The 72,089-nt window shown below is 34.2% G+C and overlaps 4 protein-coding genes across 16 annotated transcripts; 1 reads left to right on the forward strand and 3 right to left on the reverse strand.

Moving 5' to 3' along the window:
• Nucleotides 1-18,570: 18,570 nt before the first annotated feature.
• LOC108331596 (pentatricopeptide repeat-containing protein At3g16610) lies at nt 18,571-28,631 on the forward strand. Of its 12 annotated transcripts, none has more exons than XR_008248267.1 (7): nt 18,571-19,059; nt 19,717-19,842; nt 19,955-20,039; nt 22,369-22,422; nt 23,293-23,379; nt 23,884-23,961; nt 27,244-28,201. XR_008248267.1 is itself a non-coding variant. In XM_052875959.1 (3 exons), the coding sequence occupies exon 2, from the start codon at nt 24,924-24,926 to the stop codon at nt 27,321-27,323; it is 2,400 nt and encodes a 799-aa protein (XP_052731919.1). In that variant the 5' UTR covers nt 23,883-23,961; nt 24,356-24,923; the 3' UTR covers nt 27,324-27,391; nt 27,487-28,201. The 12 variants fall into 12 exon arrangements, 8 of the variants coding, with proteins under 8 accessions (XP_052731919.1, XP_052731917.1, XP_052731922.1 ...); XR_008248268.1 differs by having other exon boundaries at nt 18,572-19,037; XR_008248270.1 differs by lacking the exon at nt 18,571-19,059 and adding an exon at nt 19,434-19,615.
• Nucleotides 28,632-34,214: 5,583 nt separating this feature from the next.
• LOC108331989 (superoxide dismutase [Mn], mitochondrial) lies at nt 34,215-38,784 on the reverse strand. The gene is made up of 6 exons (XM_017567054.2): nt 38,354-38,784; nt 37,649-37,695; nt 37,439-37,564; nt 37,271-37,327; nt 36,087-36,164; nt 34,215-34,597 (listed from the first exon to the last, which is right to left on the reverse strand). The coding sequence occupies exons 1-6, from the start codon at nt 38,670-38,672 to the stop codon at nt 34,505-34,507; spliced, it is 720 nt and encodes a 239-aa protein (XP_017422543.1). The 5' UTR covers nt 38,673-38,784; the 3' UTR covers nt 34,215-34,504.
• Nucleotides 38,785-39,867: 1,083 nt separating this feature from the next.
• LOC108331769 (UDP-xylose transporter 3) lies at nt 39,868-47,909 on the reverse strand. Of its 2 annotated transcripts, none has more exons than XM_017566686.2 (8): nt 47,585-47,909; nt 47,302-47,442; nt 46,133-46,317; nt 45,990-46,057; nt 45,561-45,693; nt 44,891-45,052; nt 40,447-40,719; nt 39,868-40,352 (listed from the first exon to the last, which is right to left on the reverse strand). In XM_017566686.2, exons 2-8 carry the CDS (start codon nt 47,420-47,422, stop codon nt 40,239-40,241), a joined length of 1,056 nt encoding a protein of 351 aa, XP_017422175.1. In that variant the 5' UTR covers nt 47,423-47,442; nt 47,585-47,909; the 3' UTR covers nt 39,868-40,238. The 2 variants fall into 2 exon arrangements, with proteins under 2 accessions (XP_017422175.1, XP_017422176.1); XM_017566687.2 differs by having other exon boundaries at nt 47,615-47,908.
• An 11,508-nt stretch (nt 47,910-59,417) lies between these two features.
• On the reverse strand, nt 59,418-65,728 carry LOC108330326 (uncharacterized). Its single transcript, XM_052876337.1, has 9 exons — nt 65,563-65,728; nt 64,186-64,411; nt 63,000-63,176; nt 62,723-62,815; nt 62,076-62,258; nt 61,877-61,979; nt 61,616-61,798; nt 60,723-61,189; nt 59,418-60,396 (listed from the first exon to the last, which is right to left on the reverse strand). The coding sequence occupies exons 2-9, from the start codon at nt 64,384-64,386 to the stop codon at nt 59,656-59,658; spliced, it is 2,148 nt and encodes a 715-aa protein (XP_052732297.1). The 5' UTR covers nt 64,387-64,411; nt 65,563-65,728; the 3' UTR covers nt 59,418-59,655.
• Nucleotides 65,729-72,089: the final 6,361 nt, after the last annotated feature.

Raw genomic sequence — 72,089 nt, forward strand, 5'->3', positions numbered from 1 at the left:
ACGGCGCCAAAAACTTGTTAACACTTCGGCAAGTGTACCGAATCTTGTCAAGTAATAATAAAATGGTAAGACCAAGTATCGTTTCCCAAAGGACTCACGGCCTAGACAGTTATGTGATTTCTTGATTAAATTAGACATGTGAACCAAATCATTGTGTTTGAATTGCGGAAAATAAACATGAATGCAAGTTTTGATCAATTGGATTGAAAGAAGCAAAACAGATGGATGTAAGATATGGAATGATGATGTTGTTGGGGTTTTCGACTTATCTTATCCACTCTCATGTATTCGTGAATTCATCTTTCTTCATTAATGTTAATGTCACTTTCTAATTTACCTTAAACCCGATGTCTCGGTGAAGAAAGCCTACTCCTAATCACTAGTTTATAATGTCTTGTCTCCCTAGAAATTATTCATGCATTACAATCACACAGAAGCTTAAAGGCAACCGATCCTCCTATTCCTATGTCTAGGTAATATTGCTTCCGGGAGAGTTTCCTCAGTTCTAGATTTACCTATATGTGTCCATATAGATAACATCAATGATCATGCAATTGAATGAGTTAAACAAAGCATGCATAGAGCGTAGAAGAAAAACCCTAACAGTTAATGAAGCAAAGCATATAAAATATAGAACTAATTCAATACATGAGAGTTTCAATGGATTACATCGATTCCCCATCAACAATGGAGGTTTAGTTCACCATAGACATGGTGAAACTAGATGAAAATAATGAAAAGAATGATAGATAGAACCCTAGAATTTGAAGAAAGGAGCTTATGCATCCAAAATCTGCCTCCATGGGGTGAAGAAAATGTGATTTCGCCTCTTTCTGTCCAACGATATGAACCCTAGGTTGACGAAAACCTTATATAGTTTATTAAAAATTACAGAAAATAAGCCCAAGCCATAATAAATGGCGCTCAGCGGTAAGTGCGATTCTTCAGAATGACGCTCAACGGCAGTTTTAACCCTTAGCGGTGACTACGGTGCTTCAGAATGACGCTCTTCTTTTGTGCACTTTTACTTCCTTTCCTGAGTCCAACTCCTTACTACTTCAACTTCTTTCATCTAATTCATCTTAATTCCTGCCAAAACAAGGAAAACCAAGCAAAAAACCCATCCAACTCTCTTATTTCCAAAATTTAAGCAAAAACATGATTCCAAGATAGTTTCTAAGTCATAAAGGTTGTTTTTAATGTCAAAATTAAGTATAAAAATAACGGTTTTTCAACCGTTACCATGTGGTCGAAAGAAAGAATAGGGCATTAAAAGAGTTGGCAAGAACAATGCTGAATGAAAGGAACATGCCAAAGTACTTCTGGGCAGATGCAGTAAGTACAACATGTTATATGTTGAACATAACTGTAATAAGATCAATGTTGAAAGTAACTCCATGAGTTATTCAAAGGAAGAAAGTCAAATATCTCACATCTAAGGATCTTCGGATGCAAATGTTTTGTACTAAACAATGGAAAGGAAAACCTTGGTAAGTTTGACTCCAAGGCTGATGAAGCAATTTTTATAGGATATTCACTTACAAGCAAAGCTTATCGAGTATACAACAAGAGAACAATGTGTGTTGAACAGTCGGTTCACGTTGCGTTTGATGAATATGTTGAAATCGCTATTAATCCTGAACAGAATAGAAAATCTATAGAAGCTGACAACTCTGCTGGAGAAGAGGAAGAAAATGAGGAAATTCCAGAAGAAGAGAACTCTGAATACGTAATCGATTCGCCTAGAACATAATCGGTTAAGGAATGGAAAGTTCCTAAAAATGTATCTACAGGCAACATAATTGGTGATATTACGAGAGGTGTGTCTACAAGAAGGCAACTGAATCAGTTCTGCATGAATGTTGCATACGTGTCTAAGATTGAGCCAAAAAGGGTTGAAGATGCTCTTGTAGATGAAAGTTGGATGATGGTCATGCAAGAGGAACTAAACCAGTTTAAGAGGAATAATGTATGGGAACTGGTACCAAGAACAGATAACCTGCAGGTCATAGGCACAAAATGGGTCTTCAGAAATAAGATGGATGATTCAGGTCAAATCATAAGAAATAAAGCAAGAATAGTTGCAAAAGGCTACTGCCAAGAGGAAGGAATCGATTATAATGAAACATATGCACTTGTGGCTAGACTAGAAGCAATAAGAATTCTTCTTGCTATTGCATCAGTGATGAAATTCAAGCTATATCAAATGGATGTCAAAAGTGCATTCCTAAATGGATATATTGAAGAGGAAGTTTATGTGGAACAACCACCCGGATTTGAGGATTTTGAACATCCAGACTATGTCTTCAAGCTCAAAAAAGCTTTGAATGGATTGAAGCAAGCGCCAAGGTCATGGTATGAGTGCCTAAGTGAGTTTCTGGTAAAGAAAGGATTCTCCAGGGGTAAAGTTGATTCAACCCTCTTCATTTAAAATTCAAATAAAGAAAAATTGTATGTTCAAATTTATGTTGATGACATTATCTTCGGATCAACTAATCCTAGTTTGTGCAAAGAATTTTCCAAGAGTATGCATGATGAGTTTAAGATGTCCATGATTGATATGATCATACATGGGGCAACAATGAAGAGCTTTCAAAGTGACAACAAGCATAAGAAAGAGTAGAATAGGTTTCCTTTGGGCGTGTATTTGCCTTTTGATTTCTTTCTCTTAGTTCTTGTGAATAATTGCTTATAAACTCTTCTTTCTCTTTAAGAGCAAGCAATGTGGGACTATCCATGGCTTGATCTTAAAAAGAAGAGAAGAGAAAGTGAGCATTCTAGGCGTGTAGGAGTTAGTAGCATAGCTAGTTTTCATATTTTGAACTATAGGAGAACTAGTTGCCTTATAAACCCTTTGGAGTGGAGAGAATTGAGCAATGTGGGACTCAAAAGTCCCTAGAAGACCTGCAGCAGCTGCTGGACGGACTACACCCTCAAAAGTCCCACATCTCCTAGATCTTGCATCTTAGCTCACTCCAAAGGTTATATAAGAAGGCTTAGGGGTCTCCTTTTTGGTACACCTTACCTTGATTCAATGAATTTGAGTTGATTTGCACTTTTGCAATTCTCTTTGAGATAGAATTCTGTCTCTAAAGTCCCAAATTTGGGCAGGCCTTATCTTGCTCAAGCAAGTGGCGGTCCTCTTCATGATGCTTATCTTGGAAGCTTGTTCAAGTGGCGCATCTTCATTTCCTAAGTTTCCTTTTCTCTAATCTCTTCCATTTTTAATTTCTCTTCCATTTCTTAAATGTCATTTAGTATATTCTCTCTAGGTATGCACTTCCCCATCATGTGGTATCATGAGCCTTAGGTTTTTGATCTCTTAGGAATTGCATGCTAGAGTAGAATAGCTTAGATATGTTCATTTTCGCTGAGCCATTTTCTGTCTCGCCCAGCCTCTGCGTGAAAATACAGTAAACTTGTATGATTTAGTTTAGCTTCATTTCTTGTCCGTTTTCCATGAAATTTTTTTTCCTAGTTTCGTCTGGATGTCTAGTTTCATGAACATATTTTACTTTTCTCAAATTCGTTCTGTGCTGTTCCCAGTAAATTGTTTTCTCCACTGTGTTCATCCAGTTTTCTGCTGTTGAATTAATACTCCACTGTTTTGCTTGTTGTTGGCTGTTTGGACATTTTGGTGGCTGGAATTGCTCCCTGGACGTTGCTACACCCTCTCAATACTCTTAAGCAAGGAATCAACACTTCAAATCAATGCTTTGAGGGACTAAACCGTGGCTGTCCAGAGCCTTGTGCAAGTAGACATTTCATCAAACAGCAACAATGCTATTGGAGGTCTTCAACAAGTAGGTGTCCTTTTTCCTTTTGTTTGTTTGTTCCAGCTATTAATTCTTTGTCTTGGCTGGATTGTATGTGTCTTTCTTAATTTCTTAGCTTTTAATTGAGTCATATGTGTTTCCTCTTTAGGAGTTTTCTAGAGTATTTTTCTGAAATTGCATACCTAAGAGTAAATTTTACATCTCCTTGATGGTATGCTGAATTGAGCTTGATCTTTATAGGATTTAAGTGTGTGAACCTTGCTTATATGTTCTGTATTCATAGAGGCATCCATCCATTCTATTTGGCATATTAATCAAACACACTTAATGTGTTAAACTTAGCTTGGCCGAGAACATTCTTGCAAACTGCACCAAAACAACAAAACAAATTTTTGGTAATTGGTGTGCATGCTTGCTGGCCGAGACATCTTCCTTGTGTTTAGTGTGTTTGAGCATTGTTTTCAAGCCTCTTTTCTCATTTAAATACAGAATATATTGGTTTGAGGTTTGCCAAAATTATTTCCAGCATTAATTTGGTCTTGCTCTTCATGTATACTTAGTATGTTGATGTATATTTGCTTCTTGGTTGTGTAAATTTCTTTGCTGTCTTGTTCATATTGTGCCACTGTTTTGACTCCATTTTCTTGCTGTTTTGTCTTCATAAAATCATTAGAGTGTTGCCTCCTTGTTTTTGTGCCAAGTTTCTTGATTTTTTAGGTTCCATTTTCATCATTTGTCTTGTAGTTTTCATTCATTCTTTGGCTTCTACCATGTGCTGTCTTGATTTGGCTTCTTTGCATTGAGGGTGGATTGTACATCTTTCCATTTGCTTTGGACTTGAGTTGGTGCTCTCAAAGTGGACTTGTGAGACATTACTATTTTGAAAGAAGAGTGCATGTGAGTGGAGTGATCTTGCTTTGTTTTGCCATCAACACCGTGAGTTTTGAGCCTAATTTTTTGGTGCTGCTGTGAGTGAACCTTGGTTGCTGTTTACTTCAGTTTTGCTGCTGTATTTGGACTGTTTTCTAACCTGTTTTTTGTGTAAGTATTGCTGCTGTTTGCCTTTAGAAAACCATGTCTGCAGGTTCAAGACACTCTTCTTCCATTGGAAGTAGTCATCACGGAAGTGCTTCTAGCAAATTTGATTTGATGAAGGCTTTTCAACAAATGCAACATCGACTTGACTCCATTAGTAAACGGTTGGACAAGGACGCGAAAGCAAAAGGGGAGCAACCTCATGGTCATGATCATGGTTTCTACAAGAAGAAGCAAGAAGCTAGAACTGTAAATGTATACCTTCCTTCACCGAAGAAGCATCAAGAAGATAAAGCTATGGACCAAGGCCTTACACTACCAAAGTTGAATTTGCCTACTTTCAAAGGAGAAGCCGAGCCGTTTATTTTTCTAGATTGGATAGCTAAAGTAGACCAAATTTTTGATTTGTATAGTGTAAATGGACCTTTGCGTGTAAAGTTAGCTTGTTTAGCTTTAGAGGGATACGCCAAACAATGGCTAAATAGGAGATACTTAACCATGGCCTCACCCGCGAGTACATGGGAACATTGTAGGGACATTTTGTACCAACATTTCGTACCTCCATACTACCATAGGGACCTCTTGATTAAGCTCCAACAGCTTACTCAAGGTAGACGAAGTGTGGAGGAGTATGCTCGTGAGCTCGAAGTGCTCCTACATCATACTAACCTTAAAGAAAATGATCATGCAAAAATAGTTAGATTTATTAGTGGACTTAATAGTAACATCCAAGATATAATTGAATTCCATGATGATGAGACTTTAGATGTAGTGGTTCATAGAACCATGAAAGTAGAGAAGAAACTCTTGAAAAAAGAAGCTTGTCACAACAAATTTTCCAAATCTTCAAGAGATATTTTCTACAAATCCTCATCATCAAAGGATAAAACCAAGGATGTTTCTAAGGAGCCCACTAACAAATCGTTTCCTCATTCTTCTTCTAACCATTCCTCTTCCCCACCTAAATCTCCTTCTAGACCAAGTCACATTAAATGTTTTAAATGTTTAGGACATGGTCATATAGCCTCTGCCTGCCCCACCAAAAAGGCAACATGCATTGAGGGTGAAGTAATTATGACTAATGAGTCTACCTCTTCCTTAACTTCACCAACCTATAGCTCTTCTTCCTCATCAAGTGATGCCAAAGAGAAGGTCATGCTTACTTGTTTAAATGAAGAAAGAAAAGAAAGAGAGGAGAGAGTAAAAGAAGAGACTGAGAGAAAAGAAAGAGAGGAGAGAGAAAAGAAAGAAAAAGAAGAACTTGTGAGAGAAATGGAGAAGGACAAAGTCTTAGTTAAAAAGGAAGTGTTACTGAAGGCACCATCCACTCCCATCATTCAAATAGATCTACACCATGACAGGGGAGTTTTTCAATCCTTCTACTTTTCTCCTTTTACTAAGTTTTCTTTCTTTGTTCCAAAAATATTTTGCACAACTTTTTCACCTCCCTCTTTCCTTCTTTCCAACTATTCCATAAACATTTGTGAAACATATCATGAGTTAGTGTTACCCCTTTGGTTCCATTCAACTCAAGACAAAAATAATTTTTTCTCTAAAAATGGTCTCCTAGTTTTCACCACTAAATGCAATAAAAATATCAGGAGACTTTCTTTTACTATTACTTGTTTATATACATTGATTAGTCAACATAAATTCATTCACAAAATGTTTAATGATTTTTGCAGGTTGACATTTGATCCAGGAGGAGTTGCTTTGGTTTATACACGAAATAAGTCACTAATCTCTCTTTGTTGCAGGTTTTTCAAGATTCGAGGTCGAATCCTCTCCAACCTGGGGGGGATGATATGATCATACATGGGGCAACAATGAAGAGCTTTCAAAGTGACAACAAGCATAAGAAAGAGTAGAATAGGTTTCCTTTGGGCGTGTATTTGCCTTTTGATTTCTTTCTCTTAGTTCTTGTGAATAATTGCTTATAAACTCTTCTTTCTCTTTAAGAGCAAGCAATGTGGGACTATCCATGGCTTGATCTTAAAAAGAAGAGAAGAGAAAGTGAGCATTCTAGGCGTGTAGGAGTTAGTAGCATAGCTAGTTTTCATATTTTGAACTATAGGAGAACTAGTTGCCTTATAAACCCTTTGGAGTGGAGAGAATTGAGCAATGTGGGACTCAAAAGTCCCTAGAAGACCTGCAGCAGCTGCTGGACGGACTACACCCTCAAAAGTCCCACATCTCCTAGATCTTGCATCTTAGCTCACTCCAAAGGTTATATAAGAAGGCTTAGGGGTCTCCTTTTTGGTACACCTTACCTTGATTCAATGAATTTGAGTTGATTTGCACTTTTGCAATTCTCTTTGAGATAGAATTCTGTCTCTAAAGTCCCAAATTTGGGCAGGCCTTATCTTGCTCAAGCAAGTGGCGGTCCTCTTCATGATGCTTATCTTGGAAGCTTGTTCAAGTGGCGCATCTTCATTTCCTAAGTTTCCTTTTCTCTAATCTCTTCCATTTTTAATTTCTCTTCCATTTCTTAAATGTCATTTAGTATATTCTCTCTAGGTATGCACTTCCCCATCAATGATGGGAGAGCTTACTTACTTTCTTGGTCTTTAAGTCAAGCAAGCTAAAAGTGGCATTTTTATTCACCAATCCAAGTACTGTACTGATCTGTTGAAGAAATTCAAAATGCTGGATTGCAAGGAAGTTGCAACTCCCATGGCTACAAGCTGCTACCTAGATCTTGATGAAGCTGGTAAGGATGTTGATCAAAAGATGTACAGAGGTATGATCAAATCTTTGTTATATCTAACTGCCAGTAGACCTGACATCATGCACAATGTATGTCTTTATGCTAGAGTTCAGTCTTCACCAAAAGAATCACACCTAACTACTGTAAAAAGCATTTTGAAATATCTTATAGGAACCAAAAGTCTTGGACTGTAGTATCCAAACAGTGAAAATATTTTTCTTGAAGGTTATAGTGATTATGACTTTGGAGGCTGTAAGCTAGATAGAAAGACCACTAGTGGCACTTGTCATCTACTTGGATCTTCTTTAGTCTCTTGGCATTCAAAGAAACAAGCTTGTGTGGCATTATCTACCAAAGAAGACAATACATAGATGTTGGTAGCTGTTGTACTCAGTCTCTTTGGATCAAGAGCCAACTAGAAGATTACGGTATATCACTAGATCACATTCCCTTAAAATGTGATAACACAAGTGCAATAAATTTGACTAAAAATCCTATTCTTCATTCAAAAATTAAGCATATTGAAATAAGGCATCACTTCATACGATACCACATCCTCAAGGGTGAAATTAAGGTCGAATATATAGATACCTTACATCAATGGGCTGATATTTTTACAAAACTGTTGAACAAAGAAAGATTTTATACTATTCGAAATGAACTAGGAATCTTAAATGACAGTAGTATAAAGTAGTGATTTATATCTGATTATAGTCGATTGTGTTATGTATGAAGTTGAATGCTTTACTGTTTACTATTGTATTCATACATTTACACACATAGAGTATACCTGTAATAATTCTTGCATTACAATGATTCTAAAATGCTTGATCTAGAAAGATCTTGAAAGGTATTGCAGGAACATTGCTTCTGGAGGAACTACTGGAGATATAATTCAAATGAAAAGCAATGAAGTCGATTGCAATAGTGGATCAATCAATTACTGTTTAACAGGGGTTATAAATTCCATGATTTGGAATTCAGTTATTCTGATTATTGATCATATACTATTGATTGTTTCATTTTCAATATATCTTTGTTCTTATAATTGATTGAAACTACTTGAGATATTATTAAGATTGTTGATTGATATTGTATCTATACTTCATTGATGTGTTTACACAATTTCTGATTTGATACAATGTTGTCACATGCTTATACATGCTCTGAAAAGTTCTGTGAAAACTGCATTGTGCATTTGGGTTTTGATTATAAAACATGCATAATGGTAGGGGGAGCATTGCATAGGATCTTAGATAATTTCACATGCCTACACTTTAGGGGGAGATTATATCTTTATCATGTGATTATCTGTGACAGGGGGAGCATCATTGTTTGATAAATATGATTTACCGATGCATCTGTGAATAACTATTTGTCAGCATATCATTATCATAAGGCATACATTTTTTGCTAATGCACAAAGGGGGAGAATGCTGGGGGAGAATGTTCTAGTATTCATTTTGAGCTCTGATATGCATTTTGAATTTTGGGAGAATGCTCTGATATACATTTTGTTTGATCTGATATACTCTGATATATATTTCAATAGTTTGCTCTGCTACATTTTGATCATTTGCTCTGATACACTTTGATATGATATGATTTGATTTGTACAACATGGTTGTTTATTAATCATGGTTGTGCATCATAAAAAAAGAGGGAGATTGTTGAGATTGTTGATAGGGAGACCCTTGGTTTAGCTAAACCTACAATCTTAGAGCTTCTAGTTTTTTATGATGACAACATTATTAATAACATGTGTTGTTATGTGTTGTTTATATGTTACATGTTCATAACTTTCATGTTTATGATTATTTGAGAACATGTTTGTGTTGATTATGTCATTGCTGCAATTCACTGTGTTTTACATGAGATCTTATCTGTGAATGCACGACATATATTTGAGAAAAGGAAAACCACATGCACTTTTGTTGAACTTATAATATGTGTCAAAACAACAATTTTAAGTCGACTTCTTTATGAAGTAAGTCGATTAAAACTCGTGACTTTGCACAAACTTTTTCAAAGTGTGCTGTGAGAATTTTTGAAGAGAAATTTTTTCAAAACTTTGTTTAACTGTGTTGTATACTCGATTACATGCAACCTGCATTTGACTAAGTCTGTTACAGTTTTGAAATTCTGTTAAAGCTTGAATTAAATGTTACAACGACTATATTTTTAAATATGTTGACCAAACATTTATTATGATTCGACTACATTAATTGTTCATTCAATTAACTGCATTAATTGCTGCTAACTGTTATAACTGTTTTGTTATATTCGACTGAATTAGTAGCAAAGTCGATTAAAATGCGTCAGAGCTGCGAATTGCTATAAATTGACACAAATTTGATTTCTGCAAGAACTCGTGTGATTCTAACGATTTGATTTATTTCTTTCAGATTATTGATTTCTTGCAGAAAGTGTGAAAGCTCCAAGAATTCATCAAGAAGACTGTGGTGTTCATCTTTGGTGATTGATTGACGAGCAAGAATCGGTGTGCTCTTATTGTCTGATCAATCTGCACTTGAGGTGTCTATTTCTTAATTAGTTTCTATCAATCTTGTGAAGATTGAAGTTGCCTTGTTGTGATTACAGGAAGATAACGTGCGGCGTTCTGGACTTTGAGGATTGTTCAAAGTGTTAAAGACTGCAGGAGAGGGGACATCTTGCTGCTGTTCTTTGTTTGTATATGCCTATATTTTGATTAGAGGATTAGAGAGGTGTTTCATATTTTTGACGTGGATGTCGCTATAAAATCCTTGTTGTAAAAAACTTGATCATTATAGTGCATTTGCTTCCAGTGGTGGAAGGACACTGGATGTAGGATTGGCCGAACTAGTATAAAAACTCAGCGTTTGATCTTTTTATCCCTACTCTGTTACATTCAATCGACTTTGTATTTTACTCATTCGATTATATTCCGCTGCACTACAAAGTCTTTTTCCTTGCGTTTTAAGAAAAGATTTTAAAGGCATCTACTTTGCGAAAAAGATTTAAAGATTTAAAGATCTAGGTCGAGCAAATCCTTAAATAGGGTTGAATTGGGCCATGGGCCATCGTCGCTGGCGCTCAGCACCCCAAGTGGGGCGCTTGGGCAAAACTATGAGAAAACTGGCGCTCATCGCCCCTCAGAGGGCGCCCAGGCGGTGTACGACAGCAAAGCTGGCGTTCAGCCCCGCTCAGGGGCGCTCAACCCTGGCGGTAGCATTCCAAAACTCACTTTTTTTGCTGTTTTGCTTACTTTTATGGTTGATTCAGCTCTATACAACTCTATATGTTGTTGGAGATTCTTCCAGGCACATTATTAGCTACAAAATAAAGGGAATTTAGTGATAAAATCATAAAGTGTAACCTCTACTTACTTATTCGCAAAACTAAAGCAAAATCAAGCAAGTTTCTAAGTAAAAAAGGGTGCGTTTAATATCAAAATTATATAAGAGATAATGGTATTTTCAACTGTTATCACTTGTATTGAACTAGTCATAACTACTGATGATTCTATTGATCTGATACTTACTGAGTATGGAAGGACCAACGGTAATGATTTAATGGATCAATATGATAAACAATTGATGGATGAAGAATAATTGAACGTTATGTGTGTAGAATCTGTTGGCAAAACAGTATATAAGGAGGATAATAATATTTTGATGATGATAAAAGCATGTCCAAGAACTCAAACATGCAAAAGATGTTGGAAGCTTTGTAGTTTAGTATGTTAAGCTTTTGTAATAAGTTTGTTTATGAACAAATTATAGGTAGAAATTAGTTTAAAGAGTTACAAAGCAGTCATGTACAAAATCACTCAAGAAAGTTTTAAAAAGTTTCAAAAACGCCATGTGATAATCGATTATTCGTAGTGGAAATCAATTATCCAAATGCTTTTAGAAATTTTAGAAAAATCTTTATGATAATTGATTATCACATAGAGAATTTTTTTCTTAAAAAAGTCTCTATGATAATCGATTATCACCTTCTAATAATCGATTATCACATTGAGAAAACATTTTTTTAAAATTTTAAGTGATAATTCATTATTATTAAGATAAGATTGTCTAGAGAATAGACTGTCTAAGTAATTCAGATTTTGAGGTTTAATAAAAAGCATTAAACGAAATATTGTTGTATATGAAAAACTTATTAAAATAGTAGCGTCTAATGGAGATAATGTCTGAAGCCTATTAACACATTGGCAAGTGTACCAAATCGTATCAAGTAATATAAAATGGTAAGATCAAGTATCGTATCCCAGAAGACTCACGGCACTAGACAGTCATGTAATACCTTAACTAATTAAGACTTAAGAACAATTTCACTGGTTTAGAATGCAAAATGCATAAAATGTAAATATGAATGCAATTTGATCAATTGGTGCAAAATACAAAAGTGAATGGATGATTTTGATAATATGAGATGAGTATGTTGTTGGGGTTTATATTTCACCATCCTTACTCTCATGCATATAAGAATTAATCTTCTTCATTCAATTGTTAACGTCACTATCTAAATTACTTAAAATCTGATCCCTCAGCAAAGAAAGTTTATCCTTAATTATTAGACCACAATCCCTTGCATCCTTAATAATTAATTCTGCATTACGAATAACAGCTTAAGACAACCAAACCTCTTATCCCCATCCATGGGCAATATTGTTTTTGGGAGAAATTCTCGAGATCGTGGTTTCTAGGTATTTCCCAATAACAAAGAAGACCATAAAATCATGCCATGAATGATCAAAACATAACAAGAATAGAGCAAAGAAGAAAATCCCTAACAATTAATGAAAGAAGCATATAATAATGAACAAATTCAAATACATGAGAGTTTAGAGGTTACATCTTCCCCAACAACAAATGAGTTTGGTTCCCCATAATCATGGAGAAACTAAGTGTACAATGGAATGAAAGTGATAGAAAAACCCTAGAAACTGAAGAGGAGAGCTTCTGCATCCATTTCTCCCTCTAGAGAGTGGAAAAGTGTGTTTTTGCGTCTCTACTATCCAAAGATACTCCCTCTAGGACATCCAAGTCCATACAGCTAAATTGTGAGAGAACTGGCGCTCAGCGCCCTAGGAAGGGTGCCTAGGCGAGCTTGCGAGACTCCTGCGTTGGGGGTAGAAAAGGGCGCCCAAGCGTCCTGCGAGCTTCTGCAACCTTCTCTTCTGGTTCTTTTTCTGTCCTTTCTGAGTTTCAACTCCTTGACATTTTAATCCTCTTCAAATTTATTCCACTTTCCTACAAAATCAAGGGAATTTAGTGATAAAATCCTCAAGTGTAACCTAAACTATCTTATTCACACAAATAAGCTGAAATCATGAGTTCAAGCAAGCTTCTAAGTCAAAAAGGGTTGATTTAGTATCAAAATTGCATCACACATAACAATATATTCAACCGTTATCACAACCCCAAACTTGAAACTTTGCTTGTCATCAAGCAAAACAATACCTGGCTTAACAAAATAGCAAAACTACAATGGTCTAGCACACCAAAAAACATTTTTCTTCAAAACAAGTAAGTCATTCATGTCTGCTCCTCATAGAAAGATCAATCAAGATATAACAATGCTTTAGCCAATCAAGCTCAACTATGGTGCTCACATAATCAAAACATACATAACAGATGCCAACCTCATTAACAATCAACAACTAAGCAAGAATGTTATCATAAAGTGCATGGAACAATTCCTCACCCAAAATAGTGTTTCACTTAACTCAAAGGTGTATAGTGAGGTGACACTCTTGCACTCTACCATCACAATGTCACATGAATCAACTTTGCCTTTCATTTAAACACATCAAACACACTCCCAAGCAAGTTATCATCATAAGGACTTTTTCTAGGCTTGTAACATGGCCGAGCGAAGAAGAAAATTGGTTTTTCTAGACAAAAAAATGCCTTGAGTTAAGAGAGTGAGCAATTTACTTCATGATACATCATTAATCTCTCTTTTTGCTTTTATGTAAGAAACCAATCTTGAACTAATTCTCAACTTTACTTACATTGAGCTTAACCCTTTCTTTTCTTTCTTTTTCTTCTCTTTTCTTTTTCTTTTGCTTTTACTCAAGCTCTTTAATGAATTTCACAAAGTTCTTTCCGGTTTCTCACAACCCCAAACTTGAACCATTCACCATTACCACTTAAACATGCTCTACTCAACTCAAGGTAAGGCTTTCAACAAAGGGTTTTAAAACTCAAATTTAGGCTCAAGGTTCAAAGGTTAGAGAAAACATTATTGTTTATTGGGTTCACATATTGGCATTGGCTTATATGGGAAAAGAAACACGGCCTTGATCATGTGTAACAAGCAAGCAAGTGATTCAATCATAAAAACTCAAGCAAAATCAATCATGCTTCCAAAGTAATAGCATTTAATCAATCAAAGACTCTGGAGCCCAACCTCTCACAGGTTAATTCAAGTTCCATATTTTGATAAACATCCTGCCCAACATATTAATCACAATTGAAATCATGCATCTCAACTATGAGCAACCACCATCTATGCTTGAAAGCTAAACTAATCACATCTCAATCATGCATCTCAAAACAATAGAGCAAACATAAGGCAATATTACTCATCACAAAACACTTCATCACCAAACACCAAACCATTGCAGCAGACTATCAATCCAGTTAGCTAAGTACATCACAAGTTAAAACAACATATACTTCAACCATGCATAAAAAAAACAAAGAAAACGAAAATCTTGTTCTAATAGCATCCATCAGTAGATGTTATCCTTTGAGTCATCAGCCTTTGCTGTCATCGGACTCCTCCTCCTCCTCCTCATCATCTTCGTCTTCCTTTTCATCTTCATCCTCATCCTCCTCTTCATCATCACCATCCTCCTCCATAGCAGCCTTCTGTTTTGCATTATCTGGAAGTGCCTCTCATGCATGTGCGAGAGGAACTTGTTAGAATACACTTGTTCTTTCCTCTTCTTTCCTCTTTCTACAATGGTCTTAATACGCTTACCAGAGGAGGATGCCATATCTGCACCACAAAAATACACAATACATACCACTAATGAGTCATCTACGATAATAATTCACTCAACACATACTCACTAGTGATCACAGACATGCTTTTCTATTGCTCATAACACAATTCACACTTTCAACATAACACATCAAACACAGGTATCTTGAATTTAAAGCACCAATCAAGCATCAAAACCTTTTCTCCAGCGTTGAGGGCCAATCAGGGGGCCCTTAGTGTCACCTGCACACAACCAAAACCACCAGAACACAAAACACAACAACATCCACCAGCCGCGCCCGCGCTGAGCGCCTCCTAGAGGGCCCTCAACACCATACCAGTAAACACTTCAAAGCCTTAGATGGCCAAATACCTCACAAAAATGCTCTCCACATTACTCTATTCATCAATAATCCATCCCAAATCAATCTAATCAAGAGCATCAACAATATAACATGCATATTCATTAATCTTCATCAAAAATCAAAACTTTTAAGGGCAAAAATTGAAAATGCAAGATGCTTACTTGAGTGGATAGCAAAGCTTGTGAAAGATGCACAAAAAGATTGTGAAAACTTAAGGCTTGTGCGGACACTAGCAATAGCACACCAAAAACCCCAAACTTGACAGATGAAATGAAGCAAGGTGAGTAGTGATAACGGTTGATTTCACCGTTATTTGGGATTAAATTTTGATGATAAACGAACCCTTTTTGACTTAGAAACTTGCTTGTTCTCTTGTTTTTAGCTTATTTTGGTGAATAAGAAAGTTAAGGTTATGCTTGAATTTTATCACTAAAATCCCTTGATTTTGTAGGAAACTAGGATGAATTGGAAGAGGAGTTAAATGTCAAGAAGTTGGAACTCATAAAGGATAGAAATAGCACCATAAGGTTACATCATCCCCCAACAACAAATTGAATTTAGTTCCCCCTTGTCATGGAGAAACTAGATGAACAATGAAATGAGAATGAAAGATAAACCCTAAAAATCGAAGATGAGAGCTTTCGCATCCACTTCTACCTCTAGAGAGTTGGAAAAATATGAATTTGTGTCAATTTTGTCAAAAGATACTCCCTCTAGGACGTCCAAGTCCTTATATACAGTTGAATTAGATCATGGGCCAACGTTGACACCGCTTAGCGCCCCAACTTAGGGCGCTCAGGCGAGCGTGCGAGAGGAGTGGCGCTCAGCGCCCTAGGAAGGGCGCCCAGGCGTGAAACGTTACTTGAAGACTGGCGCTCAACGTCCCTGAAAGGGCGCTCAGGCGTGAATGCGAGATTTCTGTCCTTTTTGAGTTCCAACTCCTTGACATTTTAATCCTCTTCAAATTTATTCCACTTTCCTACAAAATCAAGGGAATTTATTGATAAAATCCTCAAGTATAACCTAAACTCTCTTATTCACACAAATAAGCTGAAATCATGAGTTCAAGCAAGCTTCTAAGTCAAAAAGGGTTTATTTAGTATCAAAATTGCATCACAGATAACGGTATATTCAACCGTTATCAAAGCCAAGATAATAAAATGTTTCTAGACCAAGTTGTCTAAATGAATTAAGAAAACCATAAACAACGTATGATAGAAAGTATCTCTCTTTGAAATTATCTAATAGACTATATGAGTAGAACAAACTAACGTCTTATGAAAATAGAAGTTTATCTCTTGTATAAAACTAAGGCTAAAAGAGTTTTTTTTTATCAATACAAGTGTTATATCAAACAAAGCTTTCTAAAGAAAACATCGTCGAATAAATTACCGCTAAACACTATATAGCCTTTGAAAAAACATCTTATGTTTATACCATATGATGTTTATACATGTTGTATGTCTAACCAAACGATGCATTTATGAATGAAATGACAAATGATAAAATGTCTTGAACATGCTACACTATCTAATGTTTATCAACGTTCAAAACATTTAATGCATGTACGAAAAAGTACTTTGAAACTTGTATAGTTTGTTTCTTGATATTTATGCATATCAATAAAGTAGAAAAATATGATCAGAATCACTACATCCAAAAAAAAGACATTGTGACAAAAGAAGAACATTCTGGGAATGTTTCCTTGAAGCCCTCTACTCATAGTCACATCACACAAACTCAGTTTCACTAAAGGCTATGAGAAAAAGCTATAAACTCTACAAAGTAGACTAAAGTCTGACTTCCTATCTAAAGGATACATGCTCTCCTGAAGTCAACTTTTTTGTCTAACGATCATCTTTCAAGAGAAACTATATATAGAAGAAAACTTGAAGAGAAGTTGTTGATGATGATAGCACAAGAAAGATAATATAAGAAGAATAGCAACGCGAAAAGAGAATAGAAAGAAAAGCTTGCAGTGCTCATATATCGTTTGAAGCTCAATATCTTTTAAGAGAAAAATCTTAACAAACACATAATACTTCGTATTGTTCATATCCTCTTGAGAGTTATCACCTGTATTTTTGATCTTAACACTATTTTTGTTGTAAATTCTAAAGATAATTAAAACATTTGTCTAGATGTATTGTCTAGGGTGAAACCATAAGTGGTAAGAATATTTGTTGTAAAATAGGAGTGGTTAAACTCGGTCTAGTTAGAATACTTGTTGTAAACCAGGGATGAAAATACTCAATAAGATTTTGGAGAGGCAAAACTCGTGATATGAAAAGATTAGTGAAACTCAAATTCTTAAGAAAGAACTAGACATAGTTATGGTTGAGTGAACCAATATAAAAATATGTGGTTTATTGTTTTGCTATTCAAAACATTCTAGCGTCTAAACATCTTATAATTCATATGCATTAAACGTTACTATGTGAATTAACGTTTGTAATGTGTTTTCAATTATTGATCTTAAAGTTGCTATAATATCCGGGCAATGGCTTTGTGGGGTTATATAATTTATTGAGTTATGTTGTTAATAAACTTCAAAGTTTTCTCATTTTAATTTAATCCAAAGACTTGATGAGAAGTTTTCTTACTCTTTTTTTATTATATGTTAAATAAAACCTCTCACAATCAGTCAATTGGTGTTTCGCTTAGACAACCTTTATTGTTTTTATGAAGGTTAAATGCTTGAAAGATTGCATAAATAATTTAGGTTTAAACCCTCCCTTGGTCCTCATTCTTGTATGAAAATTTTAGTTCAGTCCTCATTTTTTCATATGTCTCAATTGGGTCATATTTTTTGTAAAAATGAACACATTTTACCCTAACCGTTAACTGGTCTCAAACGGCGTTAAATTAAGGCCACATGGTGCAGAGAGAATGTGTTGATGTGTGTTCCTCATTTACGTGCAGAGAGAATGTGTTGAAATCCCTAAAGTGAATATCCTTAAAGTCACATCATCATATTTTCTCTTCAATTTTTTATATTAAGATAATATATTAATTTAATTAATAATCCAATTTAATCATATTCACTAGTCATTATTTTGAACTAAATTATTATAAATTTAGTTTTTTAATTTTAAAATTTTTATAAAATTATGTGTATTTTAATTGAATATTAATATACAAAATTGTTTATATTATATCAAATTATTATATAAAAATAATAACTTATTTAATATTTTTAGATGACTATTTGAGAGAAAACATTTCTTTTTAAACTAAAATATGTTTATTATATATTTTTTTAATTATTTTATTTTTAAATTTAAATAAATTCAACATAAATATTATATTTTTAACTTTTCAAAGTAATAAAATTATATATCTAAGGATTACAATAAAAAATTATTTTAAATAGTTTTTTATAAAAATTAATATTTATGTATTTATATTTAAAGAAAAAAAATAATATTAAAATATTATGTAAAACTTGAAAATTAAAATATTAAATAAAAATTATTAAATAAATAAAATAAATAATTAAAAATAAACTAATTTAATTTTAAAAAATAACTGTGTTCGAACTTACCGTAGGTGATGAAACTTAAAAACAAATTCTTATGCAAAGTAAATAAAAAATAAATAAAATTTGATTTTAAAAATATTAAATAAAGATAAATAAATATGTTACATTACCACCACTATGATCAAAACACTCTAATAAATAATCTTACATCACTAATAAGCACGTTCTCTCTGCACTACATGGCAGCTTGATGAAATGAAGCCTATATTTATACTGTTTTTAGGTTTGACTTTTCGCTTAATAATTTCACATTATTTTCTTGGTGAAGCAGCAGTATGTAAAAACAAGTGGTGTGTAATTTAAGACCTTTTTTTTCTCGAATGATTGAAAAACTTAATCTTTAGCATGTACGTTGATTTCAAGGGTGATTTTTAGTAATCATTTGGGCTAAAGGCGTATCAAAACTACCAAAACTGTAATGAAAAAGGCGCCATCTTTTGCAATATTTACATCGAGATAGCATCCAAATAAAAGATCCTGCGAGTTGTCAAAAATCGCGATCTTACTCGCAAACTCACACGATCCTGCGAGTTTTCACACCCCATGTGAGCTGAATCGGAGGTTGGTTCGGAAGTTCGCCGGATGGGAGGATCGTGCTCCGCGTCGATCTTACATGGTGATGTTGAAGATAGGTTCGAAAGGAGAAAAAATGGGGTTAGGGTTTGAGGACAGCACCATGTTTTATTAAGAAACAGCACCATGTTTTATTAAGAAACAGCACCATGTTTTTTTGAAGCATGCACTGTATTTGACAATATGTCCCACAGGGATATTGTCTCATGGAATGCAATATAATGCAAATCTTGATTTTCAGACTTAAGTTGTGACTTGCCTTGGCTAGAACATGCGAGGCTTTTTTATCAGAATTCTTACTATGTTATAGATGGAGGATTTATATTATATAAAAATACAGAATTTTGAATGCTAGTAGATAAAGCCAGATATGAGGTTGGCCACTGGTTGATATCAACCACCATTGTCAGAATTATGAAATTGAGGTTTTTATAAAAGTGAGATACAAGGTATAAATATTTGAAGAGTGAAAAAAAGAGTATGGGAATGCAAAAAGAAATACAAAAATATATCTTGACACCATTGACGTGAAAAAAATAATAATATTTTATTTCTGTGCTGTTTCACTTTGATTTGTGAGTTGAAGGGTAAATGTGCCCTTTGGTAATCCAAAATTTGAAATAGCCAATTCTGCAGGGTTGTGTTATTTTTGTTTTCCCTCTCGTGATTTCATTTGGTTGGTTTAGGGTTTAACTTGTGAAGTGATTGAACAACTGTGTTTCCCTGTCGTGATTTCAGAAGTTTTTATTTGGAAGTGGTTGAATTCCGTATTCGCTCTTTCCTGGTGATTTCGCCGTCTTTAAAATTAGGGCAGTAAGGGGGCATTATTGTGGTTGGTTTCCACTCGCGTTGAAGCAGTACGAGGTATGATTGTCCACTGTTTTGCGTTGTTTCGTTGATTGATTTCCCTTTTTGGGTTTGTCTTTGGTCCTACTGGTTTGTGGTTTAACAGGTATCATAGTTGTTGTTGTTGTAGGATTGTGATTTTGGCATCCTCGTGTCAACCCCTTAGTACCGGTTCCATCCTGGTGATTATTGCGGTTTCTATTTTTCTGTGTGAGGTGCGTTTTGGAGTGCTGCAGGTAACGTGGTCCCTTCAATTTTTGGTTCCGATTGTTGTGTGTGGTGTTCTCATTTGAGAAAGTTTGATTATTTTTTAGTGGACACTGAAATTTGGGGTTTTAGGATGATGTTGGGAGAAATTGTGGGGTTTAGGGTTTGCTGTTCTGTTTTTGGACGCTTTTCAATTTTTTTGATTGTGTTGAGGAACTGATCATGTTAGCCTGTGATGATATTTTGCCTCTGATGATCTTTCGAAAAAACAGAAACTTAAAGACCTCCATTATTTTATTTGTGTGAAGTAGAACCTTGGTAATTAGTAGGTTAGGAAGACATATATCGTGTTCTTTGTTTATTGTACAAAATCATGAGTGGAGGTAACCACTTCTTTGGATACATGAATCTGATGCTTTGGTGTCTGTTAAAAGAGTGGAGGGGTAGACTTTGATTCTTTCAATTTTGGTTTTGTCCTGTCTAATTAGGTTTGTTTTTATTGATTAATATTTTTGTCAATTGTACAACCTTTTGTAAGTTGTAGGGTTGCTTGATTCGTTTACAACTCTATTTGTGAAAATAACATATGGGTTGTGTCTGAGTTGCATTTCTACTACTTGGTTCATTGCTGTTATAAATTTTGGATGCTATGAGTACAGTGTTTCGTCTGTAGGGGGAATCAATACATGTTTTGTACTGTCCAAAAAAATGAACAGAGGTAACTAGATAAGTGTACATCTGTAACTAGGGCTGGGGTACAGACGAAATAGTACATATAGTACAATAAGTTCAGTATAAATTATAGTTTATTTATACTGTTTTGTACTTAAAAAACTGAAACTATATTTACTAAAAACCAATTATACTGGTTAACAGTTCAGTTTAAAAATACTGAACTTATTGTATAGTTAACACTGGTTTAGGCCATTCATTATCACAATTTTCTCCCCGCCTCTTACATCCCATTACATTCCTTTCTGAAGTTGAAAGCTTGTTGCCGTTGAAGGCTCGTCGTCGTGGTCCGCCACCGTCGAAGGCTCGTCGTCGTGGTCCGCCACCGTCGAAGGCTCGTCGTCGTGGTCCGCCACCGTCGAAGGCTCGTCGTCGTAGTTCGCCGTCGTCGAAGGCTCGCTGCCGTCGTCGCCGTTGAAGGCTCACCGCTATCAAAGGTTTTTCCGTACTCTACCATCGTCGAACTATCGAAGGCTCTACCACCATCGTCGAAGGTTCGTTGTCGTCAAAGGCTCGCTACCGTTGAAGGCTCGTCGTTGAAGGCTCACCACTATCGAAGGTTTTTCCGCTCTCTGCCGTTGCCGAGCTGTCGAAGGCTCTACCACCATCGTCGAAGGTTCTGAGAACACTTCCCCTTTAGCTAGAAAGAGAAGCAAAAGGATATCACTCGCCTTCCTAGTATTAATCCTGTTTTGCTTTCCAAGAAGTCTGATGAAATTTATAAGGAGCCCAAATCTCCATCTAAGGCTACCAAATCTCCCAAAAAGTCTTAGAATATATATTTAATTTAGCTATGGATAACACTGTTTTAAGATGCCTTTTGGTGTAAAAGAGATGGGATTTGATGGTTGAAATTTGTATTGCGGTTTTGTTCTATTGCGTGTAGGATTTTGCTTCATTCATGGACACCTCTCGTTTTCATCTATTTTTTCTCTCTACCACAGCTGTTTATCATGCATCTTCTCTGAGAAGACACTTCTTACGGTTTTCTATTGGGCAAATAAAAGGTTATTAAGCTGTGTCCCAAAACCCAAGTGGCTTTAACTGTGTTATTCTAATGTTTAGTTAAGGTTATTCCAAGATTAGACATTGTTTCTATGACATCAATTATTCAAGAGCCACAAATTCTCAAGGTTCTTCCAACAACAACTTAAACAATCAGGTGTCTTTGTGCTATTGTGGAGACAAATTAGTCTTGCAAGTTGTTGAATTAGCCATCAATCATGGAAGGAGGTTTTGGGGATTATAGACATTTTACGGTAAGTTACCTTAGTTATGGATTTTGATGTTACAAAAGTTAAAATTTGTAGCCTAATTATGTATAAAACATCATGCCTCATAGCCCTGGAAATGTTTGCAAAATTGATCTGAAAGCATAAAGTTTTAGATTGTATCTATAGGTGGTTCAGCATTAAAACTGGAAAGGCTCTTATACAATTTTAGAAATGAACTTGGACCAATCCTTTTTTGAAAGGTTAGCTCAAGGGGGGAATGGTTGCTAGTCTTACAAGGAGTTTGTTATGTCTTATTTCTAATCAACGTGGAACATATTAACACGTGCTTTATCACTTTGTAATTTATCTGTAATCTTTGTTTCTTTCGCAGCCAAGTAATGGAGATACTCATGTGCAAAGAGATGACCTGTCAAGGTCTCTAATGGTATGTGTAACTTTCATTCAGATTTGACTCGTTTACTTTTATTGGTTGTGTTTCCTTACAATTAGTCATTTTAGTCTTTGATGTGAACCTCCAAATTTTTTAAATTTGTTACTACATGCTTCATTTTCCCTCCCATTTTCTTTGAATAAAAAATATTTTTCTCTAAACAGTCTTGCCTTTATATCAGGACTAGCAGAAGAATTTTATTTTTTTCTTTTCTCTTTCTTTCTGAAGTTAGATGTTGTTTTGCTAAGAAAACATCACAAGGCAAGGAGATAACCATCAAAATGTATATTTTATTTTACTCTATGGAGGCAAATATTCAAGCGAAGTTTCTATATCTAGGTTTTCCCTCTATAGAGTTACATATTTAATTCTGTGAAATCTGGGAAATTTCAAATATTAGTAACCATGAAATTCTCCATACTAAAAAGTACATTTATTAATGAATAATCATAAAGCTTATAGATTTTAAGGCATATAACACCTTATACTTGTCAACTGGTTTTAGCATTAGACACAATGCATTTTTTGCTTGTGTTTTATATTAGACTGTGGGTGGCATATATTAGAGAGCCATGCTTGGTAGAATAACTTGATCTCTTATTGTCTTGTTTAGGAATATCCTTTGTATTCGTGTTCTGTTTCTATTATGTAATAAAATAAACAAAATACGAAGTTGCTTGCATGCATGCACACACCACGATATGCACATAAGGATACAATTTGAGCTTATTGTTGTCCTTAAACGAAGGAGCATCTATGTTATTACTCAGATGCAATTGGAATCTGTCACAGTATTGTATATTTTGCATATAGATACTGGTGAATATATTTTATAATATAAGTAATTATTTTACTTTTCTGCAGTCTGCATTCTCTTCTACACCTCTCTTTGAGCCATTTGTCATTCCTCTGCTTCTTGAGAAACTTTCTTCTTCACTTCATTCAGCAAAGGTTGGTATTAATAGATTATCATTTTGTCTTTGATGTTAAATATCCATGTAATCACCTTAAAAAAGTTATCTATATTTTTGTGCGTTTGTTTTTTTTTTTTTTGCTTTCAGATTGGATATTTTGATACAGGAATACACCAATTATGCAATCAAGATATTTATCTAAATTATATAGCCAATAATGTCAAGTCTTACATTGTTTGTTGCATTATTATGTAGGTTAACTTAAAAGTGTTTACTGAGAAATTTATCTAAATTTCAACGGTTTTATCTTGTTGTCTTAGAATTTAACGGTTCTAAGTTTGAAGAGATAGTGTGTTGCCCTTAAGAGTAGAATATATAATTTCTTATATGGACCAATGTATATATCCCTATATCTTATAGTAGAATATATAATTACTTTATATCCCTATGTATGATGCAACTCTATGCTTTCAAGTTTGACCAATGAGATCTATATAATTGCACAAGAGTATGACCTTGGTTTGATTAATCTCTTTTATAGGTCAATAACACAGATGCAGAGGGTAGGCTTACTCTTGCAGATGCTCTGGTGTATGCTTGTAACCAGGATGCTGAAAAGGTATGGTGCTAAGAATCTAAATCTACAGTTACATAAATCATAATGTATTAGCGTATAGTTTAATATTTCGTAAGTGTTAGATTTGACTGATAACTATTTTATTTCTAATACAAGTTCTAGAAAATGTTGTAACCTTTCTAATTTGTCCTCTTGACCTAAAGTTCAATTATTTGAATAATACTATTTTTCATTGTTAAGATACCTGCGTGTGGCATTCCTGTACAATCTGGAAAAACATTTATACATGAAGTACTTTATGAATTGTGTTTAGTAATGGCTAGTCGGTTGTCATTGTATTTTTGAATTTTGATTATGTAGTTTGAAACAACCTTACCACGTGTTAGTAGTGTAGTTTGGTTTTAGAACTCTAACAAGTTGGTTAACCGTTCTTCAGATAGTGGACCTGGCAACATTAACTAGGGCCTGTATAATTGGTCTTGGATCCTCAATTAGAGGTAATTATTATATATGATCATTTTACCAATATTTGTTAGTACAAAAGATCCTCAATTGTGCTTTTTATAGTTCGTTGATGAGAAGGTTCAATGGTTGCATATTGGCATGGCTGGTCCAGTTTGGAATGAGAAGCAGCACTGTGCAGCAGGATTTGGTGTTGCTACTTTAGTAGAATGGGTTTTGAAGAACGTATCTTAAATGTCAACTGGATTGTTGAACTAGTTTACTGCACTGCATTATAAGTAAACTAAAAATTAGTTTACTGAACTGCACTTAACTATGAGTGAACGAAAAACAGTTCAGTTTGCCCGAACTATTTTTTAGTTCAGTTTAGTTCAGGCGAACTGTTTAGTGCCGTGTAGTATACTTTGCCTACCCCTATCTGTAACCACTTCTTTGGATGCATGAATGTGTTGCTTTGGTGACTATTAAAAGAGTGGAGGGGTGAACTTTGTATATGAGTCTTATAGTGGTGTCGATATAGTAGTATTCAAAGAAATATAAGGATGCAATCTTTGTTATGTAAAAGGAACCTTAGTCCTTACCTGCATGCAAGAGAGATAAAGATGCGAAGATATTTGAAACATAGAAAAGCTTTGATTGCAAACCCCAAATACCAACTTCGATTGCCTCACACTCAAAATAACCGCCATTCTCAACACATCAACAACCACCCTCGTGGTCTTCATGACCTTGTTCGTCTCTATGCGGCACGCAATCAAATCGAACTTGCTCGTCACTTGTTTGACCAAATTCCAAACCCAAATGTTGTTTTGTGGAACATGATGATCCGAGCTTATGCTTGGACTGGCCCTTTTCATCAATCCATTCATATGTACCATCGCATGTTGCAACTAGGTGTTACACCCAACAACTTCACCTTCCCTTTTCTTCTCAAAGCCTGTTCAGCTCTCCAAGCAATTGAACTTGGGAGACAAATACATGACCATGTCCTCACACTTGGCCTACAGGCCGATCTCTACATTTCCACTGCCTTGCTTGACATGTATGCCAAATGTGGCAATTATTTTGAAGCACGCACAATATTTGACAGTATGTCCCACAGGGATATTGTCTCATGGAATGCAATCATTGCTGGCTTTTCATTTCATGCTTTTTACAATCAAACAATTCACTTAGTTGTGCAAATGCAGCTAGCCGGAATAGCACCTAATTCTTCCACTATTGTATCTCTTTTACCCACAATTGGACAAGCTAATGCCTTATGCCAGGGGAAGACTGTTCACGCTTACTCTGTAAGAAAGATCTTCAGTCATGATGTGGTTGTTGCAACTGGGCTATTGGATATGTATGCTAAGTGCCACCACTTATCTTATGCCCAGAAGATCTTCAATGCCCTGAACCAAAAGAACGAGATATGTTGGAGTGCTATGATTGGGGGATATGTCATTTGTGACTCCATGAGAGATGCTTTGGCCCTTTATGATGACATGGTGTATATGCATGGCTTGAATCCTACACCTGTCATTCTTGCAAGCACACTTCGAGCATGTGCAAATCTCACTGATCTGAATAAGGGGAAAAACTTGCACTGTTACATGATTAAATCAGGGATTAATTCAGACACAACAGTGGGAAACTCACTGATATCAATGTACGCCAAGTGTGGGATCATGGATGATGCACTTGGATTTCTTGATGAGATGGTTATAAAAGACTCGGTTTCTTATAGTGCTATCATTTCAGGATGTGTGCAAAATGGCTATGCAGAAAAAGCTGTACTTATTTTTCGCCAGATGCAGTTATCTGGGACTGACCCAGATTCCGCGACCATGATAGGTTTGCTTCCAGCTTGTTCCCATTTGGCCGCTGTACAACATGGGATCTGTTGCCATGGATACTCAGTTGTTAGAGGCTTCACTGCAAATACCTCCATTTGTAATGCCATCATTGACATGTATGCAAAGTGTGGAAGGATTCATATCAGTCGGCAAGTTTTTGATAGAATGAAAAAGAGGGATATTGTTTCGTGGAATACAATGATAATTGGTTATGGCATTCATGGGCTATACATAGAAGCATTTTCATTGTTTCACGAATTACTAGCATCAGGCATGAAGCCAGATGATGTGACCCTTATTGCTGTTTTATCTGCATGTAGCCATTCAGGACTTGTGACGGAAGGGAAATATTGGTTTAATAGCATGAGCCAAGAACTCAACATCTCACCAAGAATGGCACATTATATATGCATGGTTGACCTCCTGGCCCGAGCAGGAAATCTGGATGAAGCGTACTCCTTTATTCAAAAGATGCCGATGGAACCCGATGTTCGTATATGGAGTGCATTGCTCTCTGCATGTAGGACCCGCAATAATGTTGAAATAGGTGAACAGGTGTCAAAGAAGATACAGATGCTGGGACCTGAGGGTACTGGAAATTTTGTTCTTATGTCTAACATCTATAGTTCCGTGGGCAGATGGGACGATGCAGCACATATTAGAAACATACAGAAGCATCAAGGTTACAAGAAAAGCCCAGGATGCAGTTGGATTGAGATCTCCGGGGTAATCCATGGATTTATTGGGGGTGATAGATCTCATCCACAGTCAGTATCCATAAATAACAAGTTACAAGAACTGTTGGTGCAGATGAAAAGAATGGGATATCAGGCAGATTCTGGTTTTGTTTTCCATGATGTTGAAGAAGAGGAGAAGGAACAGATTCTCCTTTATCATAGTGAAAAAATAGCCATTGCGTTTGGAATTCTTAATACCAGTCCTAGCAACCCCATTCTAGTTACAAAAAATTTGCGTATATGTGTTGACTGCCATAATGCAGTAAAATTTATGACTCTTATAACAGAGAGGAGGATAACAGTAAGAGATGCAAGTCGATTTCATCATTTTGAGAATGGAGTCTGCAATTGTCGGGATTTCTGGTGAGAGAAAGAAAAGTTGGAGTTGCACCCCTTGCCACAAGTTCATCCTGCACCCCTTGCTGCTTGAACCAGGTAATGTTCTTTATCGTTATTCTTGTTTGCTTAATTGTTCTTTACTTGTTGCACAATACCGAAAATTGAAGAGTGAAATTTATGTGTTGTATCAGTTCATTAGCACGGAAGATCAGGTGTGTTTTTATTTATGAGAAAAGTGTATATTCTCAATTCAAAAACGAGTAATGCATTTGTTTAGAAAACAATTACAACCACGGTTTACATTTAGCATCTGCTAACCAGTAACGAAGTGAGCAAAGGTTCTAGCGGAGGGACAAGGAAACACGAATGGCTACTGAAAAGACAAGAAACAATAAAGATGGAACGGCCACAGCAAGTTCGTATTTGTTCTTCAACATTTGGTGGAGTTTGGACTAGATCAAATTTCTTTGAGAAGTGCATTGAATATCATTTCCAAGGTAATTTATCTTTTTCTTTTCATCTATTTCTGTACAGCATGTTGTTAGATCTATCTTAATTGTTTTCATAAAGAGGATTCATAAGTACATCTGACATTTAGCTCCAGCACTTAGCGCCTATATCTCAAACTCCGCACTAAAGTCTCAGTCTCGGCAACGAATTTTAATCGCTGAGTTTGGCGTTTAGTGGCATGATTTCTGCTTAGCACGAAGCGACTTTTTAACTCTTTTTTCTTTATTTACATCAAAAGGAGTTATTTTGAGGGGTTAGATGATGAACCAAAGGTTCTATGTAAAAAAAAAGAAAAGAAAACATGTAGATTCGAGCGGTTCTTGATTCAACTAATTCTATTTGAGGCATTCTACATTATATTTAGGAGTTCAAACACTATTGTACTTTGAATATTTATTTCTTGCTCTCTCTACTCTAGGTGGTAGCGGTGCCATGGACCGCACTCATTTTTTGCTGTTGTAAATGTAGTGCACTTTGTTGCAGATATTGCAATATTATGAATGGTTCAATATTATGCTTCAGAGCAATCATGTGTGGTTCATCTGTCTCGGTAACACTGATGAATCCTTATTTGTTGTGTGATATTCTTCTATTATTATCATCCAGTGTCGAATATTAAAACAGTTTTTACTTGAAGGACAAAGTAAGAAAAACATAGGAACAAGCAACATCTTGTAGCTTTAGACAGCCCAGGTTTAGAAAATTGTTGCCTTATACAGTTCAGGCGAAATGAAATTATGTTGTAAGTTCATTTTGATTTCTAGAATCACAGACAAACATGCCGATTAGGGATATGGTACAATGATATCTGTTTTTTTTTTCTTAATTCGCATTCTTAGATATATTTTTAATTGAATGTGTATTTTGTGTGAATACTAACTTAGATTGAATATACTAACTTAGACATATTCGTTTCTGTTTAAGTTTAATAATAATGGTTACTTTTGCTCTAATTACGACTAAACGTTTTGAAAATAAAGAACGAATACTCATTATTTTAAGGATAAATTAACTGATGTTTTAGGTATAAAAATATTTTCAACCCTAATTTTTAAATTCCATTCATATAATTGTAGTATTTGAATAAACTGAAATGTTTGTTTAGCATTTCATGCAGACACGATTCTTTTTACGTATCGCATACCATTGTTTATTACATGGGGTGGCAAAGATGTAATTTTATTTTTTTCTGAAAAATTGTTTGAAGTCCACTTTTTTAAATAAAAATGTGATTAGATATTTGAGGAAAGGAATGAAATATTAAAATAGATTGTTATATTATAAAATTTGTTAAAATATGCCTTTTGTTTTTAAGTTATAAAGTGATTTTGGTTTTATTTTGTTTCATTTTTATGTTTTTCTTTTCAAATTTTTTGAACTTAAACGTTAGTTTTTTTTTATATAGTAAATAGTGTTCTATGCATGCTTGTTAAATTTGCTAATTAACTTGTACGAATTTACGTTTTTACACACAACATTCGTGTTAACTTAGTAAATTCGCTTTTGGTGTAAATTCGGTAGATTCCAAAGCAAATTTGGTCAACTCATCCAAACCCGAGAGTTTGCAACTAAGTTAGCGAGTTTAGAAGAGAAAATTTTAAACCCAAAACTTGTCAAGAATAGATTGGCGTCTTGCTGATTGTCTCCTTACTATGTCCCTCACTGCTTGTGGTGCCACCGCTTGTGGCGTCACTGTTCGCTAGTGGCGCATCGTTGCTTACCGTATCATTGTTTGTTCGTTGCACAGTTGTGTCATCGTTTTCTCATCGCATAGTTGTTCGCTTGCCATTAGTGTCTTTGAGGTTGTTTCTAGTCCTCTTCTCTATTTCAAAAAGGTGAGTTTTTTTTGTTGGTCAGCTCCGCATCGTTTTTTGGAGGAAGGGATTTAGGAAATTTGTAAGTTTTATTTTGTTAGCTGCAGAAAGGGATTTAGGGTACTTTAAGGATTTAGGGGATTTGTGAGTTTTTTTATGTCAGCTGAATGAAAGGATTTTATTGTCAAGTTGGTGTGCAACTTTTAGAAAGATAATATTATATATAGAATAATGATTCTTTGATACACCTAAATTTTTTTCATTCATTTGACACTACTTTTATTTTTTATTCTCTTTTTGAAAAAATACAAAATTTTACACTTTTATAACCATTTTACCCTTGTATTTTATGTTAAATGAATATAAAAATATGTATGATATCATTTCTCTTTTATATATATACATATATATATATATATATATATATATATATATATATATATATATATATATATATATATATACATGTATATACATGTATGTATATATATATACATGTATATACATGTATGCACATATGTATACATGTATGCATATATATATATATATATATTAGGTTTTTAATTAATTAAGATTTTTAATTTATTATAATGTTATAGTTGGAAACTAAAATTAGGAATAATTTAATGTATATTTAGGAATAAATCAAATTTAACTAATAGTAATTTCTATTTATTTATTAAAAAATGGAAATAAAAATACTTTAATTATTTTATTTTGAATTAATATCTTATTTTATTTTTTTTTTTAGAAAACGAATTTACGAGACGAGTTTATGAGTCGAGTTTACAAGTTGAATTTATGAGACGAATTTACGAGTTGAGTCGAGTTTATGAAAATGTTTAAGTAAATTTTCAAATTTGACAATCTTGGTTCCACGTCTTCAATACGTGTGTAATGACATTTCTATCATGTATTTGATTTTTTCATATGTCTTTGTACATGTGTTAATTATAATTTTATTTATGGATGTAATTAAAATTAAAAAAAAAACATTAGAGGGAAAAAACTTGAAATCCTTCTTCATCATTCATGTGTGAAAAACTTTTCCTTATTTATATTCATGCCAAATGGAAGCATCCCAGATAGTAGTGTCGTTATAGCTTTTTCCCTCTCTAATTCTTGTCTTCTTAGATTGAAAGTGACATGACTCTCCTACCACACCGTTTGGTGTCGTAACCATCAGACCGTCACCACTGCCTGTAATAATGATCATCATTGATATCGTCGGCAACATCGGCATAATCTGTAGTCCTTATTTGAGCCTTTATCTCATCGCGCCTTTCTATGTCGTGGTAGACGTCAAGGTTGAACTTGAAGGTTGCTATTCCTTTGTCAAGTTGTTATTCTTAGTATCATTCTTAACACTTCCTTGGTCTTCGAACACCACTGCATTTGCTTTAGTAGCACTTGGTTGTTTTTCATTTGCGGTTGTACTTGCTTTATCTTTCAAACTTTTCTCCTCACTACTAATAGGCACGATCTTCGCTTGACCTATATCTAATCTTCCCTTTTCTAAGTTGCTATTGACTTGGCTTTCAATAGTAACTTTAGGAGGTTCAATTTCTAGTGTTTGATCTTTCGGACTGGAGCTAGGATTAGAAGCTCTAAACTCTTTCGTGGAATTAGCATCTTGCTCCAATGGAACTTTATCAACCAAAGGAGCAATTGGTTTGTTATGCCGAGAGAATATAAATAAAATGAGTGACTATTGCATAATGCAAGAGATTTGCAATTCACAGTGTAAATGAACCTTTGGGTCAGAAAGCATATTGGTAGAAACAAATGTTTTTGTCAAAGAGCTCACTGCAAGCTTGGTGTCTACGTTGTGTTTTACTAGAACAATTTTAAACTGTGATACAATATTCGAAGGTGAATCACTTCGTGTCCCAGGAGTAGGATTTGAAATTATATTACCCTTCGAGACTAGTTTTTCATCTACTAGTTTAGGTTTTACATGAGAAGCATATCTCAACAAAGAAGATTGAGGAGGAGATGGTTGTTGAGGTGGTACGAAAATACTGGTAACCTTCTCCACAGTATTTCTAAATGCACTTGTTTTTTAACCGATGTGGATCTCTTAATTGCAACCATATAAAAATAGGTTATTCAAATACCTTGCATAAGATTGAAAAATAACATTACTAGAACAATAAACTAAAAGTGACATTATTAGTAGATTAAACTCTTATGGCTCCAGAATCCAGACTGAACGAGGCAAACTCCATCATGCAGCAGCAAAGGAAGCTCATGGTGATATGGCAGTAGAAGAAAGTGAGGTTATGCGAGGTGATAGGAAGTGAGAGTGGTGACTATGGTGGATTCAAACTAGGTGAGGTTGCCTAGCCATGAAAGGAGGCTAGATGAGGCTCAAGGTCTCTTTAACTAGTGACTTTCAAGAAGAGAAAGTAGGCTCTGGAGTTATCTCAACAAAATAACATTTCAATTATCTCAAGTACTTTTACATGGTACATGGTATTAGTTTTATAGGAAACTTAGCTCTTTGCTCATGCCTATCATACATGGCTAATCATCAGTCGTGATATGTGGATCAAATGTCACATGAAAGTGTTCATTTAACATATTTAACATATGTAGAAAAACAAGAAAAATGTGATCGAGGATTGTTGGACACTAGCATTGGGCGTGTGAATGGGTTGTTGAGCGCCTGATATGCAAAGCTAGATGTAAGGAGCTCTTGGCACATCTACGTTAGGCGGCTTGACCATGTCAATGGGTGACCAGAGTAAACCTTGGTAGGTTGATTTTGAGCTTACATGCTCCTTGTTGATAGGTTTTGACAACCATGCTCCTTATTTGGCAACTTTATGTGATTTTTATTGAATTATTTTCCTTTTGATAGGTCCATTGTTTGGACCAAGTCATCAAACTTACACCTAATGTGCAATGTGTAAGTAATAAACTTAACAAAACAAGGAGAATTACTAATGTGAGAATGAAAAGAATTATCAAAACAACGTAGAGATTGAAGATAATAGCTTAAACCATACAAAACTTATTTTGTGATAACGTAACTTTCGTCTAAAAATACATTGGAGTTACAGTTTTTCACTAAAGGAGTGTTCTAGAATATTCTCAATACATTCCTTGAACATTTTAAATAAAATGTAGTGCTTGAATAGGGAAATTTGAAAGGCTTAAAGACAAAATATGTTGTTAAACAAGTAAATTTTAAAAGACTAAAATTTTAATGTTACCTTATTTTTCAGTCATTTGTTAGTCAAGATGTCATCATCAACATTAAAATTTTTTTTAGTTAAGTCAAATGCTAATTTTTCCATGTTTTTTCATTTCATCTATTGTTTCTTGTTTCTTTTCTTGATAATCGAAACTATAATGGGTCATGATTATTTTTGAGTTTTTTGAATTGAAAATGTTAGATCTTTCACATCTTATAGAGGATGTATCAACTACTAAATAAAACATCTACCTCCTTTGGAGAAACCAGGTCTAAAAGTTCGTAGTGCTTCGCTGACTTTTAGGACCCCAAACATTTTTTACTCCCCATCGTTCCACCCATCCATCTGCGTTCACCTTAAATTTCTTCTTCTTATCTCATGTCTTAGATTTCACCGTAGATTTCTTCTTTAAAATTTTCAGCTTACAATTTCTTCTTCTTATTCTTCTTACCGTTAATATTTTTCAAAAAAACAATTTTCACCTTAGATTTTAAAGTTTTGTCTTTTCATTAATAGTTCTATCATCAGAAGACCTTATCCTCGTTTATGTGCCCAATTGACAAACTTTCCCACTTGTAGATAAGATTGTTTGTAATATTTCTTTCTTCAATTCTCCCCCTCAACAACTGCAACTTTCTCAATGCCTTTCTCAACCTCAATTGTTTTTCCACCATGATTAAAACCTTACTCGATTCCTGTCCAAAGTCCTACATTCTCAAATACCTACATTAGAAAATCCAATCCACATCTGTAAAAGGTTAGAAAAGAAAAGAAAATCTTAATTTTCTAATATCAATGGAATAAATCAAAATCCAACAACCAATAAAAGGGGACTGCAAAACACTATTGGAATTAAAGAAAGCACAAAAGAAAGTTGAAGATGATAAACGAAAAATATATCCAAGCGAAGCTGAAAAACACTCCTATTGGAAAGACAATTACAGTGGTAGTTAACTGAAATTGAAAGCTAAAGCTTAGATTACGGTGGAGGAGGCAGTTGAAGCGACCAAACGATGTTCAAAAGCTACAAGAACAAGTTGTTTGCGAAAAAGAACAAGTATTCAAAATCTAAATCCGAGGATGTTATTCAAGCTCTCAATAAACAGAGCTTCGGCAACACTGTTTTAAGTTGCAATTTCTGTCTTAAACATGGAGTTTCAATTAACGGAAGAATTCATCGAATAAAAAGCTTAGGACTAACGTGCAAGAAGTTTTCTTTCCGAGGCTTTATCGGTCCTCGTCCATATATTTTAGGGACCTCTTTGATACTTCACTCCTGTCTTAATGCTTTAGAATAATTTATTTTTAAGAATAATCATTTTATATCCTAATTCTAAAGATTTCTTTTAAATTTAATTTTCTAATGAATAATCGCAACTAAATAACTCCCACTTGTTCACCCAACAAATAATACGGGGCTTGGATTTCATAATTATACTACTTATTCGACAAAAAGGATCACACCCAAGAAGCAAAAAATATACATCGACGGACACAAATATCACCTTAACAGAGCATCAGAAAATCCATAAGACATGAGCAATGCAGCCATAAAAGCTCGAGGTTCTTTGTCACAACTGTATAAATAGTTAGTGTTATCTTCTACATTACATCATTTTATTCCACTTTTCTCACCTTGCTGGAAATCTGTCATCTCAGGTACCATATAATTCAGCACTTTCAGACTAAGAGCTCTCTTTCTCATACACATCATTAGCATATTTCCAATTAATAACTTTCCAAATGTTCTTCAGATAATCTGGTCTAACATTCTTGTACTGCATTAAGAAAAACAAGCATACATCAGAATTATTTTTAACAACGGATATGCATCTAGGAATCTGGGAAAGCGTGTAACCTTTTCCTCCTGATTGCCAAATAATAGCACGATAAAAGTTTCAACATATTGTACGTGACGAAAAATTAATTTATTTCTAAACTTGTGAGTATGTGAATATTCTAATCTACGGTGGGTGTGTGGATTCCAATTCCTAACTAACATAAAGGACGAAAAATGAATATTCCATTGTAAGTTGTGACTTTACCTGAATTCTTGAAATTATAAGCTTCACTAAGCTTTTGTTTTACTTTGATAATAAAAAAACAAAAAAATGGCTTTGCTGCATTTTATACATGTCTTCCTTTGCTAATTTATACATTTGAAAGTTTTTTCATACCTCTACATTTCTGTTAATTATTGGACGGAATTTTAGGAAGAGGGGCTTTATTTGGACTGCTGAAAAACTACTAAGACTTTGCTTCAAGAAAATAAACAAACTGAGGACTAAATACGAGCAATTTGATAGAGCATTAAAGGTATATGAAAGAAAGAAGAGGAAATGAGTGCAGGGTAAGGAGTTTAGAAAGCGGGAAAGGTTGTTGACCGTTAGTCAGGAAGTGTGAAGGGGAGGAAATACTATAAATAGGGGATGTATTGTACAGGGAGTTAGTTAGTTCTTTTGTACATTTGGGTATAGATGGGATATTTGTTCCAGTGGAGGGAGAGAGGGCTTTTCTGGTGTAATTCTTTGTACATTGGTTCATTCATACAACAATAATATACATACTGTTTTGTGTCTTTTCGTGTGTGTTTTAGAAGAGGAGAGTGTTGATCAACTTCTTGATAAAAGAAGACTATCACAATTACATAAGTATAACATAGTGACTAAAATTGTACAAAGTCTTCCAATTGCAAAACCTAGCCCAAGAACGGGGGAGGATTACCCAATTCTTATAAGGACTATTATCCCTAATCAATAAGAGATCTTAACAGCAGTTAATCATAAACTTCTGAGATTTAGGAGAAAGCTATTGCATCATTTTCTACTTGTCTCTATTATTAGTTTATGTTCACGCTAAATTCACATTTTGATTCACTAAAACCAATCAATAATATCATCTATCAAAATGCAAATAAATATAGAAGCTCTAGAAGAACGTTTGAAGGTCAAATTTCAGGATGAAAATAAGTCAGAATATTAACTATGTTAGGAAACCAATTCTTTGTAATTGGCATTTTATTAAGATAAAAGTGTTGGGATGAAATAAGCTCTAAAAAAGTGCTTAAAAATTGAGATAAAAATAATTCAATTCTATTTTAACTGAACATATCTTATTTTGAAATTCCATTTGGAAACCAAGAATCAAATTTTGACCACCCTTTGCATCTCACAAGTCATAACCACCAAACTGAAAATATGCACAGGATTCAAATAACAATATTACAGCAACCATGCAATCAGTAGTGGATCACCAAGTCAATTCTACCTGTAAGTAGTACGCATGCTCCCAAACATCAATGCCAAGCAACGGAACCAAATTTGGTCCCTTGGTAACCAGTGGGTCCTGCATACAAAATGTTCATAAGTACATGTGAAAATCAATAGACATATATGCAGAGAGAATAAACATGGTTCACTAAAGCTAAAAAAATGAGTATGAGGATCGAGAAAAGACAAAAAACTCTAACTAGTTCCTTCTCTTATCTATAGTTTTCACTATAGCAATATTTATACATCTGAACACCATTAAAATTTGAAGAAGTCCTCCACATTCCAACAATGTCACTCAATATTAATTGGGTCCCAACACTTTTTTGTTAATTTAGAATTAAGTCCTGGCTATTTTAAAATGTCGTAGCAGGTCGCTGTAATCATTAATTGCTAAAACTTCATTAGAACTGAACTGACATGACTGAAACTTGTCTTAACAGATCTAGAAAAAATGAAAACAGGCCAAATTACTTCTGCAACCTTCAACTATAAGTCAACCATTGATTCAGAGAGAGCAAGATTAAATAGAGCTAGAGAGAAAAAGTTCACCTGAGATCTGTTGGTGTTTTGGAGGTTGGGTCTAGACTAATAAATTGAAAGAAGCAGTTTGATAGCCAGATCAGAAAAGAATAAAACGGCAGTCAAAGAGAATCAACAGTTTAAAGAGATGAATTGGGGGGAAAACTGATAAGATATGGCGGCAGGTGACTGCAGGTCCTCCCGTGGTCAGACTTAAAAAATGAGAACTTGAGAGGTTGCTCTGTCTCAGCAATAAATGACAAGAGAAAATGAACATGAAAAAGAGATTAAAAACGAATGGAAGGACAAATAAACACAGTTGGTTTACACAGGTAAATATAGTTTGATATGCATATAATACATTTTATTTTTGTCCACCAGGCAAGATATTCTTTACTTAGAGAAATAGGAATTTACAAAGCCTTACTACAAGTATTGTTTGGTGAAGTATTCTTTGACTGTTGACTATCAAGTAAAAGATCTTGAAAGGTGTGACAACTTACAAGTGATACAAAAGAAATACAAAAAGGGAGAATTGGAGGCCAGACCAAAAGACTACTTTCATTTATTTTCTTTTTTAATGTTACTGCTGATCTATGAAGCCTATTAGGATCATGTAGAAAATGATGAGGGGAAATGACGATGGAAGGGTCAGTTTACCTGGTTGGCAGTGGTTTCAACTACAAGCCTCTTCAACTCTTTGTCCAGACCAAGCCACTGGCAAGGCAGTACAGAATACGCAAAAGGAAGCAACATTTCAAACAACGACCAAGACATTAATGCAAGGAACGAAAATATTCTGGGAATTTCAGAATCTGATCAACTCACCACCCAACCAGACCCCTGCAGTGCTGCACCTTCTGCATTAACTTTTTGTATCAATGCTTCAAAAGAGCCAAAATGCGTGTCAATAGCCCATCCCAGTGGACCCTTCGGTGGTTCACCACCTCCTTCCTACAAAAGGGGAGAAGTTTTATTAGGTAAAAGACTACCAAAGACCAAATACATCCAAAAAATAGGATAAAGATACAAACTTACACGAACAGGAGCTAGATTTTTCCAGAAAATAGAATGGTTGATATGACCTGCAAGAAATGATCCTTAGTTGTACATTTAGATAACTTTAAAAACCATGGAAGATATAGCCTGGCTCCATCACTCAAAAGTCTGTTTGGTTCATTCTTAAACCAGGCATAATTTCTCACACAAAGAGTAAAATATGAAAAAATATGCAACCACTATTCATTCTCATCAACCAATCCATCTTAGTATAGATGCTACACACCAACCACCCCCTTCGGATTCCAAGCAGAATGACAACAATAAAATTTTGGGAAACACACACAAGCACTCAAAGATCCATGTTACACAACTACTGCATTTGGGTAAAATAAAAATTGTGTTCGTTCGAGTACGAAACAAACGGATTGGTCGTCATTTTAAGCATCTGTGCCTCAATGCCTAGGATACAATACAATACGTTACTTTCACTAAGTACTACCAAAATCACAGCGGCGTATTAAGCAAATCCCCACTCCCCTGCCTGTAGTTTACACCTGACTTATTACATCAACAAAGGCCAATTACTTATCATCCACAACACAACAAACTAAATAATCCACTGTCAACTATTCACGACTCGATATTAATTCAATGAACAAATCACGCAGTCGCCGTAATTCAGCATTCGATAAACCAAAACTAAAAGAAGAAACGAAAAAGAAAGAGAAAGGGGAAGCAGACCTCCGCCGTTGAACTTGATGGCGGCCTGGAGCTTAACGACGGCAGAGGAATCGGCCTTGGCAACGGCATCTTGGAGCTGCTCAAGAGCCTTGTTGTAGTTGGTGATGTAAGTCTGATGGTGCTTCTGGTGGTGGAGCTGCATGATTTCACCGCTGATGGCTGGCTCCAGTGCGCCATAGTCGTAGTCCAGATCAGGTAGCGTGTAAACATGCAAACCGCGGGAATGAGTAGCCACCGCTGCGCCTACTCCGAGAGGCCTCGCGTCATTGCGGAGCACCGATGCTAGGGTTTTTCTGGTCAATAGGGCTCGCGCAGCCATCGGGAAAGATATGGAGACCTTCTGCGACACACCTAAATGAAGGAGATTCGGTGACAGCAGAGTGGATGGAATTATAAATCAAATATTTTGTCACAAAATAAAATGCTAGTAATACATATGTTCCCGTATTTAATACATATTATATGATTAATTTATCGCGTAAAAGGATTTATAATTGAATGGTGTATTTTTTGTCACCCTATAAATAATTGTTTACTTACTAATTAAAACTGATGTTTTGAATTGACTAACTTATTTGTATTTAGTAGTATTTCTAAATATAGTGATTGAATATTAAAGGGTGTACACGCGTGCATAACTGCACACCAGTTTCAATGGGCTTGTTACACCACAGCACCACCTGCCGACGCTGCGTCTATTTATTTACTAGTATTATTTTATTCGGGAAACAAGTCACGCGTTAAGCATGTAACTAGTATAATCAATCACTCAATATTCTCATTTCAAAATAAATAATGTAAATGCTCTTAGTTCAAGCGTTGTTGACAATGTATTCAAAAGTTAGAATAATGTTTTATCCCCACATCCACCCTCAGCTCTAGGTACCATACTACTGTCATTGATTGTCTTTCAAGGCGGAAGTTCTACTTATTTTCTTGCAATAAATACGCGAATTGATAATTCGTTAGTTTCTATACATAACATTGTTGCATCAGTAAAATGGATACCGAAATTTCCAGCTTATAAGATATTTGACATTGAGTCGGTTTTCACAGAATAGATTTGATGAACCTTCATCAAGGTTGAATGTCAGTACAGTATTTTACAAAAGTGAAAAGTATTTCCTTACATTAACAAGATAAACACGTATTTACCCAAATATATCCTTAGCAAAGTATGTTCCTACTCCTAGATCCTAATTATTTTACATGCTTCCTCATTTCATTCACTCGTAACCGTATCTGCCGCACGCTTTAATTGAAGTAGTCAACATGGGAAGCAAAATCAACTGGGAAATCAGAAATATTTTTCTTGGCACTATCCTTAAAAGAGCATAAGTTTCAATTTATATTACAATATACAAAAAAAAGATAAAGGGCAGGAGTATAATGCTCGGTCGTCATGCTTCAAATAAGTTCAGCTTCAAAAAAGAAATAATACAATAAAGACTGGAAGAAATGACTACTTTTTGGTATAGCAATACCATCAGTACATATAAAAAACACACGGGAAAAACTCTGAATAAAAAAATAATAATAACCGGTAGCTGTTTATACGTTATTCAGGCAAAGAAAAAAGTTTGGATATCTATATGAAATTATAATGTAACATGATGTGAAAACATCACCAGAAACTGTATGATACTATACGGCATATCTGTTGGCCAATAGAATTCCGACATGACCATGTACTTGTTCCCCTCCCTAATATTGTTGGTTGGCAAACGTTTCTGAAAATATTAGACTATAGCTACTGAGAAAAATGACAGGGACATGTATTTGGCAGCAATTCCAGTTCCTAATTCCAAATGGATCACGGGTGTTAACCCTCTATAAGGACTATAACTGTTCTTGACAATGCTATAACGAAAGCCCATTAAACATACTAGTCTTTGCTCTTGCTCCATACAGGAGACAACTGTCTCTGTCCAATTGTATCACTCACAACCGCACTTCCATTTTCCACATTGATCAGAGGATCCGATTCACCTTCCCTTGTCTGGAAAAGTTAAGAAGAAATAGTGACAGAATGTACTTCTAGAAATTATTGTTACAGTGCAAAAACCAAGACATGCAAAGTTCTCCGAACAAACCTGGGATGCTTGTGATGAAGATTCAACGGTTTTTTGCTGGTTCTCAAGTGTGCAATAGTAAGAATATAAAACCATCCCCACCATGGCTATCATAATTCCCAGAATGTTTCTCCAGCTAAATGGGTCTTGGAGTAGTATATAACCAAATGCCAAAACAAGGCATGTCTTCAGGTGTCCAAGAACCTGATAGGTCACAGGAGATGTCTTTCCAATAACAAGGAATGTACTAAAATTGACTGAGATGGAGATAAGGCAGGAAAGGATAATGAAAACCTGCAAGGCAGAAAGAAGCAGTTGATAACACGTTAAAAAGAAGAGTAGAACAAGGTTATCAAATTCGAGAGTTTACATAAGAGTTTACTTCAGATGAAAAAAAATTATATAAATAATATCTTAATTCAAATAAGTCTACAAAATTATATAACTTTAAATAAATAAAATTTATAGTTATATTGTTCATAAAAATAAAAATAAATATTGTAAAACATAAATACTTGAATTATTGTCATTAATTTTGATGCATTTCATTAAATATATAACTTTCAAGCTCCCAGAATCGCTTCAAACTCGCGATTCTACACAATCCTACCGATTTACAGTCGATTCTTCAGAGTTTACACAGAAAATGAGTTTACTTCCGAGTTAACTCGGAAGCCAGGTCTGGGAACGTAAACTCGTAAAGTTTACGAGTTAACTCGAGAGTTTGATAACTGTTGTAATTTGAGATAATATCTTTAGAATCTTCCTAATTAGAGGAAATAGATACATGATCTTTTATTTTATTTTATTTTTCCTAGTTTTCCTAGTTTCCCTATTTCCCTTTTTAGGAGAACTAGATTATTACAAATAGAGGGTATGAGAATGTATTTTTCATGATTTGAGAATAATAAAATAAGTCTTATTTGCAACTTGGTATCAGAGCTCCTGATCTTGGGGCTCGCTACAACAAGTCGCACCGCCGCCGCTGCCGCCGTCGCCGGTTGGGGTCGTTGATAGGGCAGAAAGGTGCGCCCAACACCGGCGATCACAACGTCGGAAGTCGCTCCATGAGAGGAGCCACCACTGTCGCCGGCGCGTGTAGCTCACGCGCCCACCTCCGGCGAGACCCACTCGCCGCCGACGCCACAGACAGGGTTGCCGGAGCCCCCTGAGTCTATTCCTAGGGACGGTGACGACTCGTTTTGGCTGTATTTGAGTATATCTGAGTTTTAAGTTTTGCTTTTTTTTTCTCAGTGTGACCCACTGGCTGTCGCCGCCACAGAAGAGTCGCCGGAGCCTCCTGAGTCTGTTTTTAAGGTTGGTGACGATTCATTTGGCCTATATTTGAGTAGATCTGAGTTTTAAGCTCTGCTCCTTTTTTCTCGGTGTGACTCATACGCCGTCATCGTCTTGGAGACTCCTGGTTGCATTCTACGGGATGTCTGAAGTAAAATTATTCCTTTGAAAGCAATGAGTAAGCCCTTTGGATCATGTACTCTGTCCATAAAAGGTAAAATTTGCCTCAATACTGTTGATCATGTGTCTCAAGGTACTTGGATCCTTGATTCGGGTGCAACTGATCATATGACACCTTTCAGTGTGTCCTTCGACTCATGGTAAAAGAAATAAAGAATAACTTATTATAGTTGCGAATGGTCAGGGTATACCTATATGCGGCTCTGGGAATATAATTTTGGACTCATCTATTGTATTAAAGGATGTTTTACATGTTCCTCAATTAGCTAATAGTGTTATCTCTGTGCAAAAAACTCACAAAAGATTTAAATTGTTCAGTAACATTTTTTCCAACTTATTGCCACAGGGAAGACAATTTTAACTGCTAAGGAGCAGAGTGGGTTGTATTTTTTAGTGTTTAATGACCAAAGCAACACAAAAATCATGACTCAACAAGGTACATCTGAGACGTGGGCAAAATCTCAAATATGGTTACATCATCAAAGGCTTGGGGATCCTTCATTTAGTCTTATCAAGTTCTTGTTTCCCCACTTGTTTACCAAAGAGTCTGTTGAGTCTTTTAATTGTGATATTTGTCAATTGTCAAAACATCATCGTGCATCTTATCCTATTAGTCACAAAAAGAGTATTTCTCCATTTGATTTAATTCACTCTGATGTTTGGGGTCCTGTCATAGATTCTATTTCCGGAGCCAAATGGTTCGTTACCTTTATTGACGACTGTACCCGTGTCACGTGGACATACCTTATGAAAAATAAATCCGAAGTTTTTCAAATTTTTGTTAATTTTTTCCATCTTGTCCAAAATCAATTTGGAAAAAATATCAAAAGAATCAGGTCTGATAATGGTACTGAATATGTGAATCATGAATTTCTCAATTTTTTGTCTCATAATGGTATTGTTCAGGAACTAACTTGTGTTAACACCCCTCAACAAAATGCGTTTGCAGAAAGAAAGAATCATCATCTTCTTGAAGTAACTAGAGCTCTTCTTTTTCAAATGTCTGTTCCAAAAAATTATTGGGGAGAAGCTGTGTTAACTGTCACATATCTCATCAACAGGTTACCCACTCGTATCTTAAATGGCATCAGTCCTACAGAGTCTCTATTGTGTTTTCTTCCTTCTTGTTCCCTACTAACGAGTCTACCTAGTCGAGTCTTTGGATGTGTTGTTTTTGTTCACTCTCATCATCCTAACCGTGGTAAATTAGATCCCAAAGCTCTTAAATGTGTCTTTATTGGGTATCCTTCTAATAAAAAAGGGTACAAATGATTTTCATCCAGAGTCCTTCACACATTCCTTGAGCAAGGGCTCAAAATTCAGCTTCTGCACTAGAACGGGATACTCTATCTTGCTTTTTTGGGACAATAGAAATATATAAAGCTAGATTGGTGGCAAAAGGATATACCCAAACATATGGGATTGATTATGAGGAGACATTTGCCCCAGTGGAAAAGATGAATACAGTTCGAGTTATTCTCGCTTTGGCTGCCCATTTTGGATGGGACTTACACTAGCTGGATGTGAAGAATGCCTTTCTTCATGGAAATCTAGATGAGGAAGTGTACATGGAGATTCCCCCAGGTTTTGAAGTGAAAAATGAAAGAAACAAGGTATGCCTCTTGAAGAAAGCATTGTATGGTCTTAAGCAATCCCCTAGAGCATGGTTTGGAAGATTTACAAAAGCAATGGTTTCCTTGGGATACAGACAAAGCCAAGGAGATCACACTCTATTCATAAAGCACTCTTCTACAAGTAAACTCACTTTATTGCTTGTCTATGTAGATGATATGATTATTGCAGGAGATGATGAAACAGAAAAATTGGCATTAAAAGAAAAATTGGCAGCTCTATTTGAAATGAAAGACCTAGGAAAACTCAAATATTTTCTTGGAATAGAGGTTGCCTACTCCAAGAACAAAATTTTCATCTCCCAGAGGAAATATGTACTTGATCTCCTCAAAGAAACAGGAAAGCTAGGATGTAGAACCTCAACAGTTCCAATAGAACAGAATCACAGAATTGGAAGTGAAGAAAGTGCTCCTGTAGAGAAGGCCCAATATCAGAGATTGGTGGGGAAATTGATTTATCTATCACACACAAGACCAGACATTGCTTATGCAGTTAGTGTAGTGAGTCAATTTATGCATGATCCAAGAGAGAGACACATGCAAGCAGTTGACAAAATTCTCCAATACTTGAAGTCAAGTCTAGGAAAGGGGCTATTATTCAAAAGAAAAGACACATTGACTATGAAGATATATACTGATGTTGACTATGCAGGTTCTATTACTTACAGAAAATCTACTTCTGGGTATTGTGTATTTCTTGGAGATAGTATGGTAACATGGAGAAGCAAAAAGCAAGATAGAGTATCTCGTTCTAGTGCAAAAGCTGAATTTCGAGCCCTTGCTCAAGGAATGTGTGAAGGACTCTGGATGAAAATCATTTTGGATGATCTTAAAGTCAAAGTGGAGAACCCGGTGCAACTACACTGTGACAATAGGTCTGCTATGAGCATAGCCCATAATCCAGTACAGCATGACAGAACCAAACACATTGAAATTGACAGACATTTCATCAAAGATAATCTCGACAGAGGCTTTGTGATTACAACTCATGTTCCTACAGAACTTCAAATAGCAGATATTTTTACAAAAGGGTTTCCTCCAAGTAGATTTCAAGATCTTGTAGGCAAGTTGGCAATGACTGATATTCATTTACCAACTTGAGGAGAAGTGTTGTAATTTGAGATAATATCTTTAGAATCTTCCTAATTAGAGGAAATAGATATATGATCTTTTATTTTATTTTATTTTTCCTAGTTTTCCTAGTTTCCCTATTTTTCTTTTTAGGAGAACTAGATTATTACAAATAGAGGGTATGAGAATGTATTTTTTATGATTTGAGAATAATAAAATAAGTCTTATTTGCAACTATAACCATGAGTAGGAACTTGGGAAGACTTGTTTAATAATTTAACTCTTACCGTCACTTGTGTTGTATACTTGAAACCAAATACATTTTGGTTGGTTAAAAGTTTATCCAGGTATGGACCGCATATTAACAGGGTTGCTGCTTGATATGGACATGATTGATAGAGAAGCTGGGTGGAAGAAACCTTGAACTTCTTTTGGATAGTATTTGTCATCTAAAAGCAACTAATTAAGGACAAGACACCAGATAAAACAATGATATCCCAGGAAAATAAAACAAACAATCATCTATGTAAAGCTTTCAAGCGCAATAAAAACTTATATTTTACTCCTAACTATCTTCAAATAACATAAATGACAGCCTCTAGATAAAGAAAATGAACTTGTCCAAAGTCAAGGGAAACAGGGGCTCCTAGGCCAAAAATGAGGCTCTTCATGTGATGCCTTGCACAATTTAAACAAGAAAACCCAAAAAGAAATCAAGTTAGGGGTATGATTTAGTTCTTCAACCACCTCATGTACCTCGGGGCAGAGGATAATCGCTATAAGTGACAAAGGAAAATACAGAATATGTCAAAATAGAGTATATAAAAATATATGCCAAAGTTGAAAAGGTTCAAAAATAAGTCCCCAGTGTATTCTTCTATTCAATATATCACAATTGATCAGACAATATTGCAAATATAATTAGCGTTAATGCAAATGAAATTATTTAAAGGATACAATCTGAGCAACACAAGTTGTAATCACTGCAAGAAAAGATAAGAAGGAGCCAAGAGCATTGAGCTGCAAATCTGTGACAGTAGCAATCCCGACACCCAGAAGGAGGATAGTAAGGGCAAATTGAATTCTCCTACTGCAATAACAATGAAAAGAGAACAATGAATTTATTTATTGAAAATACTAAAGGCAGGTAAGCTCAAATGGTTAAATGTGCATAACAATTAGATACAAACATACTTGAGGTCAGAACATTGAGTAAGTGTGTATGTGTGTGTGTGCGTGAGAGAGAGAGACAACAAATAAGACACAAAGGAAGGTCAGTAAATGAATCAATTCTTTCATTGACCATTACATAACTAACATTTTTGAGCATACATATCAACAATCAAACATAAAAAATCATAGTACTGACAAGAAGCTAAATGGAACCTGAATCTCTTCCCAAGAAAAAGGGTCTCCAACAGTACAGTACAAGGAATGATGGCCAGCTTAGTCATCTGAAAAAGAATATCACAGAGATGTTCAGAGTCAACAATAATCAAGTGAGAAAAACAGAACCATAACAAACCTACCTGATAGAAGCCAACAGAATTAAACCCCAGGCTCAAATTTAAAAGTCCAATTGAGATCCCATTTAAAATCCCAAATCCCATTACAGCTTTCTGCTCAAAAGGTTTATGCTCAAAGAATCTCATTTTGAGAGCCACATGAAGGGAACAAAATGTTACAAGCAGATGCCAGCTGGTCAAAGTTGTAGCTGCATATCAAAAAGGACAAATTTAAAAAATGTGTAAACCTCAGAAAATACATCGAAGTGTAAACATGAAAGCTCAAATTTGCACTTATATGGAAATAAGCTAAACCATCATCATACACCAAATTTCAGAGGAGATAAGTTCACCTTCTTTGTCAATGGGAAAGAAAACAGGTACATTAAAAAGCACAATAATGATAAGCAATATCTAATGTTTAGGCACTTCCAGAAAACCAAATCAATTGTTATAATTTTTACCAGGCAACTCATAGATTATTCACATTACTAAGCAGCTGTATAGATTGCAGAAAAAGAAGTAAAGAAAACAAAATACTTAACGTGGTAACGCCTAGTGAATACAGACAACAATAGATACGTCCAAAGTGGCAATATTTAATTTAGAAAAAGAAGGGATATCAACAATCCAAAAGATCATATCAATTCCCGGATATAGTATCTAGGAAACTAAATTCTAGACATAAAGGCAACATGACAAATTGTAGAATTCGACAAATCCAATCTCCAACTAACACTTCTAGTTTCTCTAAGGGCATGGGCAGTTGAGTTGGTTGAAAATGATTGTCAACCAAAAGTGATAACGAAAAACATTTCCCTTTCCACATTCTCATGTTGAAAGAAGCAAGTATGGCGTAATTGTCATTACAAAATTTCTGCTTAAACAGCCAACCAGACACACCCTAGGTGAGTACACAGTCTAGATCGCTGGCAGACTACATCACAAGGATTGGCAGCAAGTACAATGGATCAAGTTCCAAGTTCCAACAAAAAAGGCAAGAGGAGGGGAAGGGATGGGTTAAAATTATGAATCTTCAATTGTAATAGCACACATGAAATCACACAAATACTGATGGAACAAGTAGGTTAGAAAAGGAAGAAATGAAAGACACAAAACACAAAAAAAGTGGAAAAAATAGAAAACAAAACAAGGGTACAAGCTTGCAACAATCAAGAGGGAAGATAATATACCAAAAATAAAATGCAATGAACTCATCAGCGCCTTATTGCAAATCACAATGGACACAGATGAGACCACTGAAAGAGTCAACGCGCCCACAGTCCCCAGCTGGAAACGCTCTCCCTCACCCATCTTCGTCTTTGCTCCAAAGCCTGAAAAACCAAATCCAGTCCGAAACAAAAAAGAAGCATCCCCAATTTCAAAACATCAATAAGAACGGGACTTAGACAACACACAAATTACATCAACGGCAATAAGAAGAAAAAGACATTGAAACAACAGAACCAGCCATACCCAGAAGACAAAAACGACAACTTTACTCACCCACGAGCCGACAGCGCAGCAGGGGGGGAGAATTAAGTGAATTGAGCAAAAGGGGTTTACGATTTGGAGAAATTTAGATCGATTTAGTGGTTTAGGGTAGAAAGAGAGAGATGAGCGAAGCAGGAAAGAAAGTTGAACCGGAAAAAAGTAGCAAACTAAGGAGAAGGATTATGGTTGTGAGGAAGAAGAATGAGATGCAGAGTTATGATATGGAATGTTTTGGTATTGTTTTTGTGGAGAGTGATGAGTGAGGCAGCAAAAGTGATTTGGTAGTAAAACAAAACACAATGAAATAATGGATTAATTAGAGTTAACGGAAATGGGGTTTGGTAATGGGCAAACAATTAGTGGGTTCAGATCCATAGTCAAAACCAGACTTTACTTCCAAGAGAAATGTTAGGTAGTAGGGACATACCTTTGTCCAAGAACTTTTTTTTTTTTAACAAAATTTAATGGCTTCAATTATAACCATAATAATAATAATAATATAATAATTATTTTATATTATTATTACTGAAAACACAATATCTACATTTAATAATAAAAAGTAAAGTAAAATATAATTAAAATATTAATTATTACAATAATTATTAAAGTTCAAAATATTGTTTATTGAAGTTATAAAATGATATCTAAAAAAATGTTTTCCATTATTTTTATGATATTATAATTACATAATAATAAGAGTATTTAGAATGTTTTTATTAAAATAACTACAGTTCATTTTTAGTAGATTCTTAAATATTATAATATTGATAAAATCAGTTGTCTTTGAGTACAAATCATGTATAAAAAACAGTCAAACAAACTACGTTATTAATTTTTAAACATTATTATAACTATTATTATTTTATTGGTTAATTAATAATAAAAAATGTAATTAATGATGATCCAAATTAATTAATAACGGTCAAATTAATTATTTATGCAAAGATTATTGTCAATAATGAAATTAATATTGTTTTCAAGGTTCTGTGTGTAAGTATGTTTATTCTTTTATCCATTGAAAGAATTTTTATGAGAATGTAATTTATCTGTATTTACGACGTAAAATTGAACTCTTTTAACTAGATATAAGAATACAAAACTTTTGACCTTTTCTATTATAAATAAAGAATAGTTTAAGAAAAATAAATTCTTAAAGCTTAAAATAAATGAAAGACTTTTTAAAGAAAAAGTAGTATAATAATTAAATATTTTAACTGGTTCCGTTGTTTTCAATAGTGATTCGAAAACGTTTGCAAATAAAAACATGTATTATGAAATAATTTCATAACAAAATATTCTGTATATGTAATTTTTAGATTTCGATGTTATTTTCGTTATTGTTTGAAAATCTTAATTAGGTTTATAAATTTTGATTAGCTTAATTATATTTTTTTAAAATATAATAAATACAGTCTTGTTTAGAAAAGAGTTTGATAGTTTTTTTTATTTTCAAGAAACATAATAAAAATAAATAAGAGGAAAAAAGATAGGATGGGAACGTCATAGTTTAACATATACTGAATATTTGAATGTTCATATTTTATAAGAATCAAAATTTTAATTTAAAAACTAAAAAAATTCACCAAATGCATATAATATAACTTAAAAGTGTTTACATCACTTTTTTATATATAGTTACATAAAGTCTAAAATTCAAACCACATAAAAATAACTGAAAATAAAAATTATAGATAAAGACTTTTTTAGAAGACTTGATTGTCCAACGAACACAAATTGGCTCTCTGAGTGAATTTAATATTCTATAAAATCAAAATAAAATTATTCTTCAATTGTGTTCATGATTTTTCATGTTCTTTAAATTCTCTCCTTTTATTGAATATTATAAAATTCAAGAAAACATATTTTTATATTTGAGTTTATCATAGATGTTTTGAATTACAAACATTATTCCTCAAGTTCTTCTCTTATATGTTCACGACATACTCTTTTATCATACCCTCCTTCTTCAAAGAGAATTTATTCTCAAATTCGTATCACTAGAAGATTCTTTATCATTAAAAAGAAGAGAAAGAAAAGAAAAAAAATGAAGTAAAAGAAATAAAGAAGAACAAAAAAGAAAGAAAAAGAAAAAAGAAATAAAAGAACGTCATGATTTGTCATTTAAATGAAATATTAATTCATTCTTCCAAAATGGTTTTTTACCTGAGCCTTCATGCCTCTTGAGAAAGGAGTCGGTGTGACTCAGCCTTGGATCTGGTGCTTGAGGTTTCTTTACAAAATGGATTTCTCTTTTTTATTTTCTTCATTTTTTTCCACTTTAACTATAAAATAAACCAAGTAGGAATAAATTAAACATAATTTAAACAAAATCAAAACAAAAAACATACCAATTTTATCTTAAAATTCATTTAAATTGTATCCTTATCACACACGACTTTCACATTATCTTTTTATAAATATCTTCATCTCAACCACAATTTGATTGTTCATTAAGGTCCAAGAAGAATTTGTAAAAACATTATCACACATAAACTTTATATAAATTTTATACACATCGTAAATCTCTTGAACATAAGCTAAATTCTCACCCCACTACATACTCTTTATTTTCCTATTACCTTATCAAACACATATTCCAAAATATTTTTATTACCTCAAGCTCGGAAACCATATCTTTTATCCATAATTCCTTCATGGCAAAATTATCTTAGGAATCCTAATATATTAAAATAATTCCATCTAAACAGGTCACATTACCATGTAGATGTTTAGCTCGTATATTTTGTAGAAATTAGTATCGCACAACGGTATATTTTAAAGAGCGTGATAACGGACACAAAACCAAGAGGGACAGGGTGAATTGGTTGTATTAAAATTATAGCTTTCTTTTAGGAATTTTGTCGAACAATTTAAAGTTAAGAGATGTATAGATAAGGAAAAGTAACAAAGGATGTTATATTGGTTCGAATCTAAAGATTTTACGTTCAATTGTTAATCACTATAAAAGAGTTATTAACCTTTCACTAAAAATAAGTAACAATTTTCAATAGAGAAATAAGGATTGAGATTAGAAACCACCTCTCTTAACATATAAGAGATGAAAGGCACCTCCGTTTGACGCACAAAAGGATGAACAACTTGACTCTACTTTGTAGGTATACTCCACCACTTAGACACACCAAGAAAGAGCACTTCCTCCTACAAGCACTAAGTAACATAAGCTTCCTTTTCACTATTTATAGCCCAAGGTTTGAGTTGAGTCAGAAACTGAAAAGACATTTCCTAACTGCTAGTGATAATCGATTATCAAAAGTGATAATCGATTATTTTAGGTCATTATGGATTTTGGAGTGATAATCGATTATCCTTAGTGATAATCTATTATTGCCGAATCCTGGACAATTATAACTTTCTGTAATATTCTATTATCTTGAGAGATAATTGATTATTGTCGATTTGAAGTGTTTTCTCGTTTTACACATGATAATCGATTATCTTTCATGGTAATTGATTATTGCCGCAACATAGCTATATTAAAAAGCAATTTACAAGTCTTCTTATGATGTACAAGTGAAAGCAAAAGCCTGATACAAGGTTTTATATAAAAATGCTTTAAGAATGTATGTAATTAACTCTTCAAGGCTTCAAGTACATCATTATCAAAATCTCTTCAAAGCATCAATGCTTCTCATTGGTAACAATCTCCCCTTTTTTTATGATGATCAAAAATTTGTTGAAGGCTGGTGATGTGTTATGTTCTTGAAGGTCATGTTTTTAATTTGACAACTAAGGAGAAAAGAGTAATTAATCCATAATAGAGATAAATAACAAGATATCAACAAAATCATATATATCTCCCTCAAATAGGTATCAGTTATCACAAGATTATCACATAAGATGTCAATACAATTTCTTCCCCTTTTTTATCATAATAAAAAAATTCATTTAATCTTTATGCTTCCCCTAAATTAGTTAATTCAAAAAGAATTTAGGTCCCTTTTAATTCATTAAAAATTACTCCCCTTAAATGTAATATTCCCCTTAAAATCTAAAATAAGTTCTTAAAATTGATTTTTTTTTCTTTTTTACGTTATAACTTAAGATAATCGATTATCACTCTTGATAATTGATAATAGCCGAGTCAAATTGTCAAAATTAATATTTTGAGACCTTGATAATCAATTATCATCCTTAGTAATCGATTATTGTGCGTTAATTTTTGAAAAACATTATTTTCATTATTTTTAGGCACTTAAGATATATCTAAGATTCATAAATCATTTTAAATCTCTTAAAATTTACTGGTATATCATAGAACCTTCTTTTCCTTTTGAAAATTTAATCTGCAAAAACAAAACAACAGAGTTTTGGTCCCCAAAATCTTATTTGGATCGTGTAAGGTTATAGACAAATTACTTTATAACAGGAATCCAAGCATAGTTTCCATTAGGAACATCAAAATGTTTGATCCTAAATTTGTTAGAAGTGTGCCCCTCTTTCATGCAATAAAAACATGTGACTACATTTCGATTCTTATAATAAGTTGTTCCTTTTTCAACCCATACTCTACGAGATCTTTTAAATTGAATGTTCTTTTTATGCACACTTTTTTTTATAAACCTTTTTGTTGAGATTGGTATAGCACAACGGAAAGGATTTAAAGAGCGTGTAATAGTCAAAAACCAAGAGGGGATGGGTGAATTGGTTCTTTTAAAGATTACGATTTTCTTTAAGAAATTTTATCGAACAATTTAAATGCTAAAGTTATAGAGTTAAAGAAAATCAAGACAAATGATTTTATCCTGGTTCGAATCAAAAGATTCAACGTTCAGTCGTTAATCACTATAAAGAGTGATTAACCTTTTTCACTAAAAATTCGTTTCAGATTAAAATAAGATTATACAAATTATAATAAAGACAGAGAGCACCTTCCATCAAAACACACGATGGAAGAACTTGCTCAATCAACTTGAAGAGAACTGCTTCGACTTTAGACCCACTAAACGAAAGCTTCTCCTATTCACAAGACTCTATATGAGCACTCTAAGATTTGAGAACTTCCTTAGAACTTTTCTTCATCCTCAAATGGCTTAGTTAACCTCTTAGAGGTTTAGGAAGGTGTATATATAGCCAGGGTCAAAAACTGAAAAACCTACTCACAAATGCCAGTGATAATCAATTATCGTGTCTGATAATTGATTATTTGCGGCCGTTATGGGGTTTTTAAAAAAATGGTAATCGATTATTCTGAGTGACAATCGATTATTTGCACGCCCTGGACAATATTAAACCAAGTAGTGATAATCAATTATCTTGTGTGATAATCGTTTATTTGTGTGAGCAACTATTTTCTAAATTGGCTTGTAATAATCGATTCTATGTGATAATCGATTATCTACGCAATGAAACACTACATAGGAAATTTTCTAAGTACTTTTATAGATGAACAATTAATCCTATACAATTGTTTCTACAAAATGCTTTTAACATTGATACAACAAGAGTCTTCAATTCTTCAGCATTATCATCATCAAAACTTCAATAGTAACTTTAAGACATCAATGTTCCTCATTGTTAACACTTTTTAACAGGTATAGGCATTTCAAAATTATTATTTATGGTTGCCACTTCAAGAAAATTTTCAAGAATATCAATATCAAGCATGTAACTCTTATATGACTCACATTCAACATCTGAAACAATTTTCTTTTGTAGAACTAAAATTTTATTTTTTACCTTCTTCCTCTTCTAAAGATTTTTCAAATTTTAATTGCAACTCTTTAAACTCCTTTTTTAATTTCTTATGAGAAACATCTAACTTTTCAAATTCATTAAGTAATTCAAGAGAGGCTTTTTGCAAGTGTTAAACTGATTTTTGTTGCCTAAAATCAGAACAAACTAGATTTTCCCACTAATGTAGTAAATGGACAACCTAGGTATCAATCTTCGGACTCGGTACAGTTAAGTTATGAAATGTTTGGTTGGGGTCTTGTATGTATTTACTACCTATTTACTATTAAACTGGGTGGAGACATTTAAAATGAATGAAACTAAAATAAAATAATTAAAACTAGTCTAAACTAAAATCTGTTTAAAAGAATAAAGAAATTGAAATGCAATAAAAGAAAAGATAATAACAGTTAAACTAATCAAAACAGAAATAAAATCTAATTACTATAACTACCTAAAACTAAGATGGAAACATACATGATAAAATCTAAACAGAACTCAAGTGCTAAGCAAATTAATCAAAATAGGGAAAAGATCTTTAAATCAAAATTACAAAACAGAAGCAAAACCTAAGTCTAAAGGAACATATTAACAATCAGGAGATATACCTAAACTAAGCATCAAACTGTAAGACCTAAAATCTAAAGTAAACATCAAATCCTATACTCTAAACAGAATTAATCAAAACAATCATGCTATTACTATCAATTAAAACTGAAATCAAATGAACAAACACCTAAACTAATTAGTAGAAACATATTGGTTGATTAGAACCATGAATAAGAACCAAAAGTGCCAAAGTCAGTGTAGAAAAGTAGTCATTTAGAACTCAGGAAGACATCCTGTGCAGTCATACCCACTATGTGGTATTTAAGTTCCAAATCAGAACTTAAAGTGTGTAAATGTCTACTCACTATACCAAATCACAGGAAATTCAATTCCTAATTCATATTCCCAATCATAATTGAAATGAACGAACAGAAACCAAATACGAATTACAATATTTTTCTTTCATTGGACTCATCTCCAAGAGAAGACATCTCGATAAGTCATGTTCACTATGGAGTCATGCTGTGTGGAGTCACAGAGTCCAAATCAATTTTCTTTACGAAACACAACGAGAAAGACTCTCACATCATCAATCAAGAACACAAAAATAATGGAAAATCAAAATGACAAAATCATCAAACGCTCAACACATGGAAACATCACAGAAGAAATTTTATTAACAAGAAACAAAGTTACATCAAAATGTACCGAACAAAACGCCAGCGAGAACGCACGAAACTCGAATCTACCAAAAGCGCAAACCCTAGACTCTTGCGTCCTCTCTATCTACTCTAGAACTAAAAATGTAAAGCGTAACAAATGTCTCCGTGAAAGTGTGTCTATTTACAAGATAAGATCCCCTTTATATAGGGTCAGAAAAACAAAGAAAAATGAAAAAAAAAGGAAAGAAGAACTTGCTCTTAACGCTTGTGCTTCCCAATCAGACAGGCCTCCTTTCTTCTGCGTTTTAAGCCCTCTGATCATCTTCATTTTTCCGTCGGTCAGCTCTTCTTCTCCGGGCAGAGGACCGCGTCAGCTATGAAGCTCTTCTTCTCACTTTGCTTGAAGCCCTAGCTTTTTGGGTGCGTTCTCCCTTTACCAAACGACTTGCTCGAGTATGCTTTGCTCCAAATGAAACATGTCTTCGAGCTTTACTCCCAAAGCAACAATAATGCAACAAACCTCAACGGTTTCAAACCTCAAAACGGCAACGTCCCACTAGAGCCTAATATTCAGCCAATGGCCCAAAACTTTAATCTGCAGTAGCGACTTCAGCGTCAAATCAACATTTAACTCCAATTGCAACGGCCCAGCTCCAACGCAGCCCAACTTTCAACAGCCCCGTGCCAATCCAGTCAGCAGAGAAGCCCAATTTATTTCATATCTGTGCCAAAGAAAAAATCAACACCAAATTAAAGAAAAGAAAATAAAATCTAACAATTAAAAAGAAAGATTTTTTTATTAAAGATTTTCTAAAAAAAATATAAATTCTTTAATGATTAACAAGAACTAAAAAAAATATTCCTAAAAACCTATTTTTAACTAAAGTTTCACAAAACCTAAGAATTTAGAGAAAAACCTAAAACTATCCTAATTCTCGACAATTAAAAACTAAAATGAACTAACAAAAGTTTCTAAACACAGAAAAGAATGCAAAATTGGAGAGTTATCACACCCCCACACTTAGACAACTGCCCTCTCGGACAGGGACAACTAAAAAGAAAAAGGGAAATAAAACTAAAGACAAAACAAGAAACTTCTATATTCTATTTCAGCTTATTCAAACCTGCAAAATCAAACCAATTCCTACCTATTTCATCAAATTAGAACTGCACAAAAGATTTCCTAACTTCAAACTCAAGCTTTAGCAATTCCAGCAAGTATTATAACAGCTTAATCCAATCAAAATCAACAACGCAAACATATGGACAAGTAGCAGTCAATTTCAACCTCACAGGAACAAGTGTTTACACTCAAATGCACTGAAGTGTTTGGGGATAAACCTGTTTCACTCAATCATGACATGCTAACTTCAATTCTTAACTTTGAAAAGACTCTAAGTGACACTACTTAGCTCTTGGTTTCATCTAGATCAAAAGGTCTTTAATGGCTTGTAATGTAAATGGCATGAAAGGTCAGAAAATACAAGGCTAAATGAAAGTAGAGAAACTGTGAAGAGAAGTAAAGAACTCATAACTCAGTGCACTCTTTGTTTAACTTTGGCCAATTCAATTTCTTTTCTTTTTCTCTGGTTTTCACACACTCAGGTTTTATCTTTCAATTCTTTTGCATTTTAGCTCTTTTCAAGACCTGCACTTTCTTCTTTTCCATCACAACCAGATTGCTCAATCATTTTTCTTTTTCTTCTCTTTCATTGCTGGCCTTTCTTTCTCTTTTTCACTCACCAAGTTACTAAATCCTCACTCCCTCTCACAGGTTTCAACAGGTTAGGTATTTGGTGGAAAAAGAAGACTAAAAATAAAGTACTAAATTAATTATGCACATTGACTCTCTACCACGTATACCTACTTGTTTGTAAAATTAGTTGTCTTAACCAAATATCACCATGATAAGTCCATTCCATAGATGGATTTGAGCCAACTCGAGTTACAGATGTAGAACTGAACAGAAAGAGCAAAGAGGAAGCAAAATGAAGCAATGGAAAGTATATGTTTAAGAGATGAAAAAGAAGAATTAGTGAAATAGATTGGTGTATATGGTGGTGCAATTTGAAGCCTGGTTAGAATCCTAACTAGGAAAGGAGGCTAGAGGAGATTAAGAACTCTTTTTAGCCAATAACCTTAAGAAGAATGAGTATTGGAGTAATCTCTACAGCTTGTCATTACAAAAAGCTCAAAAGTGTTTACAAAGAGGCTGATTCAAGCCTTCCCATGATGCTAATTACAAGCATGATGATTAGGCACATAATGTGGATCAACTGCCACGTATCTATCATGTTTTTAATACATTTACACAAGTGAAAAACAAGCTACACGTGGAGGGTTACTCCCTGCACATCTCCACCTTTCTTCTTGTAACCCCACATTCCAAAAATATCCTTCTTCAATGGATTTTCAAAATTCATTAAAGTTTTCAAAAAGTTCTTCAACGAATTTCGAAATTCGTTGAAGAAAAAAAATCCTTCAATAAATTTCAAAATCCGTTAAAAAAAATTCTTCAACAAATTTTGAAATCTGTTGAAGAACTTTTCAAAAACTTCAACAAATTTCGAAATTCGATAAAGGCTTGAAAAATCTTTCAAGGATTTCAAAATTTGTTGAAAGGTTTTTTCTTCAACAGATTTCAAAATCCGTTAAAGAAAAGAAGTGGAGGTGTAGGATTTTGAAATATAAAAAATAGTTTTGAAATTTTTAAAAAATGTGGGGGTATAAGAAGAAATGTGAGGTGGTGTAGGAAGAAACCCTCCTACACATGAAAAGAGAAAAACCAACCGCTAGCGTTAGGCGTTCTAAGTCACGCATTGGGCGAGCCCAAATACACATTGGGCGAGTCCATATGCTTCCAAATGAATAAAGCCTTCACTTCTTGTCTTTTGATACATTTTCAAGTCTTTCTTGAAGCTTTCTCACCATGCTATGAGTGATGGATCCTTGAATAAAGTATGGACTTGGACCCAAGTCATGACAATACAAAGTTGGACGTTGCTCCCTCCACCACCACCTTTGCTCCCTTCACCTCCCTAATTCTCTATAAAAAAAAATTTAATTACAAAATTAGTTTTTTTTTTTACTTTCTAACCTTATTTATTTACTCTTCTGAAACCTTAAATTTCTATTCATATTCACTCACCTATTTTCACTGCGTAGCCCCCACCCCCTATAAGTCTCTCTTTTTCTTTTCTCTCTTTCCAAAGCCCCCTCCAACTCTCACTCTAAGATCCGTTCCCATCTTCTCCAAGATTCGTCGTTCCCACCCCCCTCCAACTCTCAAATCCGTTATTTCTCTTCCATATTCGTTCGTTTGTTTCCTGTCTCCATCTCCGTTTGGGTTTCGTGGCGACGGTGCGGGGTGTTTGCGGTGGTCATTCGGTGGTGCGATAGTGTGTGCGGTGGTCAGTGGTGCTTCGTTTCTGCGTCTTGGGTCTACGAGAGGTTAGTTTGTTCTTTGCTTCATTTACATGATAGATTTATAATTTTTTTCACCACTGAAAGGTGCAGCTGCAAAAAGCATTTATAACAGGGGTCCCCAAGTTGAATCAGGTAGAGCTGGAGACATCCTGTGAAGATTTCAACAATATTATTAATACTTTTCTTGAGAAAATTTGGGATTCTTACAAAAGTGATATTTCATTGCAATGTCTCAAGCTGAAAAGAAACAGGAAAAGGGTGACTCTATTTGCGATGAACCCCTTGAGTGTAGAATTGCTAAGCTTGTTGGATTACTTGAAGCTGGAATGAAACAGGAAAGTGGTGGCTATCCCTCCAGTGATGAATTATTGGCTGCTGGATTTTTGATTGGGTTTATTTGGCTTTATTACTTCACTGGTCATGTTGTAATTAACTTGAGAGATCATTTTGTAATTAACTTGAGAGAGCGGGCAAACACTTTTATAAAGCACAGTTGGCCTTACATTGCTTTAAGTGGGCTTTACCTCGCTGATAATTTTGAAATTAACTTCAGGTTGCGAAAATCCACTTATCTCAAGCAATTTTTGAAAAAATATCTCAAGAACTCTAAGAAGAAGGATGGTGATGATGATTAACTATGATTATAATAATCCCCCAACACATTTAAATTATGTTCTGATTTTATATTTTTTATTATTTCAGTTTTATCCTGCATCTTATATTTGACTTTTGTAAATCATCACCTATTCACATGTTGGTTTGTGTTTTCTCTATGTGTGCAGAGGAGGAGGAAGAAGATAATATGCCATGAATGGATGTCGACATCTGTTTGGTCTTAAATGGATGTTAACATCCGCTGACAGATGTTCATATCCGTTTAAGGTTTACACGTTAATTTAAGTGTTAATTTAGGGTTGATTACGTACCTCCACACGCACCTTCATCCCTTTCACCTTCAAGCACCACCGAGACCTTCAAGCACCAATGACACTGCTAGAACAATTCCTTCCACCACCACCTGCAACCTCTCATGCACCACACTCTCACACCACAATGAAAGAAAGAGAAGAGAAAGAATTCGAACATTAAAGAAGAAGAAGAGATGAAACAAAAACAATGAGAAGACTAGAACGTTAAAGAGAAAGAAGAGGTTGTGTATACTAGAGGATTGGAATAAGTAGAAGTTAAAAAATATTAACTCTAAAAGTAAAATTTTACTCAAGAATAAAATAGGAATAGAGAGGTGAAGGGAGAGATAAAAGAGGAATAGGAGGTGAAGAGAGCAAGGGGTGGTGGTGGAGAAAGCAACACCCTACAAAGTTTTGTACCGAGAATCAAAATCTTATTTTCCCCATTTCTTTTATTCCATCTAATATACCCTCTCTGATTATATTTGATCCGATTTTTCCATTCTTCATTACCAATCCAAATAGAAACATAAGAACTGGCCCATAAACGATTAAAAGAATTATAAGCTGATGCAGATGTTAAATTAAAAGGGAGTTGTCATTCTGTCCCCCACCACCAAATGGCACAAAATTGGTCAACAACTCTCCCACCAACTGTTTGTTCCCCTGAAGTTCGAGGATATTCATGTTTCTCTCAAATTTACATATGTAAATATAAAAGAAAAAGAAGGAAAAGTTAACACTATTTTTCAGTTATTCGGTCAGAACATGAGCACTTTACTTATGTATACCCTACAAAATATCTACGTCAACACGTTCAATACATCTTCTCATTGGTCATGCGAGATTTCTCTTTCCTCTCCGTTGGCACCTTCGGAACTACAGATACAGTTTTTTGTGTTAATGAAACATCACAGTCTTGTTTCTCATCCCTTGTCGATAAACTTGGTTCTGTCACTGACTGTGATTTCTTGAAAGAGCCAAACTCAATACCCTTCCATTTAGCTTCTTTTGAGGATGGAAAACTCTTGGTTTGCTTAGTTAACTGACCAGACTCTGAGCAGACGGTCTTGAGATTGCTTTGAAGAAAGGGGTAATCTTTCGTTGAGATTGAACTACCATCCATTCGGGTCTCAGAACAAACCTTAGGAGGAAGAAGGGGGAAGTCTTCCTTAAAGAGTTCAAACAACCCTGGACTACTGCCATCTATGTCTGTCTCATAATGAACCTTTACTAATGGAAGGGACAAATTTGAAGGCTCAGACATAATTGAATTACCATAAACGCCTGTCTCAGAATGAATCTTGGCTAGTGGAGCATAGCCTTGGGCTTGTGTTGACTGTGTAGCCTTGCAATTGCATGGAAGAAGGGGGAAATCTTCGTTTGAGAGATCAAAAAGCCTGGAATCTGAATTACCATTACTCGTGTCCGTCTCATAGTGAACCTCCTCCTCTTCTTGCTTCTTCGGAGGTGATTTGGGCACTGCAATGTGCTTTACAGAAGTATATCTCCTTGGCCTGTTCGTCCTTGCACGTATATCCCAGTAGGAATTATAATTCTGCAAGATTCAACCATTTTGGGAATGATATAGTGTTTTATAATCTTAATATAAGGTCCTATTTAAATACACTTCTCCATAAACACTTGTAAGAGTAACTAAGATAAAATACATCGAGATTCTCCATAAGCTATAATCATCTTATGCATCTTAGCTTTTGGATATTTAAATAAAGGAACTTTTTTAAAATTAAGTCCATAAGTTAATTTTATCTTACATGAGAACTCCCATTTACCTTGACTTCTATATTTTATTCTCTTGTATAAGTGTGTGTAAGGAAAATTTATCCAAACAAGATCTATATAGATAGAAGAAAGACATTATACCAAGTCAGGGATGTATGTGCCTGTTCCACGTGATTTCCCTCCTTCTTCAAGGCTGTACTTTGGATGATAAAGTGACTGTCCTGGGATATATACATCTGTACCGCCTTGGTAAATCATACTCCAGTTTTGCTGCCTTGATAATGCAAGCATATCGTCCTGAGAAGGCCTTGAAGGAGAACTGGAATGTGCAGTTACTGGCATGGTATAGTTACGATACAGCTGAATATATTGTAAGCCACCATAGTAACTTTCACAATCTCCACGGAGGACACACTCTTCAGATCTTCCAGTACCAAATGGAGAAACCGGAACATCAACATCCGCCCTTTCTCCTTTCCCATTCCGGTCTAAAGTGCTGAAGAAAAACTTTTCTAGTGCTGCACCCATGTTTTCTCCCGGAAGTGTGAGGATCTGCTTAAGCCTTCGAGCACCATAGGAGAGAGCAAATCTTAATCGATGTAAACTGGCTGCAGGTAAGTAAAAAACTAGGGAAATAAGTGGAAGTAAACTAAGAATTTTAAAATGTAAACCATTAGAGTGTTAAACTATCATGAAACATCGCAGTATCTAATTATTTCAGTATCACATATACAACTTAAAAGTCATCATGGGAGTATATCAAATATTGATATCTATAATGATATTTTAATAAGTCTTGATGCATTTTCACCAGTATGCTGAGTTGTGAACTTGTAGATGTTGAAGACCTTCTAAACTATAACAATTTTCCATAGGGTAAAGTTTGGATCTACTAAATATGACGTCCTTTAATCATTGTGAATAAGCCCAACCAATTAAAGTGTCTATGTATTCACCATAAATCATATGCTTTCCTTGTTACCATGTTAAAGGTGCAAAGTATCCATCATCTTTAGAAGGAAAAAATAAATTACCTATGTTTACACTGCGCCCTAGGTTGTTGTCATTTCTAAGAGGATCCAAGATGTTCATGTACTTGACAGGAAATTCATGGACAGTAGGCTCAGATGCCCTTGCCGGAAAAGAGCACATATTCTTGTAATTTCTGAGAAACTCTTTCTGGAGCAAGAATCCATCCTGATCGCATTCTGCTGTCTCTGCGACAAGCGAGTATGGGTATATCAAAGATTGAAGATTGAAAAAGCATCCAACTGCTTACACACTGCAACACTTACCAGCAACTTTTGGAAGGGAGGTTAAGGCTTTGGGACCCCATATACTAACATAATTATGGTCCCAATCAAATGAGCCATAGTAGTCTAAAAATGTGTATAGCACCTGCTAGTAGTAGTAATTCAGTGGTTTTATTCTTGGAGCTTAAAAACAGATGCTGAAAGGGTGCAAAGAATATTATTGATGGAAGGCATGACGCACCTCTAGAGGACCACGCACTGAAGAGTGAAAACGATTGATAATATACAAGACTAATATTTCTATGGCATATGTCGATAACAGGCCATGGTGTCCACCAAGAAGTCTGCTCTCATAATAGCACCAAGCTTTGATTAAGATAATACTGCGCTTGAAGAGATGGTTCTTTCCAACAAGTTGATCAACCTAAAATTATTTCCAATTAACAAAATTAGCAAAGCCTGAATACAAACTGAAAAAAAAATTGAATTTAATCAGAAACATGGGTGAAGTTTCTGTTTGCAATTACAAATGAAGTGATAGTAGAATTTCTGTTAGGTTCCTGGGTACCCTATATCCTATCAATTTCATTAGAAGGTTAGATATCAACAAGTATTTGTAAGATGTTAATAAAAAAAATACGGATACATTATGAGGATGGAGAATTGGTAACATTCATTTATCAAGAAAATGAATGGAGTAAGAGAATGGAAAGGGGCAAGGCAAACAATGAAGTCATCATTGAGACCACTAAAAAGCAAGTTGACTGAATTGAAACATGGAATTTTTTTTAAGGTGTTCCTTACATGACATCTGAAACACAGAAACAGACCACACGGTATGTAGAAATCAAACATCAATTAAGGGTAAATATCAATTAATACAAATACCTGCTCCAAGAAACGTAGAGTATAAAGTCCAGCCATCTGATTGAAAGAGATGTCAACTGCTATATTTTTCACTGTGCATTTCAAAAGCCGGACCTGGGGTCCATCATCCAATGATCCAAACAAAAGAAGGTAAGTCTAACAAAGCAGAGGAGATATCCTTTCACAATAAGAACATTAAACACCACTTCCAATAAGGTCAATCAAAGAAAATGAGTAATTCAATGTAAAAGCCAGTAATAAAATTATAGCAGATTAGAAGAAAATTTTGTTTAACAACCTGCGCCCGTATATCTTGTATGTCTTTTACTTGGTATTCAGGGTCATCTACACTTTGAAGTACATTCAATACTGACTGTGCCAGATCCTCCTCTGCATCTTCATGACTAAGAGCAGTCAGGTCAATATCTCCATCAGGAAGATAGGTTTTTAGTGGAACAGAACCGAATGGCAAGACCTGTAGGAGATCCACAAAGGTAAAACATTCATTTTCAATCACCACGGTCATGGTATAAATATAGTTAAATCAACTAGTGCGGAAAAAATGCTTTTAAATTTAAGTGCAATGAAGATTAAGAGAATCTGTAAATTTGATATTCAAGCCTTTTCCTAATGGATTTAGTTTCCAATTCCAGATGTCAACAATGTTCACCCAAGCAATCAATTACTAGCAAAATACGTCAACATCATTTCAATTCAGGCTTTTTGAAGTTTTTAAAACTACAAATCTCATGGTATAGAGAAATGAAATTTATCAAATGCAGTGGGCGAGCTACATGTTGCACATGTTTTTTTAACTCGGGCAGTAAATCTTGGGCTGGCTGGGGACAATTTGTGCATGCATGCTTGTGATTCCATGAAGTATCAATTCATATAAATTGGAAATTAAGTTTTCTTTACTGGTGGTCAAGCTGAGAGGAAGTGAACAATATAAAGGAAACTAAAAATAGTTTGAAGATTTTAAGCCAGCCTGCAGAAGTAGGATTATGCTGATCATAAGAATTGAAAATGATAACCTGCTTTTCCATTACATGATATTTTATGTTTCTTAGATATCAAAATATAAAAGGAGAAAAGGATTCATTCAATAGGATAAGGTGTCAATCTGCACGTGTAAGGTATGGTAGAAGTATAAAAGAGCCAACACCATGGTTGTAAATTCATGTTAAGAGACAGTAAAATAAATAATAAAATCACATTCAAATCTAACTGCTCTTAAAAGAAAAGTATGATAGGGGGAAAAGGAAAAAAAATCGTCAATCATTTCTACAAAATATAAAAGAACATTCGTCAATCAAACTGAATCTAATTATGTACAAACAGTTCAAAGCAGCAACCGATAAGAACACCCAACAAATTATGAGGGAAAGAAAGAAACTTCGTTAAATGAAGAAAAGACCAGATGTAGAAAACCTACTCAGGCAATAATTTTTATAAATATCATAATTGGATCAAAATATTCTAACCTCAGATCCATAGCAACCTCTAATCAGCTTCTGAACATAATCAATAACATCCTTTCTGTTCACCTCAGATAATACATTTGGTTCAATTGTCCATAGTATCTCTTGTGCTCTCTCTTCAGCCATCTGCCATAGTTCCTCGTCGATTGATAAGAGCTGGCTAGGCAAGGTGGATGATAACAAATTTTCTTGTATATCATCCATAGCCCAGATGTAAGAGCTTAGAACTCTAGAAAAAAAAATAGACATGTAAGACGAGCACAAACACAATATCTTGGAAGTAACTTCAATCACTGCATGTACAATAGCAAAACTGCCCCAGAAACTAATTTCCTTTTATATGATAACAAAACTCATGAAAACAGGATTAAAAATGGGACACTTGTAACTAGTTAGACATAAAATTGTCGAGCCAAGATTTGTGGGGTCAATTTATTAATTCTGCATAGTAACAAAGGGAAAATCATTGCTTGACCACTGTGATAGTCCTCCATGACCATTTCACACTTAGTATGCCCTCAAAACCCAATAATTTATTAAATTTAATATAAAAATTACAATGAAGTATCCAGAACTTTAAAGGCAAATAAAATATCAGTGAGCAAACAATGAGCTTGTAATTTAATTTAAATTTACTAAAGTCTTTAAGATTCAGATACAATAATGCTGTCAGGGTTTGGATTTCCACTAGGCACACCTGTCCCCCTCTATTGTGAATGAAATCAACTGAGATGCTAAGAGTAAGGGAGAAAAATTTGACTAACTGCTTACACTAAAATTATAATGTTCTTTTTCTTATGTTGTTTATTTATTTACGAAGTAAAATTTTCGAATCAGCCAACTAATACAAAACATTCTAACTCAGGGTGTTTTAAATAGTTTCTAGCAACACATTATTCAGCCTTCCTCTGCCTCTGTTTAACCCAGATTCTCATTTAGGGCTCTATTGATCCACATATGATCAAAATCATCGTCATCATCATTTCCTTAATATACCTTCTTTCCAAACACTAATCTACCGCACATATACTCTTGAACACACCAAAAAGAAGACATCAAAAGCAGGCTAGAACGTTTCATGTTACAGCATGTCACAAGCACGGCAGATATATCAGGATATGTACAAATTCGAATTCAGTAATTGCATTCAGAGGAAGGGTAGAAAAAATTAACCCCACAAAAAACCCTATTCCCAACTCAAAACCCAAACAAGTAAAAGGTTCCGTTCTTGATACAGAAAACCCCAAGAAACGAGGACAAAAAATCAATGACTCAAATAAAGAGTACACAGGGTTCACAGAATTTCTCCCACGAAACCCCCTTGCAGTCATACCTCAACTATACCCACAACAACACAGATGCAAAGAAAAAGAATTTTACCAGAAAAAATGCATAAAATTTCTAGCTTTTGTCTCGGATACAGCTGGCTGGAGGGATCCAAACCTCGTCACCAACGCTCAGAACTGTTCAGCACAAACTCTCTCCTTCAATATCATTCACAAAGTGGCCCACATTATCTGTCGTCGCAGGAACCGGGATCTTTGTTCTTATATATATATATATTAACACATGAAAAGAATTAAAACCACCTAGTTTCGAAAACCACGTCTTGACTTTACCTTTTTTGACCCACATTGACTATTTCCCAGGTTTTTCAATCTTTTATAATATTCTTTAAATCTTTAATTATGCTTTAATTTTCTGAAAATTTGGATGCATTGAATTTGGTTCCAAATTAGAAAAGAAGTTTACTTTTCATATCAAAATAGAAAAAATTATTCTATTTCCTTATTTTTAAAACTATCTTTAATCTTTTAATTGAATTTGATGATTAAAATCACATTTTTACTGAATTTCAACGCTGATATATATTTTTTTTAATTTGAAAATTAGTAAAAGAGAACTTATTCAAAACTTTAGGATATAAAAGCATAACTTCATTTTTTAAATAAATACCATACAAATGTTACAACCTTTTCTATTCAGAACTTTCAATTTCGGAATGTTAAGGGAGATAAAAACATATAAAAGAATATCTTGGATAAGATAACAGTAATTTGATGAAAGATCCAACTTTTTTGTTTCATCCATTTTGTTAAAAAGGAAAAAAAGGAAGACTGAACAACTAATTGAGGATATTTTTAACCAAATTTGAGAAAAAATAAAAAAAGTAGGATAATATATAAATATTTAAATAGTTAAAATATGAATATTTTCGTTCTCATCTCCATTTTTCTTCTATTGGCCCTAGCAATTAATTTTCTCTATTTGAAGTAATGATGTCATTATAGCATCCTTACATATCATGCTATCAAAATTAATCAAATTATTACAGTGCATTAAAATAAAAAATAATATATTTATACGAACGGAGATTAAAAAGTAATGTTTACTACAATTAAAATAAAAGATGACAGTTATTTGACTATTCATATATTATAACTAGTTATTCCTCTTTTTAAAGATTTTCTTTTAAATAATATTTTTTTGAATCCGAAAATAAATCTAGTACAATATTATTTTTTTACATGAGTTTAGTAATAGTTAAAAATTCCATTTTCATCGAGTTCTCAATTGATTTTTTTTATATAAAAAATATTTTCAAAATTCGATTTTCGAAGACTAAATTTCAAAAATATTTTTTAAATTTTTTATCCTTACAAAGGAAAGAAATTTAAAAAAATCAAAACTATAAAACTAAAATTAAAATAAATTAATTTAAAATAATTAATTAAAAATTAAGAAATTAAATTATAATTATTTTGAGAGCAAAAAAAAATTAAAAAATAACTTAAGAATAATAAATTTCAGTTATAATTTAAAATAATTTTTTATTATTATAATGTTTCTTAAAAAATAATAAAAAATAAATTTAAAACTTTACTACATTATTATTATTGTAAAACCCCAGAAAAATGGTATTTTAGAAGTGATGGTAGTCTAAAAATATTGAGACTCGATTATTTTTAATATTAAAATGTCTTATTATAAATAATTTTGTTATAAACGAGTTTTATTATTTTAAAACGTATCATCTCTCTAAAAAACACTTTTCTAGATCTCTACCTTCTCTTTAGAATTTCTCACGATTGAGTTATTCGTTCGACGATCAAGAAGTGCCTAGAAGATCCTAGCGTCGAGGGCTACAATCTTGACTGATCAGTTTCTTGTTTCCAACCAGTAAGTCGTTTCTCCTATTTTCCCATATGGCTTTAACCTTGATCGTGCAACATTTTCTGTTTGCATGTATGGGGTTGCTTTTCTCGTCAATTTATAGCTCTATCTAGGTTTTAAGAGTTGTTTTCTATCACCAATTGGTGATTTGTAGGCGTTTCTAGAAATTCCTTGCGGTGCAAGCAAGCGGTTGGGGTTTCTGTGAGCTGTGTTGTTGATCAGAGGTAAGGAAAGCTAGATAATTGCTTTAATTGAAGTATGTGGTGTGAATTGATGGAATATGAGGATTAAATTGTTAGCTGAAAAACTGTGGTTTTGTGTTAGTGATAATTTAGGTAATTGGATGAAATTCATGCTTTGTATGTTGATGGATGTTGTAAACATGTGAAATCTGTTGTGTGTATGTTTATGATGTTGAAATAGATGTTGTTAAAGTGAATGGTGCTAATTGAACTGTTAAAGGAAAAGAGTAATCTTGGTTGTTGGTTATTTGGTCTAAAATAGGGTCTAAGGTAGTGAAATGGTGAGAAATGGTTGATGAACTGATTGGATGAAGTTTGGGTTGCTTATGAACTGGTTTGAGTTATGTTCAATACTTTAATTGTGAGAGAATTGAGTTAGGAGTGTGTGGTGGTTAATGTGTAGAGTTCTTGTTGGTTTAGAACTTGTTTTAAGGAAGTGTAGTAGTGAAAACTTGAGTTTGGAGTTCTGTGCGCAAATAGTCGGATTGAATAGTCTTGGTAAGACATATGGGACTAGTTAGAGTCCCTAAAATAATTGGAATTGTGCCACAAGTGGTAGAATTCAGTTTGAGTCTCTAAGTTGAGTTTTTGTTTGAGATTTGGTAGCTACTTGTTTAGATGGATGTTAGAAGGGTTTAAACACACTTAGTTAAGTTTAATTGAGTGTATAACACAATCTAGGAATGTTAGAATTTGGGAAAAATAGTTAGAATTGGTAAGAGGGGTTTGAGTTGTATAATTTTGCAGAATTTCGTACTGTAGAATTATGCAGACTCGCTGTGCGAATGGATTCGCACATCGAGTGGTCTTGGCGAGTGGCTCTCTGTTTGAGCAATTCGCACAACGAGAGGGTGCGCTGTGCGAATGACTGTGGGGTTTGCTCTCTGTTTGATGATTCGCATAGAGAATCTGGGCACTATACGAATGGTTGAGGTCTGGTACCTCTGCGAGTTAATTCGCACAACGAGTTGTGTCGTTGTGCGAGAAACTCCTGGTCTCGCTCTGCGAATGGGTGCACTGTGCGAAAGTTCTGAGTTTAGTTTACTATCTTTTTCTATCATCTTGTGTTGTACTATGTTTGGTGTTGTTTGGTTTGTGAAGTATGTTTGAGAGTGTATTGTATTATATAATAAAGGATAAACATGGATGTTAACTACACATAAAATTATGTGATTTAAAGGTATGAATGGTGGTTCAAAGTGAATGAAAGTATGGTTTTTAAGTATGGTTGATGGACGTAATTCCATGATCCTCTTGGAGAGGTTACATGGTGGTGCCCTATGTTGTGTTTCAAAGTAAAAGTATGTTCCAAAGTGAATGCTCTTGTTGAGATTCAAGTATGTTTAGAATGAATGCAGGAGCTCAATCTTGAGGGTTATCCTGAAACTTCAATGGTCTTTCATTCTCAAGTAGAGAGGATTGATTCATGTCGTAAGGAGTATTAGAAGGTCCTAGTCTTGGGTGCTTCCAGTATGATCCAAGGTGAGTGATAACGGACTAACCTCGTGAGTGTGGTAGGGTGAAACTCATTGGCAATGGCTTTGCAAAGTAGTAGAAGCCACCACGAGTGCACAACCCGTCATAGCTCGACGATCATTCTAAGTCCGGACAGTTTATTCATAATAAGTGTTTTGCATAAAGTGTTTGACAATTTTGTAGTGATATGTTGGTTGTATATAACAAGTTTTAAATGAGTGTATATATATGTATCGCTTCTCAATTGTACACTAGCTTACCCTTGTTTTTCTATGGTCTGTGTTTGTTTGTTGTTTCTCTTTTGCAATGATCACCTTAATGGTGTGAGCTTAGGGATACAATCTTTCAATTGTCTCAGCAAAAGGTTGGGAGTGAAGCTTGCAGTGTAGGTGGTGTTTTTATTCTTCAGGTGAAGAATTTTATTTTTTAGGTGAAGAATTTTATTCTTCGTAAAATGGTAGTTCTTGTTATATCATTATCTATGTAATGTTCATCTTGGTAATTTTATATTACTAAATCGGGATGTTACAATTATTATTATTATTATTAAAATATTATTATTGATCATAAAGATGTTTTAACATTTTTTAAAAAATATTAACAAATATATGATATGTAGCATCTCAATTTTAGCTACGTACAATGGATAAATAAGATATTATAAAATTGATAAAACAAAATAAATTTATCTCAAAATACAGATATAGTACTAATACACTTATTTAAAAAAATAACCACAGTAATAAATATATCTAAAATAATCAAGAATTATTATTAGACGACCAATATGAAAAATTTATTACATCGTCGTTTTCAACGAGAGACTCTTTAATACCTATCATTCATTTGTTCACACTAATAAGGTGATCATGACAAAAAAAATGAACAAACACACAAGAAACAACAAGGTACGCTAATGTGCAAAAGAGTTTTCATAAAACAAAAATAGAATTACTATAATACATCACTCATTCATAAACAACCATACCAAATATCAAAACTCATTCTAGATTCAATTATCTGGATACATGCCTTTGACATTGGCCTTCACTATAGGCGTGCATAGTATTTATACTCTACAAAGTCATAAACAAATGGGTCATCACCCTACTACTAAAAAAGTTAGTCCTCTTCACACTTAGGACTAAATCAGTCCAAGGACTATGACCTCTTGTCATTCTCTCCCCACCATTCCTCTCTATATAAGTTGAATGGTTGGTAGAATATTAGGATACCTCCTTACTAAACCCCCAATGTCAATGCATACACTAAGATTACTATTAAGACAAAATCGTCTATGCGTCTAAATGCTCTCATGTTTTAAAGTTTAATCAAATAAAATTAAAACGGGATAATAATATGAAAACAACTTAGAGTGAAAACACAAGACCTAGAAACTGAATCCCCAAACATAGAAAACCTACACACAAACTTAGAACTAGAATCCACAACATAGAAAAGCTTAGGAAAATACTTAGGATCTTAGGTAATAGAAAACATCTAGGTTAAAACACCCAGACGCATGGCTAAACGTTATTGTGCCTAAAACGTCTAAGAGAGTTGATGTGAAATGCTTGATGCTTATCATACCTAAAAGAGGTATTCAACATAACTCTTGAAAACAAAAAGTTGAGTCAATGTCTCTGACAAAACACATTAAAAGACATTAAATATCAAAATATAAAAAGAAAGCTTAAACAAGTTAAACACTATCTATCTAAGAAGAGACAAAACCAAAAGAAGCATTTACTTGACTAAACGATACCATGAGATTAAAGAATACTTTTTCCAACGATGAAGTTTCTATACAATGCTTAGCATCTTTAGAAAAAAGCTTAATGTAAAATTCTACCTAATGATAGAAAATTAAAAAACACTTTGTTGTTCCGAGCAAGCATTAAATGACATTAAATGCTCAACATTCAAAAACAACAAAATTTATAAGAAAAGACATATCTACTACATGCAAATTTACTCTACTATTTGTAGATAAGTTATTCTACACGCATCCACAGAGCTACAAATCAAATATCAAGAGTGGACGTTAGAGACAAATGAGATATTCACAAAATGTTCTTCACTTGAAGTCATACCTAAAGAGAACGTACAACCTACTTCAAGAAAAATACTGAAAAAGCATGCCTACTTTGACAAGTTGACTTACCCAACGACTGTTGTACAAAGAAGAAAGAAAAAGCACGAATATCAAGGCTAAAAGCTCAATCTAACGAATAAATATTCATGAAGTCTTTAAATAGAAGAACTTTCAAAAGGAAAATCAAGAGAATAGCTTAAGAGGATAGTCAAGTAAGAAGCTTACAATGAAACATTCTTCCTACAAGCACTCAAGAGAAAAGAAAAGATAGAGTTCAAGAAAAAGAATACATCAGAGTTGAAGAAAAGAAAAAGAGAAGAGAAGAGAAAAAGAGAAAAGAAATACTTACAAGCTTCATTGTTGTATTGCTTACTGTTGTAAGAGAAAAGAGAGAAACACCTGCGAGTGTTTATACTACTTTGTATTGTAATCACATCCTCTCTGCGAGAGATATAGTCTGAACAACTTGTAAGTAATCATTGATTGCAATTCTAAAGAGAATTAAAATACTTACAATTGAACTCAATTTAAGTTGAGGAATCTTAGCAAGGTTGCTAAGTACCAGAAGTGGTTTAAATACTCAAGGAAATCTTGGCTAAGGTTGTTGAGTACCAGGAGTGGTGTGAATACTCAAAGAAAATCTCAACTAGAGTTGTTGAGTAACAAAAGTGGTGTGAATACTCAGAAAATCTCGGTTAGGGTTGTTGAGTACCAACAGTGGTGCTAATACTCAAAGACCAAGAGTGATGCGAATACTCATTTGTAATCGTGTGAAGATTATAGTGGAACACTCTACGGAGGAGACTGAACGTAGCTCAGTTGGAGTAAACAAGTATAAAAACACTTGTGCAATTATCTATTCTCTTATCTAAACGATCCTCTTACAGAAACCTATAGTTGCGCTTTACTTTCAAACACAA

The sequence above is a fragment of the Vigna angularis genome, chromosome 4 (genome assembly GCF_016808095.1).
Source record: "Vigna angularis cultivar LongXiaoDou No.4 chromosome 4, ASM1680809v1, whole genome shotgun sequence".
Taxonomy (NCBI): Eukaryota; Viridiplantae; Streptophyta; class Magnoliopsida; order Fabales; family Fabaceae; genus Vigna; species Vigna angularis.

Bases quoted from the DNA above. Each gene is read 5' to 3' on its own strand.
- LOC108331769 (XM_017566686.2), bottom strand. From the start codon at position 47,422: ATGGGTGAGGGAGAGCGTTTCCAGCTGGGGACTGTGGGCGCGTTGACT. The intron at 46,058-46,132 runs GTAGGTTTGTTA...ATTCTTTTTCAG, and splicing joins ATTCTGTTGGCTTCTATCAG to ATGACTAAGCTGGCCATCAT. The intron at 40,720-44,890 runs GTAAGAGTTAAA...TCTGCCTTGCAG, and splicing joins AGTATACAACACAAGTGACG to GTTTTCATTATCCTTTCCTG.
- LOC108331989 (XM_017567054.2), bottom strand. From the start codon at position 38,672: ATGGCTGCGCGAGCCCTATTGACCAGAAAAACCCTAGCATCGGTGCTC. The intron at 37,696-38,353 runs GTCTGCTTCCCC...CATTTCTTGCAG, and splicing joins CATCAAGTTCAACGGCGGAG to GTCATATCAACCATTCTATT. The intron at 36,165-37,270 runs GTAAACTGACCC...TTTTGTATGCAG, and splicing joins TTGAAACCACTGCCAACCAG to GACCCACTGGTTACCAAGGG.
- LOC108331596 (XM_052875959.1), top strand. From the start codon at position 24,924: ATGCAATCTTTGTTATGTAAAAGGAACCTTAGTCCTTACCTGCATGCA.
- LOC108330326 (XM_052876337.1), bottom strand. From the start codon at position 64,386: ATGGATGATATACAAGAAAATTTGTTATCATCCACCTTGCCTAGCCAG. The intron at 62,259-62,722 runs GTATTTGTATTA...AAATAATTTTAG, and splicing joins CTCTACGTTTCTTGGAGCAG to GTTGATCAACTTGTTGGAAA. The intron at 61,980-62,075 runs GTGCGTCATGCC...TACTACTAGCAG, and splicing joins CAGTGCGTGGTCCTCTAGAG to GTGCTATACACATTTTTAGA.